Here is a 72,089-nt window from a genome sequence, read left to right as displayed (position 1 = left end):
TTGAGTTCCGTAGGAAGCATGGACACGTGAGAATGGGAAATAGAGTGCCATTGGTCGCCGGTGGCAAGTTTGTGGATGAAGTTGATCCCAGATAGGTAAGTCTGAATGGATGATGCTATGATTTTTAGATTGTTATGGGCGTGAGTGACGAAATTGCAGATAGATCAAACGTCCATTTGAGGGAACGGAAGCTGGTAAAAGGAGTGATATGACTTGAAACAGTTCCACCCGGTCAAGTATGCGGAGAGGGTACTCTGTGCAATGCCACTTGAGGATAACTTCTCATGAATCATGGGAAAGGTCTTCCAACTGCGAATTTAGTTGAAGATTGTGGCTGCCTGTTGTAGTAGCCGCCGAAGCCAGTGGAAGGTGCTGCAACTGTGAACAGTTTGATGTCTTCTGGATGTGTGACGTAGTCATTATAAAAGAAGGAAATACAGTTCCATGAAGACAGAAATTGTTGCCATAGATGCATCTCTGTTTTACAGGCTTCATCCAAAGTGACTTTATCATGGAGGGAGCATCATTGATGCTGCTTTTGATAGAAGGTTGGAAATGAAAAATTTTCCTTGGGGAATTATTCTGATGCCATAGTTATTGTGGCCAAGGAGGGCTAACAGCTGTTGCAGGGATGTGATTTTTCCATTTAAATAAGGATTTCCGTAATTTTTTTTGCAAAAATTCAATTTATTTTAATTTGTGACGGTGACTACGGATGTGCGGCTAGTCATCACTGTAAAAAGTAATACCTTAGATCTACTCAATAAAATTATGGCAACAGATTACAAGCAATGTTTTTAATTAAATGCAACTTATTAGAAACGAGAAAATTTCAATCAATTTTATTGCTTAAAAGTTACACAATAAAATTGAGTAAGTGTAAATTGTGACATAATAAAATTGACTTAAGGTTCCAAGGTCTACTTAATTAAATATTAATAACAAATAATCAAAAAGAATAATTCAACTTTAAATATTATTCAGAGAAGGTAGAATTGACCTAAAAATGATCAGACACAAAAGGTTCTGAGGTGAATTTATCTTGGTCAAAACTTTTGGAAGAAAAAGTCAGAAATACCGACATTAAATGAAAGAAGCAAAACACACATATAACTCCGTAAATAAGAAAATCACAAATAAATTCCTTCCCTTCTAACACTGTGGCCTAACCAGATGATACAAGAGGCCAACAGGATCCTTTCTACGCTCTCTACGTCAGGCACACACTTGTCATAAATGCAGAGCGATCGCTTCATTCAGAACATCATTTTGCCAGTTATCTTTATGTATCCAGAGAGCGCGTGAAAAATAGACGGCAAACAGAGCTGTTTTGGTACTGAAAAAAGCGTGTGGTGTCATTTTTTATTAAGTGGAGAACTGAACAGCGTTTTGTAACGTATACACACAGCAAAACCTCCAGTGTTAAATTAACACTATTAGTGTTTATATAATTCTCACTCAGAGTGTTAAAAAATAACACTGAAGCAGAGTTAAAGTTAATGAGATAATTAATGTGATTAATGAAGTGATGATTGAGTCATTAATGATAGAACGCTCATTTGCGTACTGACATGGTTGAAACCTTTTGATGTACAATCACTGTTTCAGACCGACTAAATGTAATAAGATTTCCGTTTGTACTGAATGCTGCTAAATCTACTGATATCTCGTTTGTTCCCGGTGTTAAACGGGACCTGGGTGTAAATGATGAAAAACGGAGTATTGGTAGCTCCGCCTTGTCGTTTTAGGTTTCAAAATTGTTGTTGAAAATTAATATTTACAAATGTAAAAAGAAAAACAAGAAGAAATACATTACCATTGTATTTTAAGTGTACTTTAAAGTAATATAAATATAGTATTATCCCACTTTATTATTTTGTTTATTGTTCATTAAAAAGTAACTACTTTTTTACTTTTATTTTTAATAGGTAAATATAATATGTCACACTATGTGCAATATGATGCAATGCTCTTGAGAACCAGATAGAAAAACTTATGTGCACCCCTGTTAATAATGCACATTTATAACAGTAAAACAAAGCTAAATATTCTTGTACACTTATTGGTGGTATTTGATACAATTATGACTTTCTTACGCTGCATGTCTACTACTACTAAAGCCCTCCACCCCTCTCGGGGTATGGGCCACCAAAGATAGATCTCCAGAGGTTTCTGTCCTGGGCCATTCTTTCTAGTTGGTTCCAGGTGTAGCCCATCCTATTGGCATCTGCTTCGAGGTCGCGTCGCCATGTGATTCTTGGACGGCCTCGCTTCCGCTTGCCTTGAGGATTCCACCTAAGAGCCTGCCTGGTGATGTTTGTTGGTGGTTTGCGAAGCGTGTGCCCTATCCAACCCCTTCTTCTCTTCCAGATTTCTGCCTCTACGGGAAGTTGGCCGGTCCTTTCCCATAAGTTGGTGTTACTGATAGTGTCCGGCCAGCGAATGTGGAGGATCCTTCTGAGACAGCTGTTGATGAATGTCTGGATTTTTCTGTTGGTTACTTTGGTTGTCCTCCAGGTTTCAGCCCCGTACAGCAGTACTGACTTCACGTTAGAGTTGAACAGCCGGGTCTTGGTGGTCAAGGTCAGCTCTCTGGAAGCCCAGATGTTCTTGAGCTGGATGAAGGCGACTCTTGCTTTACCAATTCTTGCTTTGACATCTGCATCTGTTCCCCCTTGCTGGTCGATGATGCTGCCCAGGTAGGTGAAGGACTGCACTTCCTCCAGGGGACATCCGTCCAGTATGATTGGGTTGATGTTGTTGACGTTGGTCTTAAGGATCTTAGTCTTCTCTTTGTGGATGATGAGTCCAATCTGTGCTGATGTGGCAGCCACCACACTGATCTTCTCTTGCATCTGCTGCTGACTGTGGGAGAGGAGTGCGAGGTCGTCGGTGAAGTCTAGATCATCAAGTTGACTCCACAAGGTCCACTGAATCCCATTCCTGCGTTCGATGGTAGTAGTTTTCATGATCCAGTCGATGGCGAAGAGGAAAAGGAGCGGGGATAACAGGCATCCCTGTCGGACTCCAGTGTTCACCCGGAAGCTGGTGGTGAGCTGTCCTGCATGGATCACTCGGCAGGTCATGCCTTCGTATGAGCTCTAGATCAGGTTTACCATCTTGGATGGGATGCCATAGTGCCGAAGGAGCTTCCATAGAACCACTCGATCCACACTATCAAACGCCTTCTCGTAGTCGACGAAGTTGATGTACAATGATGCGTTCCACTCCAAGGACTGCTAGAGTATAATGCGCAGCATTATAATCTGGTCTGTGCATGATCGATTCTGCCGGAAGCCAGCTTGCTCCTCTCGTAGTTGTGGATCGACGGCATCCTTCATCCGCTCTAAGAGGATCCGATTGAAGACCTTGCCTGGCACTGACAGGAGTGTGACACCTCTGTAGTTGTTACAGTTGCTGAGGTCACCTTTCTTTGGAAGCTTAATTAGATAACCTTCCTTCCAATCAGTCGGTACCTCTTCCTTCTCCCAAATCTTCTCGAAGAGTGGGTACAGCATTTCCACTGATGAGTTCAGGTCTGCTTTCAGTGCCTCTGCTGGTATGTCATCAGGTCCTGCAGCCTTCCAGTTCTTCAGCACTGTGATGGCTTTCCTGATCTCTTCTCTGGTCGGTTTGTCACAGCTGATGGGGAGATCTTCGTCGGCTGGGTTGATGTCCGGTGTATTTGATGGTGCTGGTCTGTTCAGGAGCTCCTCGAAGTATTCCACCCATCTATTCATCTGCAGCGCTATTCCTGTGATGGTCTTTCCCTCCTTGTCCTTGACAGGTCGTTCTGGCTTGCTATTCTTCCCAGACAGTTTCTTTGTCGTGGCGTACAGCTGTTTCATGTTGCCGTTTTGTGCTGCCTGCTCTGCCTCATCTGCCAGTCCATCTATGTAGTCTTTCTTGTCCTTCCTGATGCTCTTCTTAACTGCCCTATGTGCTTCTGCGTATTCAACTTGGGCCTTGGTTTTTGCTGCCCTAGTCCTGCTGATGTTTATTGCGCATTTCTTCTGTTTTCTCTCTTCTATTTTACCCAAGGTATCAACTGTAATCCACTCTTTATGATGATGTTTCTTTGTTCCGACCACTTCTTGACAGAATGATCTCAGTGTCTCTTTTATAATCTGCCAGTTGGCCTGTATACTGCTTCTTTCCTTTTCTTCGTGCAGCTCATGTAGCACCTCCAACTTATTCTTCAACTGAAGTTCAAACTCTTCCCTGACGCAGGTGGTCTTTAGGCGGCTGAAATCATACTTCACTCTATATGGTGTTGTTACCATCCAGTTCTTTTTTAACTTCAGCTGCATGCTGGCTACTACTAGGTGGTGGTCGGACCCCACGTCTGCTCCTCTTCTAACCTTAACGTCCTGAAGGGATCTTCTAAACTTCTTGCTAATGCAGATGTGGTCAATCTGGTTCTCTGTCACACCGTCCGGTGATACCCAGGTGCTTTTATGGATCCGCTTGTGAGGAAAGACGCTACCTCCTATGATCAGGTTGTTGATCGCGCACAATTCCGCAAATCTCTCTCCATTGTCATTCAGCACACCCAGCCCGTGTATCCCCATAACTTTTTCGTATCCTGTGTTATTTGATCCAACCTTGGCGTTGAAATCTCCCATAAGGATGACAATGTCTCTGGCTCATAATGTTTCCACGATTTTCTGCAGCCTGTTATAAAACTCGTCCTTGTCTTCTTCATAGGAGTCGTTGGTTGGAGCGTAACACTGGATGACGCTGAGGTTAACCTTCTTCTGTTTTGTTCTGAAGGATGCTGTGATGATTCTGGAGCCGTGCGCCTCCCATCCAATCAGTGCCCTCTGTGCTTGCCTAAATAGCATAAAGCCTACTCCCTGCGTGTGTGGTGCATCGGTCTCTTCATGTCCGGAGTACAGCAATAGCTCTCCTGTCATCAGTCACCTCTGTCCGGCTTGCGTCCATCTGGTTTCACTGATGCCCAGTAAGATCAGGTTGTTGTTCTTCATTTCGGCAGCTACCTGCTTAGTCTTGCCTGTTTCATACATGGTCCTGATGTTCCATGTGCCGATGTGTGTTCTCCTGTTCGAAAGAAGAATCGGCTCAGTGGCTTCCTTTCGGCTTTCACCACCTAGCTTCATGCGTCCACGAATTGTCGAAGATCTTCCCCCCATTTCCAGAAAATAAGTCTCTGTTTCTCTATATGGCGTTTCTGTAGCAATTGGGTTTTTTCCGGGGTGGGGTTGCTAACCCCACGCCCAACCCTCCTCCTTTTTCATCCGGGCTTGGGAGCGGCAATGGCGGAGTTACGCTGCATGTGGGTGTGTTTTATCATTTACATACTTACTTTAGCATTCCTGACTCTGAGATGGCGCACTACAGTGATATATTTTATAACAAAAATACTCTCTCTGCTAGAATCAATTAGACATGAAGAATCAGTGTATGAATCTCAACAATGGTGACGGTTAACAAAAGAAAGCAAAATGCTGCAATGCATGCTGGGTAACAGTAAAAACTCATACATGATTCCCAGCATGCATTGCAGCTAAAATAGAAATATACATTCATAGATTCATAAGGTAATTCTTGATGTCTGAAAGATTTAAGTATTAAGTATCTTTAATCTGTGAAAATGTGTAACTTTCATAAAAGCTTTTACTAGATAATCGTGGCACATAATTTAATTAAAAAAATGGAATCTAAATTTGACACGTTTCCTATATTCATCACAAATTAGATGATACAGTAGCTATGAGCCAAGATTTTGTTTGGCTGTTATAAATGTGCCTCTAAAACACACTACTACAGTTAAGTAAAAATTATTAAACAAAGAATTTAAGTTTAAGAGTCTAACTAAAGGAAACACTAAACACTACTAGGGTGACTTCTCATTGTTGATGTTTTCTTCAGTGATTGTGTTTGTTATCAGCAGGTGTTCATCATTAATGACTCAATCATCACTTCATTAATCACATTAATTATCTCATTAACTTTAACTCTGCTTCAGTGTTACTTTTTAACACTCTGTGTGAGTGAGAATTATATAAACACGAAAAGTGTTAATTTAACACTGGAGGTTTTACTGTGCAGAAAATCCCGAGTCTGGATGTTTAGAAGTCTATATGAAATGCATTATAACATTATAACATAATCTATATACAGAGACTTTTATTTTAATAGGTCATTCCCCTATTTAATGGCTTGAAACCATACGAATGGCTGATCTTGTCACTGTCTAATAGAAACGCGTTGAAGTCTCTGCTGAATGCGTACATTTAAATGAACTAAAACCGCAACATGAAGCGTTTGCAAAAACCTTTATTACATGCGGATTAATGCGGAAAAACGCTGTATGAATGACATAGATGCGCCATCTAGTGGCTGTGTATGGAAGTCTGTTAATGAATTATTGCTGATTACAATCAAATTAAAAGTAGGCCTAATATAAACTACACTGTAAAAATAAATGTATTTTTACAGAGAAAAAACTGTAGAATTTAACAGTAACATCTCATTTTAATCAGAACTGTGAAATTCCATAAAAATGCATACATTGACACCTAATGTACATGTCGCCTGTTCTTTAACTGATTAAATGTGTTACTGGAAAAAACGGTCTATTTCATTTAAATTAAAGTAATTGTTGTGTATTGTTAACCTGACATGTCCTTTAAAAAATGTTCATGTTTATTTTTTTGTCAGAGTTGGATAAAGTGTATTTTTACTGAAAAATCCATTATAATTTCACAGCCATATCAAATTTTTATCATAACTGTAAAAAATATGTTAAAAACACACATTTTTGTATAGATATAAAATATAGACACCAAATATAGTCTATATTTTCCCAGTTGAATTTAGCAGCGGCTATATGCACTAGTTGCCTTATATGTTCTATTTACACCATGTAGAATTCACAGTTCTTTGTGATAAATGTAAATATTAATTAGATGCTATCTATACACTGTAAAAAATAAATGTACTTTTACAGGGAAAATGCAGTATAACGTAACAGTATTTTCACATTTTTTTATTTAAATAGTATAATTCCATAAAACACCATACATTTACACCAAACTGACATTTTTCCATGTTACTGAAAAAACGATGTTTTCTTTTAAACAAAAGTAATGATCATGAAATCTGAAAATGCACTTCTGTCCTCTAGTGGTGATCTTATCTGATGAAGTGAGTTTGACGGCTTGAGCAGAACATGTTGTTTTTATTCATCCAATCAAATCACAGTAGAAAACGTAAGCCACGCCCACTATTCTTCCTCATTCAATATTTACTTTCATTGTGAAATATGTCAGAAAACTGAAGACAATCACCACTTCTGCTTCACAGGGACTTTCACAAATCAACATGCTGGAGAACATGAATGACTTGATGTTTCATCGTTATTAAAGTCACCATTAATGTGATCAGTGTTTACTTTAGTTGGGCTCTTCGCCCTTGATCTAATATACTGTGATCTCTCTTTGGGCTGGAAAAGAGAAAGTTATCAGATTTATTTGGCTGGTTGATGATGATGTGAATGGTCATCTAGTTGAGCATTGGTTTTATGTGATTCAAATTTTTGTTGGGTTTTTGTTATATCTGTGTGACTAAGCTTTGGCTGAAAGCACAGATTTCTTGCGATAACATTCATATGAACAGATTTTGAGAACATAATGTACATGAAAATACAGGAGCTGGTTTTTCACACATAGACATGAATAATCAATGTATGAATCTCAACAGTGGTGACATTAAATGAAAAGCTTCATGTTGCAATGCATGCTGGGAATCATGGATGAGTTGTGTACTATGATGGTACCCAGAATGCACTGCGTTTATCTGAATAGTTTGTTAGTTATCACCATTGTTGAGATGAACAGGCTGAATCTTGATGTCTGCGTATCTCATGGTTTATCAATTTTAATGTGCATGATGTGTTTTAAAGTACTTCATAATATCACTTAACACTGTAATGTTTGGGAGCATCACAAAAGCACTTATAACCAGTAAATACATGAATGGAGACAGGCCAGTAGTTGATGAAAGAACATGAAATCATTTTCTCTCAGCTTTTTTCAGCCATAAAAGCTAAAGAAAGCCTAAAGGTAAAAGCAAACACTGATCAGCATAATGGTGACTAAACAACAACCGTCATCATCTAAACTTGTGTTCATTGTCAATAAGATCTTTTGTAAACGCACAACAGAAAAAAAGTGAAGGTGGTGTTGTATTAAGTGAAGGTGGTGATGGTGTTTGTAGAGTTTAATGAGGATTTCTTACAGAAAACACTAGTTGCCAGAACACTTCTGTCATAACTACAGAATTTCTCTGTTAATTCCACAGTCAGTTTGTTCAGATCACGTCACTTCAGTTCAAAGTGTACAGACCTTATTTCTGTTGATGGTCAATGTTTGGCACCCTGCACTGCCGTGCACTTCACTATTTCTTTACACTGACATCTCTGTAGAATTAAACTGTAAATAACCTTCACATATACTGTGAAAAACTGTAAAGGACTTTCCCACAATTCCCTGTTTAACTCTGCACAACATGTCGTATTTCATTCATCACTTAGTTTCTTTATATATTTGTTTTAGCAGCTGTGTACATGTGAGTGTTTTTTAACATTATAAGTTGTTTAGTTAATGTTTATACTATCATTTTCACGTAACGTGTGTTACCCTGATGGTGTTTTATATTTTTGTATAAGACACAGAGCACATCTCTATATAAGCAGAGCTAAAGCTCAATGGTTTGTCCACTTTTGGTGGATTTTGAGTCTTCATGTGGTTGTGCACTTTATCACCTCATAGTCTTTGCTAGTACACAATTAAACAAAATAGAATAATAGTAGAAGTTGTGTAAACAACTCAATTAACAAAGTACTTATTTAAAAGTAGTAAACACACACATAAAGCTTTGTCAGTGTACTTTTAAAGTTTGAATACTGTTGTTTTTTCATTTTACCATTTTAATTGAAGTCATTGTTTTATTTAACAGACGAATCATTTGGTACTACAGTGAAAACATGTTATTTTATAGTATGGTAGACACACACGTTTTCTTATGTTCACAGTTTAAACACGTGACCTCAGTTCAGGTTGTACCGTTATTTCTGTTAATGGTAAACCTTTGGCACACTGTGCTGCCATGCATTTCACTATTATTTTACCTCTAATTTTTTTACAGTGTACTCAAGGGGTGCCATTTGTTAATGCCATCTTATCTGATATTTGCATAAGATATTTGCACAAAGCATTAACCTATTTTATTAAATACTGTTTAGGTGACTGGTAAACTAATAAACATTTGAATTTATATTTCCAAAATTGCCAGTCAGAATTGGGTAATTATAATAGTTTGTTTTTGTGTTACTAAGTGAAAAAGATCTATTTTTGGCAAAACTGTTTTTAATAATGTAACATTTAATTAGAAACAATTAAGACTATTTTGGGGGGTGAGGGTGCGTGCAGTGAAATGAAATGCGCTTATACTTTCTCTGGAGGCAGCGATGCTTGGAAAGAGATGGAATCTAGGATGATACCTAAGAACTCAATGGAGGTGCCTGGACCTGAAGTTTTTTCTTTTGAAAGAGGAATGCCTAATTCAGAAAAGACTTTGACAAGGGTAGAAAGTCCTGAGTGTGGATGGAGGTGTAATGATGAGGAAGTCGTCGAGAAGGTGGAGAATGTAGGGAAACCTGTTGTTATTGATGAGGATCCAGCCTAAAGCTTCTGAGAGGGAGTCAAAGATCTTGTCAAAAGTAATGCGCACTGGAAAATAATAAGCTCACTTCCTAAGTTAAGTGCTGCGTGTTTGTTTGTTTTTTTTAAAAACATGATACATGTTTGTTTCAGTGCGGCGTGCCTTCGGGGATCCCACTTGTCGGGCGTAACATACAACTGAGCTTAAGACCAAGCACCAGCTGAAACATGTGCTCGTACGAGTTTTCATTTCTACACATGCACTCATTTTGTGCTTTAGAACACTGTTTCATTCTCTGCTCGTCTTCCATGTGTTGACAGGCTAAAAATATCCCCTGCCCTTACATGTTAAGCAAAGTGAAATGATACACACATACCTAAGAGCATGACACATTTCTATCCGCCAGCTCACTGTGACATTAATATCCACACATGGATCAAATCTTTGAGTTTCTCAAGAGTAATGTAGGGTCAGCTGGTCATTCCCTGACCCTGAGAAAGGGAATCAGAAATGTATTTCAGGGCTAAATATAGCAAACAAAGACATAGCCATCCAAAAGTTCATTGATATCCGAGGTAGAACAAGAAACATAATTCAGACTCCGAGAGGTTGACATTGTGAATAAACTTTGCAAATTGTTGTTGGTTGTGTTAAGGCCTTTAGCCTATGGTTGTTTGATTGACAGCAGTTAAAGTGAAATGAATGTCAGTTATGTGAATGTGAGTTCACTCTTTCAAACGCTGCTACTGCCAGTTCTTCTGTATGTTCAAAAGACGTGAAAAATACTTCAACATTTGCCAAACAATCCACAAAAGAACACATTTGGTGTAAATACTGTGTGCCACAATGCAATGTGCTTCATTTTCCATTACCAGAGAGAGGGACATTGTAATAGAAACCGTGATTTTTGTTGCTGTCAGGAGGTTAGAACAAGGTGTTTGGATTACTGTCCCGTGTGTGACGTGCAGCAGTTATGTCGTTTTACCAACAGAGGTCACTATCAACAGATTTCATTTTCATCTGCTTGTGTTTTGTTTGTGGTGGATTTAACATTTACTCAATCTAACTCTGTTTGGGCATCTCTGAACTTTTCTCATATCTTCTTTTGTATGTGCTGGGTTTGGTTGTTTGCCTCCTTGTGTCTGTGCTGTTTTTATGTCACAGTCTTGCACATGATCTTCACCCTATTTCTATATGTGTTCTTTTTTCAACCAAAATTTTTGTTTAAAATTATAGGAAAAATCTCATAGAATCTCAAGAATTCGAAATGCACAAATTATTGAGTGAATTCAACTTAATTTTATAATGTTCAACTCACTTAGACTTGTATGAAGGATCTTTACTTTATTTTGTGGATGGACTACATGAGCTCTTTTTGTTAATGTCACTAACTGAACAGTGGATTTAGAGTTCCCAGCATGCTTTGCATGCAATGGCATTAGGAGAGTCATTTTTGTGAAAAACTGCTATTTGATGTGCTTCACAATAAAATGAAAGACTTGATAGTGTTTATTGTTCAGGGCCCGTATTCACAAAACATTTTATCTCACCACCAATAGTTCTCCTAAACAGCTGTAAACGTTTTTAGTTCAGAGTTTCCTCTTAAAAACTATTCACAACGCTGCTGACAGCAACTTTTACTAAGGAGCAGAAAGAAATCTTAAACTGTGAGGTAGGGCGGGGTTGACCTCGTTGCTATGGATGATGTCAGCAAGCTTACTGACTATGACCACAGTGATTGGCTGGTAGAGGATGGGTCTCTGTCAGTCATTTATTCATAGAAATATCATAGAATGAGGTCTCATGCTGACATATTTAAATTAAGATCTTAAAATAAAAATGTACTAATATTCAAATAAAATATTTAAAATAATAATTGTTGCCATATTCAAATTAAGATGATAAAATATACACTAAGTTACTAATTCAACAAGTGAAGAGTTCATTTTCAAAAACAGACAACGCAATTTTTTTATTTTATTTCAGTTTTTATTGAGCATTCCAATTAATCAAACTGTTTGTTGTTTATTAAGTAACAATACATTTAAAAAATACAATAAATAACATGATTTTTGAATTATTTAAAAAAAGAGTTATCTTTTGCAAATAAACTATATGTTCATAAAGTATATATAAAGTATATGTTCAGCTAATTGTAAGCATTTTGCCTGTCTCATAAACAGTTAGCAGATATCAGTAGTCTTTACGGTTGAGCTCATTGTTATGAAATCTTTCTAAAATGTTTAAGTTTCAAGGCAGACTGCTGGTGTTACAGCCATTTTAGGATTGTTTTGCGAGTTGAGGAGTCCTCTTCACTACTCCTTACGTCTCACAGGTTTAGAATAGAAATAGAATAGAATCAGGGCCGGATTATCCAATGGGCATTATGGGCACAGGCCCAGGGGCCCATACACGCTTGGGGACCATGCAGGAAAGGGGAAAAAATTCACATAACAGCGTTTAGGCCATATTCATTCTGCCGTGCGCTTCTCTGGCATGGAGGTGCACACACAAAACACTGTTTCAAATTAGGAAGTCTGTCTTTTGATTTAGTCACTTTTTGATTGAGCCCTCCAGCGGCTTTTGTTCAGAAGAAGCGCATAGCGACAAATCTAGCGACTTCTTGGATAAACCTTAGCTTTCATTCAGTGGGAAGATGTCCCCAGTGCTGCCCCGCGAGCGCGAGGTCTCTCTTTCCCGGCAGAAGAAGCAGCACCGTACGACAGGTAAACACTGAATAAAATGAGTACAAAACAGCCTTTCCAACAACCTGTCACTGTTATCGACTGTTTGGATATATAAATATGAACAAAGTTCGTCGGTAAATCATGAGGCTGTGTGAAAGAACAAATAGTCGAAATCACCGCTTTTTATTGTGTGTTGTTAGATGATGCCGCGTCATGAACTGACAACAGAAAATATGTCAATGAGAACGGTTTTATTGTTGTAAATATAATACTCGTTAACTGCCGTTTACTGTAACGCATTACAGGCTTACATAATAACGTGAGTTTCGAGGTGCTTGTTACACAACCCTTACGAAAATTAACCATGTTTTTTTTGTGGTACTCAAAGCATTGTTCACTGCAAAAACATGCTTTTAAAAACCATGGTTATTTTGTGATAACCATTTTTTTTTACTACAGTAACCATGTTTTTTGGGTTTTAACTGTAGTAAAACCGTGGTAAATTTTCGTAAGGGAAATAAAGTTTAACGAATGGACATATTACTCTTGTAGTATAATCATTGACAAAGACTGCTGGTTTATTCTTTGAAGAGTAGAATTGCATTTAAGACTATTCTTAAGAACTTTCTGTAATTTATCTGAAGAAAGTTCTTATATTTTCTCTTAAAGGTGCAGTTCTTGAAAATCAGCGGCCACTAGCGTTGTATTATAGTTTTGCAATGAATCTCTGAGTCATTTGCCCACCCCTCCTTTTCGAATTATGACGGTGGCCGCAACAGTAAAAAAAGATGTCGTCTACTGAGACAGCGGATAGCAGTGATACAAGCAACGATGTTTCTTTGCAAAGGTAAGGCAATATATTAACGTAATTAATCATTTAACATGTATTCTATTGCGAAAGTTACTGTTACAATTCTATAATTAGATATATTTCTTGTGTGCTATCTAGTACACGCTGAGAGTAGTGAAGTAACTAAAGTTAGCTAATCGTAAATAGCAACGCTGTTCAAAGCGTTTGATCTGACAGCGACATAGGCAGTTAGGTGTAAGTTAGTAGACGTTTGTCTCCCCCTTTGTAAAGTCAGGAACAACCGGAGTACGTACCGCAGGGACGGAAATACATTATTATTCGGAGGTTATATGGCCATTTGTATAAAATGCTAACGTTACCGTTTCAACAACACAGTTGTTTGGTAAACATTGAAAAAGTGGAAACATTGAAAATGTTGAATTATCTTACCAGTCTAGCAGAAAACAGGCAACTTCGGCGTCGCCTTGAAAACATTTGTCTTTCAACAGTGCCTTCCATCTGGTAATAGATACACCGATGTTTATCCTGGATTTCTGCCGCCGTTTGTCTCTAATTCGTCTGGCAGCATCACGTTTGCGCTTCTTTGACGACGGAGATTCACGCTCTGTCGGCGCTTGTGCACAATACGCATGGTCCTCCATTTTATCAAAACTTCTAAGACAGAACAATCAATTGCTTCAGCTAGACGACGACTACTCCTCCTCCTCTCCGTACTACGACTTACTACTTTGTGCGTCTTCAACTCAGTGATGACGCAAGCTGCGTCTAAAAACACACACGAAGACCAACATATACGAAGCGCGCTCTGTAGAGCTGTTTGTCCGTTAGAGCTTACTGTACAAAACATGGCTACGCAACATAACAAATTCAATGTAGATAGGCCCACTCCCTATGTAGATACAACTGGTTTATTCTAAGGTAATAAAAACATAAATTTTCATTACGTAAGGTTTTTATACACATCTAAAGACACAGTTTTGTATGTTATATTGCATTTCTGTTAATAGATCATACAAAACATCCCGCACTGTACCTTTAAGAACAGTTTTGTGAATCCGGCGTGTTTGTGTTGAATTATGGAAGAATCTGATAGAACTGAATTAAAAGGTTGAGGTGTGGTAGTGTGTGCTTGAATATGCCAGTGAGTTACAGTATGCAGGGAAAGGTCTTAATATTGTTGCTGCTGGTGCAGGACGGCCTTGTTGCAATCATGTGGTGTATATCCTGTATGATGGAGGATTTGTACAGGTGTTGATATTGTCCTTCAGGTTGTGATCATAGTTTGTAACTTGTCAATGTAATCCTGTAATCCTGAAACATAGAGGTGTTTCATACGCATAGTACCCTAGGCTAATTTAAAACTTTATTGTGCGCATGTGTGTGTATGGGGGTCCATAAGACTTGTGCCCAGGGGACTCTGAGTTCTTAATCCGGGCCTGAATAGAATGAGCTTTATTGGCCAAGTATGTTTCCACATACGAGGAATTTGTTATAGTGACAGAAGTTTAGGAGCTAGTTTTAGCGCTAAAAAGCTTTGTGTGCACAATTCTATCATATCTCTCTGAAAGGAGAATCGTAAAATGTAAGCAACACTGATCCAACGCTGGTCAGTTTTTTAACATTACGTTTGAACAGAATACAGCCAAGCGAACAGCTAGAACTGAATCGAAAACAAACATCTTTAAAATTGAATTAGACATGTAAGATTTAAAAACAAATACAATTGAAACCGGAAGTGCTTCTGAACCAAGTGGTCTATATAGTTTGTACAGTTTAAAGTCATTATGTCTAGATACCCTGTTGAAAAAAACAGCATATGATGGTTTGGTATGTTTTGATGCTGGTTTGTGCTGGTCATGTGCTGGTCCATAGCTGGTCAAACCAGCATCAAAACATACCAAACCCAGTATATTCTGTTTTTTCAACAGGGTACAGTCCCCACAATATATAAAAACAAACCTCTGTGTGTGTGTGTGTGTGTTTTTGTGTGGGAAGGGTAAACCTACGGTATGGGGACAAAATGTCCCCACAAAGATGGCAATATCCAAAATCCTTGTCCTTGTGGGGACATTTTTTTGTCCCCATGAGGAAACAAGCTTATAAATCATACAGAATTAACTTTTTGGAAAATCTAAAAGAGCAGAAAGTTGTGTGTGATTGTTAGGGTTGGGGGGGTTAGGGGTAGGGAATATGATATACAGTTTGTACAGTATAAAAACCATTGTGTCTATGGAATGTCCCCATAAAACATGGAAACCCAACATGTGTGTGTGTGTGTGTGCGTGTGTGTGTGTGTGTGTGTGTGTGTGTGTGTGTGTGTGTGTGTGTGTGTGTGTGTGTGTGTGTGTGTGTGCGTGCGTGCGTGCGTGCGTGCGTGTGTGTGCTGCTTGGGGGTTTGCGTGTTCTTTGGTTTCTGAGTATGATTCGTGAGTCATCTTCATAGTAACCTCATGATTTGCAGGTGCTCCAAATACTGAAGTACCTGTTCAGCAGGTCCTGTGGTGCACCTCCTGAACTTTCCTCACTCATTCTCTGTTACACACACACACAATGCCGGGGCTCTTGATCCACACAAAGAAAATGAAACCTGACTCGCACGCACACACATGCTGGTATTATTAACATCACATCGATTTCTCTCTTTTCTATTTAGAGTTTGAAGTATTTCTTACCCCTGCACTTTGAACTTGCACATGAATATTTTCTATTTTTCATTTTCCTTTTGTGGACATTTAACATAACATAAGCAACATCTCTGTTATGTAGAACGTTTTTAGGATATTTTGCGCCTCTGAAGAACCTCTGGATACACATACATTTATGCAACTACATTTGGACCCTTTAGAACATGAGGCATGAATTGTTTATGAGATCATTTTATAGTTATTATATACAGTAGTATGATATTATATGCATTATATTTGGAATGTGAATGTGTTATTTTTCTTCCGTGTGTGTGTATTCTGCTCTCTTGGTTTGCCTAAGACAAATTATCCTTGGGAGATAAATAAATGGAACTTTAACTATATACAGTTTATTGCATGATTGCTCTAACCTCAACCCTTCCACTTAAAGAAAACGTTTTGCATTTATATTATATCATATTGTATTATATTGGGGGAATGATTGATTTCATAGCATCTTCAAGGTGGAAGGGTCCCTCATAACTGCAAATAAAGGTCAAACAAATCTCTTCCCTAACGAAAATGAGCTATAGTTTTACTACAGTTAACCCCCTCCAAACAATGTACGGGCTGTTGTGTGAGAACAAATAAGGACTGTGTGTTATCACGCATGCAGCATTAATGTCGGCTCTGATGGAGTGCTTTTAAATAAAAATGAGCGTCTTCTCTTTGATGTAATACTCTTACCATGACATTTATTACTGAGGGCTTAGACATGACCAAACAAAAGATCAAACTGCATGAACGTGGTGCTTGAGTTTTAATATCTGCGGAAATGGAAAAATAACACGTGTGTGTGTGTGTCAAGATCAAGGCCGTTACATACCACGCCAAATTTGTTCTCAATTAAACTAGTACTAAAACAGTCCTATAGATGACGTATTCCAAAGCACGGACATCTTCTTCTGAAGCAGGGTGACTCAGAATGAATCACTAGCCTCGGTACACAGCGATCCAAAGGTGTTCATTTCTTCTGTCATCTGTATTAAAGGGGTTATATGACAGGGCTAAAAGGAATATTATGGTTTGTTTTAGATGTAATGCAATGTGTATACAGGATTTAAGGTTCAAAAGCACTGTATTTTCCACATACCGTGCATGTTTGTATCTCCTCTTTGCCCCGCCTCTCTGAAACACGCAGATTTTTGACAAAGCTCATGGCTCTGAAAAGCGAGGTGTGCTGTGATTGGCCAGTTAACCAGTGCGTAGTGATTGGCTGTTTACTGCAAGCGTTTGAAGGAAATGTAAGGCCTCTTACCATATTTGGAACATCATATTCCTCTTCAATTGCACTGACAGGTACACCCACCTTACTTGTGTCTACATTTGGGCGGTCTTAGTCGAATCATACCACCAACTGACGTAGATTTGTGGGGGTGTGGCTACACGAGGCGTTTCAGGCAGGTCTGGGTGAGCATTCGCTTTTACATAGAATGCATCTTTTGTTCCGACACTTTAATTTGAGCAATTTTACATGTCTAATACATGCATGGGCAACTTATAACACACCAAAGACACAGAAAAACACGCATTCGCACCACATGACCCCTTTAATGGCACATTTTGTGAGTGTGTTTTCAACCGCTATGAATCAGCATAAGTGAATGAGTCTGTTTCCTGGGGATCTGTGAGGATTTCGAGGTGTGAAAATGAACGACAGTGACCTTGAATGTAACATGTTTCTTTACGCCACCATCAGCTGACGACCAAAAAAAAGCAGCTTATGGTTCTGTTCCCTGGGCTCGGGCGCTTTTATTTTTAACCCAGCATGCCACCTGACAGTATGACTGTGATTATCATCGAGGGTCACTCTGTCCGAGTGTGAGTGACTCAAGCAGCGTTTGTATCAGACACGCAGAATGAAAAGCAAGTCGTACACTCTGATGTGAGCTCAGTTCACCAGAGGCCACGGCAGATCGGCTGTAATGGATCCGATGAGGTCACGGGAAAGAGAAGCAAGTGACGCATCACTATTTATACCCTGCTCCTGCTGATGTTGATGCGTGAAGAGTGACAGGAAACACTAATGGAGAGAGAGAGCTAAGTGTGTTGGGGTGTAAAATTTAACTCATCAATTTAAAAGCTTTATTAACTTTGACTAGACACTTTACAGTGGGTAATGTGGTCTGTTGAAGAGAGGTGTTTTCCAAACAATCATTTTGATTTGTTTTTACTTGCTAGGAAACAAACCATGTGAAAACACCTGGCAACAACCCAGGAACATTGCAACTGGTTTGCAATGTCAAATACCGCTCATTACTTTTTTAAAGGGGTCAGTGGGTCACAATATGGTGCGAATACGTGTTTTTATGTGTCTTTGCTGTGTTATACTGTACCTATACAATTGCAAAAATTTAAGTGTCGGAACAAAATATGCGGCATTCTATCTAAAAGCAAATGCTCACCCAGACCTGCCTGAAACGCCTCATGTAACCACACCCCGGCGAATGTACGTCAGTTCGTGGTATGATTTGACTTCACCTTGGAACCTGATGTTCCAAATATGGTAAGAGGCGTTACATTTCCCTCACACCCCCACAAATCTACATCAGTTGGTGGTATGATTTGACTAAGACCGCCCAAATGTAGACGCAAGTAAGGTGGCGTACCTGTCAGTACAATTGTAGAGGAACCTGATGTTCCAAATATGGTAAGAGGCGTTACATTTCCCTCACACGCTTGCAGTATTCCACCAATCACTATGCACTGGTTAACTGGCCAATCACAGCACACCTCGCTTTTCAGAGCCATGAGCTTTGATAAAAATCTGCACGCTTCAAAGAGGCGGGGCAAAGAGGAGATACAAACATGCACGGTATGTGGAAATAGGCCAACTTCTGTCAACATATCCTGCGTGATATCACTGCGCCTGATGCGGCAGCAAACTTTTGATTATTACGCTGGAATGGGAGTATATTTCCTAATCATATCGGCCTAGAAAATCGCAACTTTTCATTTTCCGCCGGTCTTAGCACACGATATAAGTACAGAAGAGTCAAGTTTTAAATAGGCAAAATATCGAAACTCGTTGGTCATTTTTGAACGCGATGCTACTGGTCTAATTGGATTCAATGATCTAAGCTATGCTAAAAGTGCTATCGCCAGACCCGGAGATCGGCTGAATAGATTCCAAAACAGTAAAACTCAACTTACTAAATCTGGGGGAATTGGAGAATGAGCCTATTTCCAAAAAAAGTGGAGTGTTCCTTTAAATCGTGTATACACATTGCATTACATCTGAAACAAACGATAATATTCGTTTTAGCCCTGTCATATGACCCTTTAATCAATGTGTATATAAATACCCAGAGGGACATTTTATTTCTCAGAGGTGGCTCCTTCACGGCAACCTGATTAAGGAGAGCAGTTCAAATGTTTCTTCTTAAGCCGTTTAGAAGAAATAAAAATGGAAATGGAAATGTAATTTTTGAAATTACAGTGTGAATGTAGATTATGGAGGCAAAAATGACAAAGAATGTTTTTGATGCATGCTTGGCATAACTGTGTTCAGTTTGTGGCATCACTTCTGAAAAGGAGAAATATCTGAGATGCAGGAGAAAAGCATGTTTCTAGCTTCTCAAGGATACAGGTACGAGTGGGGACTGAATTCCCATCAGAGCGATGAGCAGCCCGGCTGTGAGCAGATCAGCGTGTCTCTTTAGGTTCCTTAGGAACATCACATGGCCTGAGGTTACCATGTCCACACAGCCCGCAGGGAGCTATGCAACATGTTCCAGACGCACATTATTCCACTGCTTTGTTGAACCTAACTTCCCACCCATGTAGAGATGGGTTTCCATGCTCACACGACACATCTACTGTAAGCCTCGGAGCATGTGGAATATTTACAATTACAAGGCAGACTTCGATTTTCTGAGGAAATGATGGCCTTCATCTATTGACAGGTGACCTCACTGACAGCAGGGAATTGCTAGATGAGTGGATGGGTGCTTACCGTCTAAAGGGCAAATGCCCAGCGTAGAAGTGCACAGGACTTTTTCGCCCATTGTTTTTGCCAGTGCTCCGCAGCATGCAGTTCGTTTTAGATTAGCAACTGTTTGTGTATTGACAGACTGCTGATGATGTCTCCATCACCTTAATGCAGGGGCTGAGCCAGGGGGTGGCCAATGGTGGCCAAGGCCACCATAAATTAATCTTTGGCCACCCCCCGGCACCCCATCACCGCTTTGCCGGCAACTTTATTGCGGAACCATTTTTGTACACAGTTGTTCCCATATGGACGCATTTCAACAGCGCACCTCAAACAAGTACTTCTCCACCCAAACTGAAGGTGGCTGTAATACACTCAACTTGAAGTTCAACCACCAACCAGTGTTGCCAACTTGGCGACTTTGTCGCTAGATTTAGCGACTCTTCAGACCCCGTTAGTGACTTATTTTTCAAAAAGCGACTAACGACAAATCTAGCTACTTTCTGAATAAGCCTTGGCGGCTTAGCGAAACATTCTGCTTCACGTCTATTGCCCCGCGAGAGAGAGCTTTTGCCTTCCCAGCGCAGCACCGCCTCTCTGTGTCTACTCTGTTCAGTGCGCGACAGGAGAAGCAACACATTCAGTTCAGACCGCACTGACGCGTGAATGAGATACGGATGTACAAACAGTGTTTCCAAGAACTAATCACTTATTGACCTTGTTTGAGCATTTATGATTTAAAACGCGATGACTGTATGGACGCAAAAACAAGAACACAGACGGATTTTAGCTGTTCAACGAAAGTGACTGCTGGTGTGTAGTTTTAATTGGTTGAGTTCACTCACTATTACATGCATTTTTGTTGTCTGCCAACAGAAACAGAAAAGTAAGTCATTAAGAACCTATTTATTGTGCATTTGGGTGTATTGTTTTAATATAATACTGTATACAACCGCTCAGAGAGTAGAGATGTGAAGCAGAGCTGAAGCACTTAGCTGTCAGATACTACGTGATGACGTCACCGATATGCGCGTGACATCTGTCGGTACACGATCCGGGATGCCTGCACGATCCGTTCTGCGCATGCGCATAATGACGTAGTAAACAACTTCACGGTTTCCCTACACTATTGGTATCAAGCATGCGATGAAACGCTTGACGGCCAGACGGCACAACTGGCGGCATATTTTTGTAGGCTACGTCGTGTTTTTCATTTAACAGTTCACGGCGGGTCTATTTTGATGTTTTAAAATGTAGCTTACGCTATGCATTACGATGTGTTTACGTGGTTGCCAATCCAAAATAATAAAGGAGTTGTTATATGAACATACACGATTTTGGTTACATGTGGAATAAAGTCTGAGTCTTGAGAGTCTGTCACTGCAAACCTTCAGTTTCCTCCATACTCCCCTTTGCGATTCATTGCTGCATGGCATTAGGCCTACTTAACTTGCTGTGTTTCGATCTGAGGTCAGTAGTATTGTCAAAGACGGTTTTTATTAAAAGCTGCTAATATTAGTTAACTTTAAATCGACTCATTTTGTATTAGTATGGGTCTATATATAGGCTAATATATCTATCTATATAATCTAAATGAGGAATAATCCCTTCAATGGTGTTTACAGAACACAATAAGGAACATAATATGCATTTCTGCCTAGACTATCTGCACTTACATGAAGAAAGAACTACAAACAAGTCTGGGGAAACGTTACAGAGTATTTCAACGCATAGTGTGCACACAGAAGTGACATGAGACCAGAGGTGGACAGTAGTGAAAGTCGCGGTACAAAGGTGCTCAAGCGTGGAACAGATCGTGCAGTGTCGTCGCTAAACAGAATTGTCTACTACGTCATTATGCGCATGCGTGAACGGATCGTGCAGGCATCCCGGATCGTGTACCGACAGTCCCCTTTGCGATTCATTGCTGCATGGCATTAGGCCTACTTAACTTGCCGTGTTTCGATCTGAGGTCAGTAGTATTGTCAAAGACGGTTTTTATTAAAAGCTGCTAATATTAGTTAACTTTAAATCGACTCGTTTTGTATTAGTATGGGTCTATATATAGGCTAATATATCTATCTATATAATCTAAATGAGGAATAATCCCTTCAATGGTGTTTACAGAACACAATAAGGAACATAATATGCATTTCTGCCTAGACTATCTGCACTTACATGAAGAAAGAACTACAAACAAGTCTGGGGAAACGTTACAGAGTATTTCAACGCATAGTGTGCACACAGAAGTGACATGAGACCAGAGGTGGACAGTAGTGAAAGTCGCGGTACAAAGGTGCTCAAGCGTGGAACAGATCGTGCAGTGTCGTCGCTAAACAGAATTATCTACTACGTCATTATGCGCATGCGCGGACGGATCGTGCAGGCATCCCGGATCGTGTACCGACACAGGCTTTAGCTACTTTCCATTGAAAAGAGTTGGCAACACCGCCACCAACACAATTACAGAAGAAGTAGTGTTGTTGTTGTTCGCGTGTGCTCCAACGGACTTTGCGCGTGCAGTAGGAGGACTGTCTGTTTCCCGCCGCGAGAGATGAGGTCACAGGTAAGTTAACAAGAAGAATCAAGTTTATTCACTATGTTTGAAATGTTTCTTGTCTTAATGTATGTATATTATGGCTGGCGTGCTGAAGTTGAAACAGACATGGTAAAGTTTGCTAAATTAATTTAGGCTGTTAATTTAGCAATATGAAAGTCGCAAGCTATAAACAGTTTCACTGTGTCAGTGTCATTTAAAAGAGCGTTGTAGAAGGCCATTAAAAGTAAAGTCAACTTTCAGTGCTGATTTAGCTTAATGGTGGTGGTCTGTCTGTGTCATATCCTTGAAAGGGAATTAAAATGTTTTGTGGGCAGTTGGCAGCCAAATGATAATATGCAAAGTATTGCAAAGGTATATTTTTGAAATGCTTGCCCATAATGTTAAGGTTACTATATTTTGGTTTTTCTGTGATATTGTAATGTTTGTTTGATAAAAGTGCATTCTGGTATATTCTTATGTCGTGTAAATTGTCATTATGGTGTGAGCTTTATCACCAATTAAAAAGACACCACCTTCTGCAATGCCACACTGTTTCAGATCTTTTTTTAAAATCAGTTTAGTAATACATTAAAAAGCTTATGTGGATCTTCATGATGTAATTCTACATGGCAATCACTGCATGTTTAAGTAAATGAGTGAGTGACTAAGAAACACTACTAGATCCACAGTGACTTGCCACATAAGAAAAAAAAGATGATATCAGTTTCTGTGCTGCTACCCCTGTGTGAGCTATGGTCTCAGTCTGGCCACCCCTATGAAAATTGTCTGGCTCCGTCACTGCCTTAATGTATATAATTTTTTCCCCATGGGGAATTTCCTCAAACTGAAAAAAAAACAATGAGTCAAGGTGACAGCGAGATCTTTGCTGGCCATTTTATTGATGTTTCTTTACAGTGGAACAAATGATAATATAAACCAGCACTTAAAAGCAAAATAAAAAACGAAACAAAAGAAAATTTATTAAGTGTACTACATGCTAGATCTCAACCTAAGTCAACCATGCTTGCTTGGAAAAATTAACTCGTAATAAAAACATACAACTAAAATAAAATTAATGACTTACAATATACTTCACCATTAACTTCATTTTAATGTACCTTCCATGGGTTTTCTTCCATGCACACAATTCTAACAATGTCTATAATAGATATAAAAAAGGAAAATTAAGACTTTTAGGCGCATAAAATGCCATAAAGCAGTATTCCACTCGTACAAAGCACCTAACAAGTAAAAAAAATTCCTTATGGTGAATCCTTTTGAAAACAAATGCTGGAACTCGGGAGAGCATTGTGAATTTCTGTACAACTCAAAGGGATGAGAGATCATCCACAGCTAAACAAACACAGAGTGCCAAGACAGACCAGAACAGAAGTCCAATGACTCACATAAAAAAAAGAATTACAATGTTCTTAAAATAAATATCTCACATCTACTAAAAATAAATAATGGTCTTAACACTTCACTATGGCGAGCGCAAAATGAAAGTAGAAGTGGATGAAAGTGATTCATTAAAGCACTACAGTTGGGAGACAAAACCTTCTGCTGTTACCTTGAGGTAGATAACGCCTTTACAAACCTACAGTTAACGCTTTCCATGCTGGCATTGTGTTTCAGGAAGATTACACTATGAACAAAATGCCTAAAGGCATTGCTTTGAACAGAAACGAGATGGAAAATTTTAATAAATAAAAAGCCTCAAGTCATGTACGATAGAGAAGGCAAAGATGCACTGCTTGTGTGTCTCCTATTGGCTGTCAGTCAGAAGGTCACATTACTGTAAGTTAGTGCATTATACCACACTCGTTGTCTCAATTGATTTGCCTACATCTAATACACCATCTAATTCTGTTTAACAGTCTTTCCCTATCATCAACCTACAGTACACTGTGTGCAAATGTCATGCCATTAGTTTGTTTTATTATTTTTCTATCAGAGTCAGAGAAAGTGAAAATCAGAGGGTTTTCATGTTTGGGAAGTGAACACAGTCCAGCACTTTTAAATAAACTTGCAAACTGAATTCATATATGATTCTGATAAAAAAAAGGCTTCCTTAAAAAGTAAAAAGATATGAAATGATTCAAGTACAGAAATACACAACTCTATAAAAATAAGCTGGACTCTGCTTGAATGGGTGGAGTTTAATTTTAATTCAAATGCTTGAGAATGCTGCTGTAGGTTTTGTGGGCGATTTGAGGGGAGAGCTTAACAGCAGAGGGCGTCAGCGAGGCCTGGATGGATTTCAGAGGAATGTCGCCTGCTCCCTCGAAGCCCGGAATGGCCAGAGAATCTAGCTGCAAGTTGAGGACGATGCTGTTGCCGCAAGATATGAAGTCATCCTCTGGGACGGGCGCTTCGACGGTGCCGGACTGAACATCGGACTCCGCCTCCTCACGTTTGCTGAAGAGCCGGTCCAGGTAACTACTCTGGCAGTCGCTGTTCTCCTTCTGGAGCTGCTCATCTTTGCGGACGTCCCAGCAGGCCTCGTCGATCAGGCTGCTCTCGTCCACGCCACCCGTGTCACTGTCCCAAGGACAAGGCGCCCAGACGCCGAGCTGGGCCAGGTTAACCAGACACTTCTCTTCTTTCTCCTGACTGATGGACTTGGACATGGAACCGGCGGGGACGCGGGTGTCCAGCTGAGAAACCGAGGTGTTCAGCTCGTTCAGCAGGTCCACGTCACCGAGTTCCGGCTGCAGGCTGAGCTTGATGGTGCTGGCGATAAAGGAGTCGAAATCAAAGCCCTGGTTGTGGTTCTGGTGTTTCTCCTGCTCGCGGTCCTTCTCAGGCACGGCGTGGTTCTGAGTCGCCTCCCGCAGCGCCATCTGGGCCTTCACCAGACCATTCTTCTCGCACTTGCTCTTGCCCTTCTTGTCGATCTTCTCTTTGCTTTGTTGCTCCTTCCAGTTGGAGAGGTCGATGATGAGCTTCGGCTCGTAGTAGTGATTCACCTCGCTGTCCCTCCAGATCAGGTTATCCAGGTAGGAAGGGGACACGGCTTTGTAGTTGCAGGTGTAGCTGCATTCCTGGTCGCAGTACTTGTTCTCGTGGTGATCTTCCTGTTCCCACGAGAGCTCTGGCGGGAGGTCGAAGGTTGGGTCCTCCAAGAACTTCTCACACTCTCCATCCATGTATTTGCGTGGGTCGACCTGGACCTCCTCCTCGTCTGTCACATCAGACATGGCCCGAGGATCCCGCTGTACATCTTCGGGCTCGTGGGTGCTGTGCAGGTGCCAGTCTTGATCAGAGAACTGACTGTCATGATACCTGCGGTAAGAAGAGAAGAGACAACATCAGAAAGCGTCCCTTGACACACCTTTCCCACTGTCTCTTTATACGTCCTGTTTGCTAAAGGTCCGTCAAAGGGTCCATTTACCCTACAGTGTTTTCAACCAAAAATGTTTTATGCATATTAGCTGTTCGTTTACATGTCTTTTGAAGACTGCTTTCAAAATGCCTTTATTGTTTCCGTCCAAACTGTGATAACGCTGGCACCATGCCCATGCGTTTCACGTGTTCAGACATGCACAAGTGTAGCCAAAACAACAATGTGGTCAGATTTATGTTTTTGGGGAGTTTTACAGCACCTTAGAACAGGTATATTAAAACAGGTATAAATGCACCTCTCCCAGTTGCAGATGTGACTGTGGCTCTCGTCCATGAGTAAGATGTCATCCACCTCATCCTCGATGTGAAAGGGATGCGAGGACACTGGTTCATCCAGAGGAAAGGAGTAATCGCTCATGTAAGGGTGAGCCAGGGCCTCTTCTGCAGTGAGCCGGTCAACGGGGTTAAAGGTCAAGATCTTCTCCAGGAAATCCAAGGCTGAAACGAAATAATAAAAACAGAAAGAAGTGTCATTTAGACTGCTACACACCTTTCCCTTTGCTCATTTTTAAGTTCTGCTACTCTCAATGCCAAATCACAGTTCTGAATAAAGAATGTTGCGGTTAAGTAAAAAAAAACAAGGTTTTCTGCTAATTCTGTCAACAGGCTTGAAAACTGACCCTCAGGACTGACACCAGGCAGTAACTTGGCAAGTGGAGTGTGTGGTTCTGACATGTCACTCTTGATAAAGACAGGTATGACGTTTTGTAGTTCCAATCTGTCTTCTTCATGGACAACAGGAATGGATTCCAGAATCAACTGCATCTGTTCCAGCTCGTGAGCTCCTGTAAACGCAGACGGGGACACAAACACATTCAGTTCAGAAAAACTGTTTCACAGTGAAAAAAAATACTGCCAATACTTGCCACCCTAAACAGTAGTACCTTGAAGATCTATTTTAGTGTGCATGATTATTTTTGGGCTATAGGAGGGGAGACCATCAACTAATAACAAACCACAGGATTGCCACACCTTTGTATATTTACTTGGCTCACAGACACTTGTCTATTCTAATCCATTTCAATTGTAATTTAACATTAAATATTAGCTGTTAACCCCTAAGATTATAATTAATGAGCCTTGTCTGTTGGTCATGCAAAAATTTCTAAATGATCATCCCCAACGGACACACAAAAAAAACATGTCCACCAGATTTCAGCAGCTGACAACAGCCAATCTGAAAGGCCTACCATTACAAAAAATAGGGCTGCCACTGACTAAAGATTTTAAAGTCGACTAGTAGTCGTTTATTTATGCCATTAGTCTACTATTTGCATGTTTAAGATATTAATTTAAATATTTCAATATACATTGGAGAATGGGGACATCAGATGATGGTTTAAGCTTCATGGATGGGAAAGATATTTTAAGTAACTGTTCTTTATTACAAAGATATACAAAACAATTATAATGAGCCTTTAACATATAAATTAAGTGCTCAAGCGTCCACATAACTTTGGGCAGTGTATCTGCGGATTGCATTATGATTATACAGTGCCCTCCACTAATATTGGCACCCTTGGTAAATATGAGCAAAGGCAGCCGTAAAAATAAATGCATTGTTTTAATGGATTAAGCCGCATTCAGCATTTTGGAATGTTGCAGGAGCCCAAGTTTGTCCGCATTGTCGGGAAAACTGAGCTCTGTGTCCAGCACACAATGAAGGTGATGCAGCTGCCTTTAGAAAGATGCGCACTGTTGGCTTAGACATGGAAGGGATGCCACGCATGTGCTTAGCAGATATGGCAAACAAAGGACTGGATTCCTAATTTTTAGCCACCAGGTTACTCTTATGGCGCTTTTCCACTGCATAGTACTGCACGGTACAGCTCACTTTTGGGGGATTTTCCACTGGTTATAGTATCTAGTACCTGATACTTTTTTTAGTACCACCTCGGTTGAGGTTCAAAGCTTACTGTACCGATACCAAAATGTGACGTGTTTACACACAGATCACTGATTGGACAGAAAGAATCATTACCAGCATCACTGGATTTGCAACACATGAATCCGTATTTTAATATATAATATTGGCATTTCGTGATCTGCTTCGTGACAGTAAAATAGAGATTGAGACCCTTAACGCAGAGCTAAATGCTACATTAGCTTACCCTCGTGCGCCGTCGAGCAAACCAAATGATCGTTGTCTGCTCTTTGCTGTAAGATTTCCCAAACTCTATGGTATTTTACCAGTATTTCGTTTTGCTGCCATCCGCCATCGATATGCTGCATTACTCCTGTGTTTATCGCGTTCAAAATGATGCTACGGCAGTAGAGGCGGCGCAACCATGACGATAAGTTTATAATCTCAACCCAATTTTAAGCGGTACTAAACTGCTGTGGAAAAGCAAAGTGAGCTGAAGTGAAATAAGCAGTACCGAGCAGTCGTACTAAACCTGACGGTATCATGCAGTGGAAAGCGCCATTACACCCTTGGACAAATAAACATTTTTAACTCTTCAACACTTATAATAGCATGCCTTTATCCAAGTTAACGGTAATGTTAGAGCGAACAGCTATGTAATGTGACTAACGCTGTGCATATGCGTTTGAAATAATAAGCTGTGACAATCGACTAATTATTTTTTTGAATGCATGTCTTCTATTTGAATAACGAATAGTCGACTTTAAGAGGGCAGCCCTACAAAAAATAGACATATTTATAGATAAAAATAAATGACCTCCACTACCAGAATAGTCGTGCAAGTTTAGATAAGAGACCAAAATACTGTGGTTGAACAGATGAGTGAGACAATAAACTATTTTATGCACATAATACTTAAATACCTGCAAAGAGTGTTCTTCCAGTCAACATCTCAGCAAAGATGCATCCAGCAGCCCACATGTCAATGGCTTTGGTGTAGTTATTTGGGGAGAGAAGCAGACGAGGAGAACGATACCATTTAGTGACTAGACCCTCAGAGAGATGCCCCTAAAAAAGTGACACAACCAATGTCATTATGAACTTGCAACAGTTTACATGAAATCACAGCTCTATGATAGATTACTAAATCACAAAATGATTTTTTGACATAACATTTGCATGGGCACTTTACATTGATTTATGTTCCATCTATAGGAGATCAGGTACCACATGTCCTATATAAAACACCTGAGATTTTCTGAGAAAATCAAGGCCAGCACCAGCGCCTGGTCCATTTTCTTATGTCTACCAAAACCAGACAAGTTTTACGCTGTGAAGTGTTATCACAACATCCATAGCACGCGATGAAGCATTCAAATAATTTCTAGCGATATATGCAGCACTCCACTGGGCAATTTTGGAGATGTGTGAGAGTACCCATTTTTCTGCGGTGCAATCAGCTTTCATCTGTCTACAGAACGTTCATTAATGACTGTGAATGAGTATATGCATGCTGTAAGCAGTGACAGTGAGCCCTGACCTGTACCTTATATTAACCCAAGCAGAGCTTGACAATAAGAACTGCCCGGTGGCCTGGGGCTAGCATGAGAGATCCTCGGGACACTCGAGTACTGCCAGTCATTTTGACAGGAGCAGTTTAATATTATACATGAATAAATATAAATATGTATTTTTTATAACATATACAACATTATATTTACAAATATGAAACAAACTGTGTGTTAATCTCATTTGAACTGTGCCTTGCCTTAAAAATGAAAGTAAAAAGGTTTTCCTTGCAGAAGGTCTGCATTCGCTAATAAATGCTGATAAAATATTTCAAATCAATATTTCATGTTCAGTAACAAGCGGGATCACGTACATACAGATGGATGTTGTCTGCTTTGCGTCGGGTCCCGATCACACTGTCAGTTTAGGGTTGTGCCGATAAGACGATTGTATCATGTATTGACGATAGTCAGACATTTTGGCGATAGCGTATTCCTTTGACGATAGTTGGCTTGTTTGCCAATGAATGTTGCAAATGAATATTACAAACGCGCACTGCGCATCTCCTCACCTAAGGGAGCTTGTAATGTGCGCGGCTATGGGATTTGTCCACGCTAGAGAGTTTGTGATGTAATGTGCAGGGTAGGGATGTAACGATTCACCGTGAGCCGGTTGAAAATCGGTTGTAATGAGCAACGATTCAAATCGGTTGAGGCTTGAACTGAATCGCGATACATTTTTTGAACAGCAGGGGCCGCTATTTTCACTGCAAATCTAAACGTGGATGCTGATATTTCTTAAATGCAAAAAAATCCAAGAAAAGCACATACAGTATTAGTTTGTTTATATTAAAGAGACTTTTTCTATTATTAATTTGTTATAAAATTGCAGTTTAGTTTTGTTATTTGAAAGTTGTTCATTTCTAATTTGTTTCAACTCATTTTTTCAAAATAAATCGTGAGTAAATCGTGACTAAATCGCATCGTGAGATCAGAATCGTGACTCGCATTGCATCGTGAGCTGAGTGAATCGTTACATCCCTAGTGCAGGGTCCAAGTTTTCACTCGCGAGAGAGCTTGTAATGCTCGCATCTCAGGCTTTTCCTTGCAGGAAAGAGGTGGTTATGCACATGAGGGTTTAAAACCAGCGAGCAAGTTGTAGGTTAAGTAGTTAACGGTACACACTTATATCACACACTCTGATACAGTGAGGGAAATAATTATTTGATCCCCTGCTGATTTTGTAAGTTTGCCTACTTACCATAAAAATTATAGACCCTTCATTTCTTTGAAAGTATATTTTAAATTATAGAAACAGAACATAAACCACAAAATCCAGAAAAACACATTACTGTATATAAAAGTTATCAATTGATTTGCATTTCATTGAGTAATATAATTATTTATCCAAGAGCAAAACAAAACTTTGTACTTTGTGGAGAAACTAGGGCTGGGACGATATATCGTGCATTTCTTATGCTCAGTTTCTCAATGAATTACGGTTAAATTCCGCCACACCCGAAAGCCAGTCAGAAACTCCAAATACGGGCAGTAGAAGAAGTACAATTTACACACGTAGTTCCAGGAAATGCCAAAGGGCATATTTTATCGCTATTGTTCAAACCTTTCAGGTATTTTTATCATAATAAAGTATATTTATAATGATGATGGTTGACGAGTGTCGCTTTTTCAAATGCACGTTATAAACGACTCATATGCTTAATCTCGTAGTGATTTTAGATCCTGCTGAACAAAAGGCCGTAGTACACGGAAGAGCTGTGCATAAAAAACAGAATCGAAGCCTTGCGATTTCAGAATCGCCCTAGACATGTCTTATAAGTGTGAAGCGCGATATATATCGTCCCAGCCCTACGAGAAACCCTTGTTGGCAAGCACAGAGAGAAGACATTTCTTATAGTTGGTCACCAGGTTTGAACACGTGTCAGGGGACATTTTGGTCCACACCTCTCTTGGTTGTCGCTTGGCAACTTAAAGTTTTAGCCCCCTTTACAGATTTTCTATTGGACTGGGGTCTGGAGACTGGCTAGGACACTTAGGCCCGGTTTCACAGACAAAGCTTAGCTTAAGCCAAGACTATGCCTTATTTAATTTAGGATATTTAAGTCGTTTTTATTAAAATGCCTTCGATAAAAATATTACGGTGTGCATATTGAGACAAAACAATGACAATTACATATTTTAAGATATGTCAGGGCAATTTATTTTCAGTTGCGAGCTCAAACTTTCATTTTAGTCCGGGACTATTCTTATGCCTTGTCTGTGAAACCGGGCATTAATGTGCTTCTTCTTGAGCCAAAGATTTTACGGTACATGGGCCCGTCCCTCAGCCCCTCAATGCTGTGAAGTCATCTTGTACCCGTAGCAGAGAAAAAGCCCTAAAGCAGAATGTTTCCAACACTGTGCTTGACTGTAGAGATTGTGTTGTTGGGGTCATAGTCAGCATTTATCTCCCTCCAAAAACAAGAGTCAATTTTGCTCCCATCTGACCACAGCACTTTCTGAACCATTTTGATTTTCATTGGCAAACTTCAGAGGAGCCAGACAGGCCTTCTTGAGCAGGAGGACCTTGCGGGTGTAGCAGATCTATTGTGGCATAGTGTGTTACCAATGGTTTGCTTGGTAACTGTGGTCCCAACTGCCTTGAAATCATTAACAAGCTTCTTCCGTGTAGTTCTACGATGATCTTTACCCCATTGGGGAAATCTTGCAGGAAGCTCCAGACCAAGGGCAATTGATGGTTATTTTTGTATTTCTTTTATTTCTAAATAATCACACCAACAGTTGTCGTCTCCTCACCAAGCTTGTGTCTGGTGTTCTTGAAGCCCATTCCAGCTTTGTGCGGGTCTACAATCTTGTCCCTGACGTCATTTAATAGCTTTGGTCTTGCCTATGGTGGTGGAGAGGTTGAAATGGAAGATACAGATTCTGTTGGCAGGCATCTTTTATATACATAACAACATTAAGAGTACTTTCTTAAAGTGACAGGACCACATAACCAATCTGTGGAGCCAGAATTCTTGTTGGATGGTAGGGGATCAAATACTTATTTAACTCACTGAAATGCAAATAAATGTATAACCTTTTTTCCAGATTTTTTTGTTGATATTCTGTCTCTATCGGTTACAATAAACCTACCATTAAAATTAGAGACTGATCATTCATTTCTTTGTCAGTGGCCGAACATACAAATATGCTGATTGCGGTCATACATGTGTATTTTCTAGCTAGCCACATTTGCCTATAAAGTAAAGCTGCTTTTTTTGTGTGCACAAATCCGGCTTGTCATAGATAAATGCGTAAATTACCCCGCTCCTCGATACTATTGTGAATCGGCCATCTCACAGGCTGGCGATAGAACGTTCTGAATATCGCCCAATAACAACCAGCTTCCTGTACATTATCCCGCTTATTACGGCTACTTACCTCATAATTATTTAGCATGAAATATTGATTTAAAATATTTGATTAGCTTATTTCTTGATGTTCATAGTGTTTCTACGGCTAAATATTCCCATAGTCCAGTTTGAGGGTTATTTCTGTCCCTGCGCTCACTATGAGCCTTATTTGTCAAGTGCCTGAGCACTACATTTGATTCACTTCCAGAACCAACCATTTAAAAATCCTCTCTGGACTAACACACACCTTCAGAGGGTTTATTTTTACACCATCACACTCAGACGTCCACAACTTCAGTTCCTCTAAATCAGCATAGACGTTGAGAAGGAACAATTGTCACAGTCATAGCTTTTAAGTAAAAGGGTTAAGTAATGCAATGAGATAAGATTACGTTAAAGTAGATTAGAACCGTTCAGATCACATACCAGCTACAACTGTGAGAAAAAAGATAAGACCACTCCCTGTTCAAGACACTACCATCTTCACAGAGCATGAGCCAACTTCCCAGAAAAAGCTTTTCTTAGCAAACACCAACACACACGTTAAAGAACATCTCCAGATCGTGAGAACAAGTTTATTTCCAGACAGTTCTGTCGGCAGTGTTCACTGACTCTTGCATCGCACCGCTCAGGAAGTTTTCCCCTCCACAAGTGACTTGAGGTAACCCTCTTCTCACTTCTCCCCTTTCATTGAAACACAACCGTCTGCATGAAGAGAGTGAGAGCCAATATAACCAAACCAGTCTTGACATATTTTCAGCGACTCATTTGAATGTTAAATTAAATCCCTCTGTAGTGGCGTGAGGTGGCAGATGACTCGCACGGACGGTGAGAGGGGCTCTCAAACAACCACACACAGCTTTAACTGTCAGAAACACACACCAGTGGAAAAACCCAGTAGACAAAAACACAAAGCCAAAAGTGCTAGCCCTGCCAAAACTATTTCAGTTGTTTCATACAAGCAAGATGTAAAGAGACACAGCACTTTTCATTTGTAAGCTCTTCAGAGGCCACAAAAGTGGGTCAAATGTAAAATCTGTTGGGTGAGTCAGTTCAGACTGGGGCTTGTTGTGCTCATTGAGGGCAGATCGTCTGTAAAATAATGAGGTCAATGAGAGACACAGCTGAGGAGTCAAACATGCCAAAGTCTTGTGTGTGTGTGTGTGTGTTCACTAGGCTGGGAGAAATGATGGAATATTCCGTTACCTCTGAATAAAATGTCAACCGTAAGAGATTTTTCTATTCCGTGTATTCCGCGGAATGTAAATAAGTAGGCGTGGTTAACTCGGCACTCTCCAAGTTGGGAGATATGATGAAGAAACCTGTGAATTAATGCACCCATAAGAAAGTAACAAATCAAACACTCTTTTGACTTTCTTTGCAGTCTGTAGTTTTATGATTCCCTCCAGTCCGGCACGTTCTTTCTCACCCGCAGTGCTCGTGCAGGGGTGCGGGTGCAGGTATCTGTGTGTGCATATTAAAGAAGTCAGATTGTTTTGTAAAGCTGTTATTAGTTTTAATAAAGTTCAACTTTAGACGAGCCGAGGCAAAACTTGCGTTGAAACGCGCGATGATGCTCACAGCGCGAGCGCTTTGATGTGACGCGCCGCAAACCACCGTTTTGGGAGACGCGTGAGGAGTCACCAGAGACTCACAGTCCAAAGACAACTGCGAGAATAAACAAACCTAAAGACAGAGTCGCAACACAGTAACAGTGCGCATCTAATAGAGTGAAGAGCGATGAAGACCTGCAGTACAGACCCCATGAACACCACACCAGTCATATACTGTACTCTCATTGTTTCTGCATATATTCAGACTTCATTGTTATACTTGTTGTCTATCTTCCTACTGTATATATGATATAGCCAGAAGATAAATATAAATAAATCTCATTATCAGAACTTAAGTTGATATATTTAGTACATTTTCATAACTTGCCTACATTATAACTATGGTGAGCATTTAAATGAACAGTAATAAATAAATAACGTCAATCTAAGAAAAATGAGGTATAAGATATAGAATTATAATGGGTGATTGTATTAGGGCTGTGCAAAAATATTGATACATGTAACTATCGCAATATTTTTTTTTGGATAGTGATACATCTACTATCAATCTTTTTTTTGTAAATCATGTCATATACATACGGCCAAAAGTAAGTGGAAGCGAGCATGGTGAAAAATATAAGAACGCTTGGAGCTCTCAGAGCTGATGTGTGGGTGTGCTTTGGTTTTCAAAATAAGTAATGGAGTAATGAGTTATATAAAATAAAGCTGTTTGTAGCTTCACAAGTCATGACACAAGTCACTTGGCTAATGCAGTGCATTAGACGAAAAGTTTATTAAGAAAAGTAACAATGACATTTATTGTGCTTTCACGGATGTGACACCAGCGCATTGACAGCATGGATGAAGCAGAGGTTTTATACTGCCCATGTTCAGTGTTTTAACTGTAATGCACCACAACAGCCAAGTGACTTGCGTGACCCACCTTATTCCCCTGTGCTACCCACTTGAGGGGCACAATCCACAGTTTGAGAACCCAAATCTCTGATCTAAAGGTCCATGCATCGCACATCATGGCCACTCTGCAGAGGTAAGGGATGTTTTTACACTTATCCTCACAGAAAACCCCCGCTGGTGCACAGCATGTTGTATTTCTAGCTCTACTTTTTACATTTTATTTTTAAAGTATTGCAATATATCGCAAATGTGTATCGTATCGAAATACATAGCAATATATTGTATCGTGACCCATCTATCGTGATATGTATCGTATCGGGAGGCACTTGCCAATACACAGCCCTATGATTGTTACAGTGAAATAAAATTATTCATTCCGTGAAATAGATTTTTGGTCAATCCACCCGCCCCTAGTGTTCACACAACACATTAAATGTCTGCACATGCACACAGCTCAACCAGAGGAAACTGCCTTCACAAAAACAAACTTGACAGCTCCAGAGACGAGGCAGAACAAGTCTGAACCCAAAGACAGGGGTGAATACCAAACATTCCTCAGACAGGGTCGTATTTCTACATAAGAGCTCCTCGAAAAGCAAAGACCATCAAAACACAAGCAGTTGCCCTTCACAACACAAACCTTCTGAGAAAATGTGAACCCCTAAACCTAATTCTTATAGAAATACTATTTATTACTGTACCTTTTAAGTCCCCTTCTCTTAGTGTTGGGCGATATTCTCCATCTATAGTCAGATCATTCAATCGTCAATGAATGATCGTCAAATCACAACAAAATAATCAAAAACAACATAATTGTGGTCTCTACCTTTCAAAAACAATTAAAATAACTTCTTTTGTGTTTTATTGCATTTTTTGCTGAAAATCTCATTGTTGCAATGCGTCCAGTTTAGGGATTTAACGATTCACCGTGAGCCAGTTGAAAATCGATTATAATATGTGATGATTCAAGTTGGTTGAGACATTAAAATAATCGCAGTACATCGGGAGGCACTTGCCAATACACAGCCCTAGTTATTATTGTTTAAAAAATTATTATTATTTATTTTTTTCAAATTATGTTTCATGTGAAGATGTCATGAGAATCACCCTACTGTATATACTGTATATATAAAAAAAGTGTGCTATATTGAAGAATAGAATCAAAATATGAAATCTATTCTGGTCGACATGGTCTTTCATAGAGGTGGGCGGAATCTTGGCCAAAAATCTATTTCACGGAATGAATCATTTTATTTCACGGTAACAATCTCCCATTATAATTCTATATTTTATACCTCATTTTTCTTAGATTGATTTCCTTTATTTATTTATTACAGTTCATTTAAATGCTCACCATAGTTATAATGTGCAAGTTATGAAAATGTACTGAAGATATCAGATTAAGTTCTGTGTGACGAGGGAGGCGTGACGAGAGCCGCGGGAGGAGGAAGCGGGGCCGGTGGCGCGAGCGATAATGAGTGTCAGCTGGGCGCCACACCGGCCTCGTATCTCTCACGGAGGAGATCGGAAGCATAAAAGGACGAGCGACAGGAGGATACGGCGAGAGAGGACCGGGCCCGGACATGTTAAGTTTTGTTTATGTTTGTATGGCTACCGTGAGGTGGCTGCCGGCCTTTTTACTTCCGGATTATTGTTTGTTTATTTTTGATTAAAGTTTATTGTAAATGTTCGCCGGTTCCCGCCTCCTTCCTTCCCTTTTATTGAGTTTATTACATTCTGATAATGAGATTTATTTATATTTATCTTCTGGCTATATCATATATACAGTAGGAAGATAGACAACAAGTGTAACAATGAAGTCTGAATATATGCAGAAACAATGAGAGTACAGTATATGACTGGTGTGGTGTTCATGGGGTCTGTACTGCAGGTCTTCATCGCTCTTCACTCTCTATTAGATGCGCACTGTTAATGTGTTGCGACTCTGTCTTTAGGTTTGTTTAGTCTAACGCTCGTCTTTGCACTGCGAGTCTCTGGTGACTCCACACGCGTCTCCCAAAACGGGGGAAAGCGGCGCATCACGTCAAAGCGCTCATTTTGGCTTGCCTGAAGTTAAACATTTTTAAAACTATTAACAGCTTCACAAAGCAATTTGAGTTCTGAAATACGTTTTGAGAATGAGCTTTTTTATATGCTGCGAGAGAGAAAGCGCCGAACTGGAGTGCATCACAAAATTACAGACTGAAAGAAGGTCAAAACAATATTTGATACATTAATTTGTTATGGGTAGATTAATTCACTTGTTTTTTTCAGAATAATGTAATTAGCATTTAAAAACGGACATTTTGTCATTTTTGGACGTTTATACATTTTGTATAACTTTCTTAATTAAACACAACACCCGGCTGCTGAAAGTAAATGGGGCGGTCAGACTCTGAAATAAAGACAAAAGTGGCACTAAGAGTAGGGCTGTGACGGTGGCAGTTTTTTACTACTGCGGTGGTAATGGACAAATCAACCGCGGTGGTTGGGAAATATATATTATTTATATAAATAAATTTATATTATTATATTTGCGTGTAGCAACCACATGACGAGTGGAAGAGAAATATAGACCTTATTTAAATACTTGAAATTGTTAAATAGTTAAATACTTGAAATTGAAATAAGATATCTGAAATAAATGAGGATGAAACATCCGTCCATGTTTAATGCGCAAATCCATCCGTGAAACGGCACACTACAGCATATAAAACATTTAAATAAACATCAGTAAATAATGAAAACTTAAATTATATAAGAAAGCTAAATATCAAATAAAAAAGCTCTTGTTGCAGTGACAACTTCAGTCAGTCGCGTATTAACCCTTACAGTCCTTGACAATTCCATTTGAAACAAACTGTTTAAACCTACCTTGGCTTTCCTATTCAGATTGCCATAACTAACATGTTGACATTGTCCAGATTAAAATGTTTACAGCTGCAATAAATGCACGTTCAGAAGAGCGCAAACAAATTGATGTCTCTCCGCAACCGCGGCAAAACCTGCGCACGCTCCGACGCCAAGCAAGCGGGTCATAGCCAGTTTTGATTTTATGTAACTGTTAATTTTACAACAAGATCCATTGCAGAACCCGCAGAATAACCTGGGTTTTGCCGGGCAGGCCTGCGCTCGAATGTGCCAACGGAAACGTATGCCAGTAATTTCTGTGTTAATGTAAAATATTTTAAATGAAACCATCTACAACTGAAAGGGTACAAATAGCAATCCTGATCGCAACTATCATTTTTATTACACTTATATTTGTCACAGTGACGTGAACTACCGCCGGTGGCAGCTCACCACCGTCATGGCACTTTACCACCGCGGTGGTGCGGTTGTCACGGGCACCGTCAAAGCCCTAACTAAGAGTACTCTATTAAACTAATGCACTTTGTGTGAGAAACAAGCAAAAGTTATGAAGGGTGAATTTTCTCTTCAAAAATCATTAAGATGTAAAGTAAGTTTAGTAATTGTGAAAGCAGACACAGTAAAGTTAAGATGGTGAACATAAACCCAGAGACAATATGCTGATGCCACCAACAGAGGTTGCGCTAGACTTTTTCCATTGTCCGTCATTTTGAAGGACAGGCTAGTAAAAAATCCATCAGAATCTATTTCTACCCGTCATGAAGGTGATATTACGTGCTAATTAGCATGTTTATGACGTCATCTCGACGTACATGCGTTCCTTGAACTTACTGTATTTTAATATCCAATAAAGCCAAAGTCGTTTACATATTTAATAGCACTTGGTCAACTTTGGTTGTAGTTAATGAAACAGAGACTTCACCGTCACAAAGTCTCTCAAAATCCTGTGGGAAACACTGCGGTAGCATAATGGTTCATATAGCAGAAGCTTGACAAAAAGAATACGCAATGATCCCGAAGACCCAATCAGTGAGCGAATGTGGGCAGCCACACCTTCGTTTTCAATAGTGTCTGTTTTCGTCTGTCTATACTAATACACAACCCCCGGAATTTTCAAAATAATACAGGAAGTTTCCAATAGTTTCCATTTTGGAAGGTTGAAAACTCTGGAGTAGTGTGGATGCCAAGTTTAACTATAGTACGTATAGTTACGTTTTAAGATGCATAAATTTTGCTAATGTAAAAACCACCTCAAACACAAACCATTTCACCATGCATCTACACATAAAAACCTGCTTAAGCTGGTCAGTAAAAACAAGCACAGAGCAGTTTGACAACAAGTTTGGTAATGCGGTTTGCAAACACAGGCATCCCTGTTACTTTAGCTAGAGTTATGGGTTAGTGATTTTGAACGCCTAAAGGTTTTAAACTTAAGAGCATTCTTGATTTCAAAACAACTAGCCAATCAGACCTAAAAAAAAATCTTTGTTCTCAAACTGTAAGTTGCCATTAGTCTGAAGAGATAAGCGGACCAGATAATTGCACTCAGTAAATACAAGGCTTGAGCTTGATATCATCCCTCCAGCTCCCTGTAGAAAAAAACCCAGACAACGGTATGAGTGGGGGGGGACGACAGCTATTCATAGACCTGCTGTGCCTCTCTCTCTCCACAAGAAGGTGACTGAGTACATCCGTGAGAGAAGATCTGGCTTGCATAAGGATCATGTGAGCCAACAGAGGAGAACCAAAGACAAGTTTAAGACACGTGTACACTTGGATAAAGCCCCAAACCCCCACATCAGCCAGTGGAGTTGACACCAACACAACCAAATAAATAACTGAGAACATTTTCACAGAAATCCTATTCTAGAAAGCACATTCAGAATCTGAATAACTATCAGACTCAAAATCTTCCAAACCAGTCCCACAGCTGCAACAAAGTAGCGTATGTGGAAAACACGCTGGAAGTCAACGTACAGGAAAGGTTTGAAAAGAAACAGGAAACATGACTAGGACATTCTTGTATACAAACACACTTAAAGGGATAGTTCACCCCAAAATTAAAATTCTGTCATCATTTACTCACCCTCATGTAATTTCATACCTGTATAAATTACTTTGTTCTGATGAACACAGAGAATGATATTTGGAAGAATGTTAGTAATTTTCAGTTCCAGGACATCATTGACTACCATAGTAGGAAGAATTAAGTGGTAGTCAAAGGTGCCCCAGAACTGTTGTTTTCCTAAATTCTTCACATGTCATTTTATGTTCAATAGAACAAAAAAAATACAATATTTGTATTCGTACTATAGTCGTGGACGATGTCCCAGAACTGAAAATTGCTGACATTCTTCCAAATATCTTTGTGTTCATCAGAACAAAGAAAATTATACAGGTTTGGAACAACCTGAGGGTGAGTAAGTGATGACAGAATTTTCATTTCTGATTTCATTTGGGTGAAGTATCCCTTTAATGAGCAAATGCAATAAAGACCTATTGATAGCACATCATCCGGATAGCTTTTAATGACAAGAAAAACAGCTTCAAAACACTGAAATAAGTAACTGAGGAAAATAAATACCTTATGGGAATAGTGGGGATCCATGATTCTGGCGAGCCCAAAGTCCCCGATTTTCAATACCAAGTCCTCGGTGTTGACAAAGAGGTTGGCGGGCTTCAGGTCGCGGTGAAGCACATTTGCCGAGTGGATGTATTTGAGTCCACGCAGCAGCTGGTACATGAAGAGGCGAGCGTGATCTTCAGACAGCAAGCCCTGTTCGAGTACTTTACAGAGGTCAGTCTCCATGTACTCCTGAGCAATGTAGACGGAGCTGACCTCTGTCAGGGAGCTCACGTCCTCCGTCAGGTGCCGGCCACTGGGCCCCAGCGTTTCAAACACCTTCACGATGTTGTCGTGGTCGAGTCTACGGATGATCTTGATCTCACGGAGCGCATGTTTGACGCTCTGAGGGTCAGTCAGGACGATCTTTTTCACAGCGACCCTCTTGTCGCAATCAGTGTCGACGGCAGAAAACACAAGGCTGTTACCCCCGTACCCCAGCGGCTTCAAGTCCATGTAGCGTGGGCCCAGGTCGAAGCCGTGAATGTTCATAAGGCTTTCGAATTTCTCTGCCATTTTTACACCTAGAAGAGCAGCTCTGTGCAGATCTTATAACGGAAAGTGATATGCAGAGCTTGATCGCACCTACTGCAGCTAGTTGAGAAATGTTATGAAAAGAAAAGGCCCAAGGACTGCAGCGTCCCCGACCGGTTGTCACAGCAAACTCTGAGAGGTGTTGGGAGCCGATTCAGATGCGTCACTGCAATATGATGACATCATCAAAATACAGTTAGCAGATTTTTACGAACTTTGCAGAAGGTCTTCCTCTTTAGTTCAATGGCGTAAAAGGAATGAATTTGGAGGCCAATCAAAAAATCTTGGAACACAACCGAAAAACTCACTACCTATAAAACCATTGTCACAGTGCGAAAATTTTCAGTGTATGACCGGCCCTGAGCAGCAACATTACACAACGGCCAAAAAGTACTTTTTCTTGTTCTAAGCACCTGATGCAGGGGAAACTGAAGGGACAGTCGATCTCAGTGAGATGTTTACTTCTCAATGATCAGGCGGCTCCAGCTCACCGCAGTCACAATCAAAACTATCCTCCATTTTACACTGGGGTTCCCTGAAACACAGCAGAAAAACAAACCATTAGCAATGTACCATATACTGGACTTCCATTCATTACAAACTCACATCTCTATGTCTACCGAACAAACAACAGTGTGTAACAGTAGTGTGTCGATACTGAATACTGACGTCAGGTAAATATGGATACAGCAGTTTAGCCATGAGGCCTATTCACACCAAGAACAATAACTTTATTAATATCCACACCAACGGATTATAACGTTTTGTTTGTGAGCAGTGGTTTTACCTTTAAAAAGTCAAATGGATTTGATTTGTCAATGTTTTATTGATCAATTGCTGAAAATATAGCTCTGAAAGTGATCACAACAATATTTTTTTCTGTGGTGTATTCAATTCTGCTATTCTATTATACTTAGAATTACTTTTTTTCATGTTTATAGTTATCATCCTTGGCATGCACAGACCTTTACCATACTCGATTAAGTTCTGAACTTTCTGAATGAGCGGCTTTGGTAAAGGCTTAGGCAATGTTTCCCGTGTGTCTGTGGGGGTGTGTTACGGCTCATGTACTCGATCTCTAAGGTCACCATATCTGATGTCATGGGTTCCCGTTGCTTTTACCCAGACCGAAAAAAACACACCACGCTGATGGTAAGGTGCGAATAATATAATAAGGCCTTGTGTCTAAACACACATGTGGTTATGACTGGATGGAGGTTATAGGTGATTCAGCCACGTTGCAGCAGTGTGTGAGGGAAATGATAGTTTCCCACTGACAGCCATTTTTGTTAACTAAAGGTGGAAACCAACAAATACTAAATCAATTACACAGTGGCACTGAAACAACACCTAAGGGTGATATTTAACCATGTAAAGGAGATATTGGTAGTGTATGTGTGTGTTAAATAAACACTAAATGATTCTGTTAAGGACCCCAACATACATAAACTTTACTAAACGCATGACTTAACTTACAAACAAACTTACTGACTATACTTCACAATAAGAAAACGAATAAAAAAATAAACTACTAACATTCAAAAATAACAGCATGGATGAACTAATAATTCAGTCGATAGGATCAGATGAACGAGTAAATACACAACAATGATGTAAAGTAATAAGTTGTGTAGTGGTAGTTGTTGTTATATGTAGTAGTTCTGTAAAGTTTACAGTCGATCAGGATGCGTTTCTATGATTTCGTGTCAGTTTCTGTCCTCCATTTTACTCTTAAGCTAACGTTACATGCTAAAGCTAAACCCGAGCCGGTAAACGCTGGCTCACACTAAAGCACTTTTTCAACAAAACACCAACGAATATACAATGAATAACGGAAAAATAAGAAAGACATTACATATACGACAGTATAACATTGACGTTCAAACAAAACAAATATAATCCATGGTTTATGTCAACACCAACTCGCCAGATTAAAACCAAACAGAAAACCTGTTAAATAACCCATTTAAAAGTGAAACACACGTGTACATATCTGACACTTATGTTTCTAATAAAAATAAAACGGTATTTTAATTGTTAACGGGTGAAAATTGGCGTTTTTCAGGCGCTTCTCTAGAGTCACCGGAACAAAGAAGCTTATTATGCTGTGGCTGATCCTCGCGCCACCCTTCACTGTTACCGAGACCTCTTCAACATTTTAGAATAAAGAAATTCAACCCATTTACACCTTGGACACGTCAAGTAATAAAGCTAAAAATATGAACTTACTCTTCTCGCGTCTGTCATGTATGCTTTATTCCTAACCGCTTTGGTGAGGTAAATGAGCGCACCAGCACTCTCCTTCGTACGGACTGCTGTGTGTGAGTGACGCGCGGCGCCAGTGTTAAAGGCAATGCGTATTATTGACCGCAGATGCGCGTGCGCACTGCGCGCTTCTATTTCAGTCAAGACTATCGTTATTAGGCTGCGCTCCTCCCCTCATATTTATGGGTAACCACACCAAACTTTCAAATTCACCTAAAATCACTCCACTGGTCCATGACAGTGGCACTAGTAGGAACGTGGCGCACGATACTATTACATTGGTAAACATTACATAAAACTTCTAAATAAATTAATAATTAAATCACGACCTCATTTCAATTCTTGTTACATAATTTAATTGATGAGTTTTTACATGTTTTTTCTCTCTCATTATTTTAGGAACCTAAAATAAGTCCTCCATAACAGTCAGTAGGCTACATGATGTACTTCAGGTTAAACGCACATCGCAGTTCAATCCTAGGAGGCAGTGTGTCAGCAAAGATGAGAGATCTCTGTGTCATCGTGTTACGTTTAAACCCTAAACTGGTGTTTAATGGCAGTCTAATTCCTGATGCTGACTTAAATGACATCAGAGATCAGGCTCGTTCGCTCGGTTGAGTCTTGTAACGTCCTGTGGTTGTAAATGTATGAGTTGTTGCTGGCGATATTGAATCCGCCGGTAGGGGCAGAGTATTTCAGATCTCAATGTTCCCATCATTCAAGATTTATTGCCATGACGTTAATAAACTGCTTTAATACTTTTGATAGTACGGTGATGTAATTACTTGAATATACTGAATTGGGTTATATTATGCATTTTATGAGTGTAATAAATGAATGTATGTACTTTTAAAACATTTTTTTCCTTTTATTTATTTATTTTTATTATTTTACATGACATCACTTGTCACCTGAAATCCCCGTCTTGGGCATTTTTAAACGGTAAGATATTGTATTAATCTTTGAATATAAATGAGAATCTTCCTGTAAATGTACGGATGACATAGACTGTACGTTGTGATCCAGCTGTACTTACTGCAGTTTTGTTGATCGATCGCTCAATGTTCCCTCCGTGTTTCGTCTCGCTTTTTTTCCAGAATAATCTTAACTGTTATATCCGAGTGTCTTCATGTGGAAATAAGCAGAGGACTGTAGATTGCACCACTGCATAATGATGCTGCATCATTACCGCAGACGAGCCGTCTCAACGCCATCCAATGTCCACAATTCACCCTCTCTGACGGATTCGATAACAGAAACGTCTAACACATTAGGCAAAGTGAAGCGACATGTGCTGGAACAGAATGTTTAGGACACGACTGCATGTTCTGCTCAGTGCTGCTGAATGAGAGGATGCGGCGGAGCTTCAGCATCACACAGCATCAGCAGCGCGCTCATGTGAATTCCCATGTGCTCGTCTCTGCCGCACTACGACTGCGCTTTAGAGTAACACTCAAACCACAGTATGGCCATGTGTCTGCCCTGCATATCTTATCATTCACTCGCTCTTAATAAATAAATCAAGCCATTAATAAAAAGGTTTGGGCTTTTTAAGGTCGGCCTTTATTAAGGGCTTTGATGCATAAAACCCAATATAAAGTTCATTCGTTACATTGCGTTATGGCGTAACACTTATTTTAATGATTGTATATTAAAAATGATATGCATGTTTTTGCTTTGTTTCATTTTTAACATCAAAGAAGTTATGGCAAAATAACGATGACTGTGGATATCAAGCTAAAAATTAGGCTATTAAAAAGAAGTCATTATTCTCTATACTGATGCCTTGAAAATTGTTCTTTTGAACACCAAGATCACCAAATGCAGTCTGAAAATTCTGGCAGGTGACAACTTGGTTTATTTGAGTGAGTGTATGTTCGACCCACTATAGAATACATTTGTCAGACTGTAGATCATTCTGTCACAATTTATTCATACAAGTATACTTTGAGATGTTGCCATATCAGTAAGATGTTGTGTAACTCAGAGCCATATAGCGTTACTCCTTATTAACATTTTATGATAGAAGAGTTTCACACAGCCCCCAAACGTCTTAAAGGTCAGTCGCTCGAGGAGCCCAAAACAAGTCACACAACATGCACAAACACACAGATAAACACGAGCAGGTGGTGTACGTGATAATGGGGACTTTACATCTACCTGCAGTGTGCAGAAGGAGGACAGAGGGTGTTGGGTAACACTTCAGGTGTGTCATTCCCTTGCATATGTCAAACATTCTGGTTTATAGCCCTGTCTCTGTCATCAGACCGTCTTAAACAAACAGGTGCTCATAACACACTTTCACAACTCAGTAGTTATCTTTTATAAAATGGATGTCCTTTCTCAGAAATTAGATTTTCCTGGCTTCTCTTTTATAGATAAGCTACATGCTGCCACTTTTTCTTACGACCATATAAAGCATTTCCTTTTAAAGGTGATGGCAACCATGTTAATGCTCATATTGACCAAAAACTCAAGTAATAGGCTTCAGAATGTAAAATTGTGCTGTCTTTTGCGGAAACAAACACTTAGATGAACTTTTGAGAGACATCATACAGACGTTCATAAATGCTCCTGAAAATAAGCAATTCTGGGACTTCAACTTTGTTTCAGCCTCTTTGAAACACTTACAAACCATTTAACAGGGTTTTTTTGTGCGAAGCAGGTCTTCCGAATTAATATGTCTCCCTGAAGCCATCAAGATTACGTACATGATGGAAGGCAGTCTACGGTCCTTGGATCACCTCTGACTTGACATCAAACCTGCAGTCTTTGTTCCAGCCCAGATCGTAAAGCAATAGGTTACCACCGCCCAGCACTGATTATATAACCGTTAGATGAGTGACAGCTCCGTCCTAAAGACAGAGACTTCATATTACCGGCATCGCTGAGAAATGACTGATCGAGACATTAAAGCCGTGCAGGAATGTTCCATAATCTAGGTTTTACATAATCCAGTGAGCCATTTATTACGGTCCATTGAGCCTCCTACACCCTGTCACGACTCACTGGGAGCCATGTGTACCACGCGCTGTGTACTGTCTATGAATACAACCTCCAGAGTCTTATTAGGAAGGCAGCACTCTTCACATGCTTAGTACATCATATAATTACATTTTGGACCTATAAAGAGTAAAAATGTTCAGATGTTCAGAAGCTCAGGCTGCGTAAAGTGTACCTGCAATGGGGTTTTTTAGACTGAGCCATCCCAGGACCTTCCTATCATAGTCACCTCTTAAATTCTGAAGCACCCTGTTCCTGGGACATTTCCCAACCTGTCATCATAAATCGTCCCGAGCACGAGCAGTCTGAGTGTCTATGTTATATGTTCCCAAAGAGACAGGCACATAAGGAGAAATGTTCCTACAAGTCAGTGTGTGTGGTCTTATATGAGTCACCTCATCAGTGTCCTTCCACCAAGGGTCACAAGTTAAGCTGCAATGTTCTGCAAGTCAATACAAGTAGAAAACACTGAACTTACCCGAGCTGAATTCATCAAACAACCGCTGGAAACACATTTTTATGTCAGTAATCCATACAAGTGTGTCAAAGAAGTAAGATAGTATCCAGCACAGAGGTGTTAAAGGCAGTCCAATAGACACCAACAGAAAGTGTCCAGAGCGGTTGTGGCGTGAAGTGTTTCTGGACTCAGGCTCCATAGTGAGCTGTTATAGGCTGGGAGAGAAAGGGGCGGAGTTTCTTCTGTGTATGGTTCTGTTAGTCAATGCCAATACTAGTCAAATTACAGACTAGTCCAGACTCTCTCTCTTCACTCTCCCTTCATCTTTCTCTTAGTCCTAATTCTTTTAGCCATTATTTCTTTCATCTATATACCTGTGTGTTTAGTGCAGATGAACTTTGTAAGCTATGGATCTGGAAAATACAAGTCAAAGTAGCATACAGATAGCACACAGATCCAAAGTTTTGAAACTTTCATTCTTTTAATATAAATTGAATGATATTGATAAATAAATTATTAAGTTTACACACAGAAATATGTTTCATTAACTGCAGTTTTTGTGGTAGTTGCCCAGGGACATCCACAACTGCAGTATAACTAAAGACTACAAACAGTTTTTTGATACCCCCAGCCTTACAAACACCAGTTATAATTAGGTATGGCAATACATATCAAAGTGCCATGGTATTACCACTTGAAACCATTACTTTACTACAGTGTCACTACAGTAGTGTTTTGCTCCAGCAGCAGAAGAACTGTTTTGTTGTGCTATGTCTCCGGAAAGATAAATGACTTAACCGTTTTACACGTTTGGATGTTTACCGGAGAGTGTGATAAAGTTTCAGGTCATGTGTGATGGGGTCATTGTGTGCAGATCTCTCTCGCTCTAATCTCCCTCTCTCTTTCTCTCCATTCTGCTCATGCTGAGAATGTTGCATGCATGTGTGTTTTGGGTGTCCATGAGACCAACATTTCCACCAGCATATGCCTCTAACAGGGGTGTGATGTTATCAAAATAAAGTCTCTGATTAGTTGGCAGCTGACCAGTGAAATGTTTTAGTTAGTCTGTTAGTTTCATTACAGGCTGGCCTTCTGTATTTCCAGGGGCACATCAGACCCTGTTACTGTGGCAGACTTGTTTTTATGCACAAACTACTTAGGGGCTGTGTCCACCGAGGCATTTCTGCTGGTGTACGGTGTGTATTTTCAATTGATTCCAATGGAAACGCAGCGTTTTTTGAAAACGCGAGCAGCTGGCGTTTTTTTTTCCGTGTTCAACGCCTTCGTTCGACCGGGCGCCCAGAGTTGAAAAATTCACAACTTGGGGCGGAAAGTTGCGCCTGCAGCGGGCGTTTTCAGCCAAGCTCCTGGTGTTTTCAGCAGCGTAAAAGCACCTCGGTGGACACAGCCCCTTACACATACATCCAGCACTATGTACCATAACGGTACTTTAACTAATGTTCTCGGGGAAAGAATCGACCCGGAAGATTCCAGTGGAGAGACGTCACTAACTGGCGAGGGGACGAGAGCTGATATTCCGTGAGTAGCGAGATCCGGGCGGCCAATGACTGCTGCGGGGCAGAGAGCAGAATAACAGAAACGGGGCAAAACGAGAAGCAAAATACAAACAGGCTTCGAGGAGCAAAAACTATAATAGCTACACAGGACTACGACTAGGAAACAAGGCTTCTACAGTACTAGACGCGTTAGGACTAGGCAGTCAGAGCTGGCGAAGAAACAAGCACAAAGGGAAATAAATAGGAAAGCTAACTAAGGATGAGTGACAACAGGCGGGAGAGATAATAGATATTACGGGCGCTATTCAAGGGGAATACGCTACAGGTGAAAGAGTGTGAAGATGGTGAGTGGAGAAATACCAAAAGGGAGACACGGGGCGGGGTGAGTGACGCAGACACCGAGCACATGGCGAGCTGTCAAAACAGAAGCGCCACAAGCTTGACACACAACAGAACACACACAGGTAGGACACAGGAACCCGAGTGACCGAGATCATGACATTACCCCCCCAGAGGCGCCACTGGGCACTTAGGGAGGGGCTCACCTCGTCTCCAGTGGAAGTCCATGACCAATGCCCGGTCCAGGATGTCGCGAGATGGCACCCAACACCTCCTCTCTGCACCATAGCTCTCCCAGTCCGCCGAGTACTGGAAACCCCTGCCACGGCGGCCCACATTGAGCAGTTCCTGACAGTGTATGCCGAGCATCCGTCCACAAGGCACGGGGGGGGGGGGGGGGGGGGAGATGGTGAGGTGCGAAAGCTGGCAGGGTTGAGACGGGAAGTGACAGCAGGCTTAACCCTGGAAACATGAAGGACAGGGTGAACTCGACCAAGGTTGGGCGGGAGCTTGAGCCAGACGGCCACCAGATTAACCACCTTGGTGATGTGGAATGGACCAATGAACTTGGGAGCCAGCTTGCGAGAAGGCACCCAGAGAGGCAAGTCCTTGGTGGATAACCATACCCGCTGACCACACACATAGGCAGGAGGAGAGGACTGGTAACGATCCGCCGCAGCTTTGGTTCTATGGGAGGATTGGGCCAGAACCCTCCTGGCCCTCATCCAAGTGCGTCTGCAACGCCGGATGAACTCCAAAGCTGATGGAACCGAAGCATCGAGTTCCTGCGAGGGAAATAAGGCTGGTTGAAATCCCAGAGAACATTCAAAGGGAGACATACCTGACGAGGAGACGGGTTGGGAGTTGTGAGCATACTTGATCCAGGACAGCTGTTGGCTCCAGGAGCTGGGGTTGTGTGATGTCAGACAGTGGAGTCTACGTTCAAGATCCTGGTTGGCTCATTCGCATTGCCCATTGGTCTGAGGGTGAAAACCAGAAGAGAGACTAGCAGATGCTCCGATCTACCTACACCAGGAGGTGAACTATGGCCCCCTGTCGGACACGACGTCGGCAGGTAAACCATGGAGACAGAAGACGTGATCCACCAGCAGCTGCGCGGTCTCCCGGGAGGAGGGAAGCTTGGGCAGAGGGATGTAATGAACCACTTTGGAGAAGCGATCCACCACCGTGAGGATGACAGTGTTCCCACTGGAGGGGGGAAGGCCAGTGACAAAGTCTATAGCGATGTGTGACCAAGACCGTGAGGGAATGGGGAGTGGGCGAAGCAGACCAGCAGGACGGCGATGCGAGGGCTTGCACTTAGCGCAGACAGAACAAGCCAACATGAACTGTCTGACACCCGTGATCAGTGATGGCCACCAAAACCTCTGGCGGACGGAAGCCAGGGTTCCCCGAACCCCTGGATGGCCGACAAACTTGGACGAGTGACCATACTGAAGGACATCAGGGCGCAGCCGGCACGAACAACCTGCCCGCCGGTCATTCCTTCGGCACTTGCACCCCTCGTCTGGCCTGCTCTACTCGCTGCTCGAGGGCCCAGGTAAGAGCCCCGACCACCATCTCTTTAGGGAGGATAGCGTCGGCCGAAAGCTCCCCCTCGGGTGGCTCCAACAAGAGAGAGAGTGTGTCAGGCTTGACGTTTTTAGACCCAGGCCGGTACGAGAGGGTGAGTTGAATCGGCCGAAGAAGAGCGACATGCGGGCCTGGCGTGAGCTCAACCTCTTCCCTGAACGGACGTACTCCAGGTTCTTGTGGTCCGTCGAGACCAAGAAGGGCTGTGCTGACCCCTCCAACCAATGGCGCCACTTAACCAAAGCCAGACAGACCGCCAGCAGCTCCCTGTTGCCGATGTAATAGTTTCGTTCTGCAGGGCTGAGGCGGTGAGAGAAAAAGGCACATGGGTGCACCTTCTCGTCACAGCGAGCACGCTGAGATAAGACCGCGCCTATCCCGATGTCCGAAGCATCAACCTCAACAATTAATTGCCATTCAGGGTCTGGAAGACAAAGCACAGGGGCAGAGACAAAACGGGACTTAGGATTATCAAAGGCTACCTGAGCTTGGGGATTCCATCTGAACGTGACCTTGGTGGAGGTTAATGCGGTTAGCGGCGATCTGGCTGAAACCCCTGATGAATCGCCGGTAAAAGTTGGTGAAACCCAGGAACCGCTGTAGGGCTTTACAGTAGTCGGGAACCAACCATTCGGCGACGGCCTTTATCTTGGCGGGATCGGGTTCTATTCATTACATATAGAGGCATACTCTATGCATTCATGAGTGTGGTGGTGCTCATGGGTTGTCGATCTGGGAGTAGGCTGGGGGGAATCAGAGTATACTCAGTACGAAAAACTAGACTACACCACTGGTTTGCAGGCTTTGGAGAAGTGGTCCACTATTACAAGCATACACGTATACATGTCCGACAGAGGCAGATGAGTAGTAAAGTCCACAGCTACGTGAGACCATGGAAGTTGTGGGACCGGCAAAGGTAAGAGTTTTCCTTGGGGAACACGACAGGGAACTTTGGCCATGGCACAGACTGAGCATCCTCTGACGTACTGGGAGATGTCCTTGGCCATCGACCCCCAGTAACAGTTGGACAGAAGCGAGAGGGTTTGCTGGCTGCCTGGGTGACCCGATCCTGGAACAGAGTGATCTGAGTCCATGAGGGGAATGCGCAGGTCAGCTGGTACATACAATTTCCCCTCAGGACCTCATGGCGGAGCTGGATTGAGACAGAGGGCCTAGATGATCTGATCTTCGATGGCCCACTGTATGGATCCAATTACCATGGCTGAGTGTGGGCTCAGGATTAACAGATTCAGGGGCGGATGAGTGTACAGGGGACAAGGTGTCTGCTTTAACGTTCTGTTATCCTGGTCGGTAAGTGATAACAAAGGTAAACCAGATGAAGAATAAAGCCCATCTTGCCATAATTTGAGTCGTTTGGTATCACGTAAGTATTCTAAGTTCCTGTGGTCAGTGATAACAGTGAACGGGTGCTTGGCTGCCTCCTGCCAGTGACACCACTCTTCTAGGGCCAATTTTATTTGGAGAAATTCCTTGTTCTCAATGTCATAACTACGCTCTCCTGGGGACAGCTTTCCAGAGAAGAAGGCACATGGGTGGAGGCATGTGTTACGGAAACACCAGGCTCTCTCACCACTCCCACACCATACTGAGTTCTTCCAAGTTCGCCACGTCTTCCAAGTCTTCATCATCCATCTCACGCTGCACTTCATCACCTGCACTCCACCAGATTCCACAGCCCACCATCCACGATCTACTGCACAACTTCTATCACAAAATCTACTTTATATCAGGATGTCGTCAATTTAGATGATCACAAACTTCTTGAGATAGTCTTGGAAGATCTCATTTATTAAGTTCTGAAAGATAGCAGGAGCATTGACCAGTCTGAAAGACATTACTATGTACTCGGGGTGAGCTGAAGGGTTAATAAAGGCTGTTTTCCATTCATCTCCCTTGTGTATTCTGATGAGATTGTAAATCCAGTTCGGAGAAAATCCTAGCTCCATGGAGTTGTTCTAAGGTAGCTGGGACCAGAGGAAGGGGATGTCGGAACTTGACTTTGTGAGTGTTGAGCGAACGGTAGTCTAATGCCCAGGGCTGGATTTCCCAAAAGCATCGCAGCCTTAAGTTGATCGTAGCTCCTAAAATCAACTTAAGGCTATGATGCTTTTGGGAAACGTAGCCCTGGACGGGAACTTTTCGCTGGAAACTAATCTCTGAAGGTGCTCGCAAACACATGTCCGCAATGAACACACCACCAGCAAGAGTTTTCAGTCCAGCATGGAATATTGTTAGCCCTTTCTGGTCCTCTCTGGAACCAACGTCAACATGTCAAATGTGCAGCGCAAGGTAATTGCCTAAACCTTATAAACGTTTCCATTATATGATAAATAAAGCACATTTCATTTGCATTTAATTATTAAATAATATCTATGCCGTTTATATTGACAGGAGAAATATAGGAGAGATTTTAACGAGGAGAACAATAACATTAAATGTGATCGGAAGAAAAGGGAATGATTGTGTGCCCTTTGGTGAGAGTACCAAAAGGAGTCGCTCATTCTCTGATGTTCTGGTGTTCTGGATAGGATGGATGCAAACGTGTCCTCTCCAGTCAGAGAGAAAGGAGGTTTGAAGTTTATCTTAAACTTGATTGTTTTTAAATGTTATTTGCCGTTATTTGTCACCTATCACAACAACCATTTAACCTATTTGAGCCAATGACATCATTAAAAAATACAGAGTCGAAATGGAGTTGCCTTGGAGTCCCTAATCCGACTTTAGGGACAATAAGAGTAGAAGAGTCGATTCTTTTGGAGTCAACACACCATCCCTAGTGTGTGGTGCAATGTACCTGTTGGACTGTCTTCTCCATAAATGCTATTGCTGCTGTCAAACCGTTTATCAAGTTTAACCTACTCCTTCTTGAGTCATTCGCTGGAACATTCACCAGTTAATGAATCTTTAACAGCAAGGACGTGAATTAGTGCGCAGAGGTGTATGTAAAGTGTCTGCAAAGCAAAAATGTATAATCACATCCTTTATCCATTTACACTAGTAACCTGGAGGTCATGGGTATTTGAGTCAAAGTTCCGATCCTGTTAATTGTTAGAGTTTATCTTGTAAAGCATATCTGCCATTGCTGATCATAAATGACACATGACAGCTTCAGAAGATATCAGACTCTACCTGAGAAAAAGAGAGAAAATCCTTAAATGTAGACCGCCTTAACAAGGGTCAAAGTATGAGTGAAGAGTTGTGCTTGTCGTGGTCACTCACTACATTTTCTTTTGGAGAAGAAAACACCACGCACAGCACAACAGAGACACACACACATAACATTTTCACCTCATTTACCTCGTTATGGTCTGAGGTCAGTGATGGACCATTCTCACATATCCTGCACGTAAGCAAGAGACGGCCGTCACACTTTTATACTGACTGCACTTTTACAAAGGTATAAACTCTGAAATAAAGTGATTTGCATTGTGATTTTATTAATAATCAGTGTGTATAATAGCAAAAAATTACTAAATGCTAATCAAAAACTCCACATATTTTTAGGGCATGGTACAAGTAGGTGAAATGGGATGCAGCAGAAGTAATAAAATGTCCTGGAATGTACCTGTAGTGAGACATGGAGCTGCTGAATTTGCTGAAATTTGGCCTTCATGATGTAGTTTTGTGGCTGATACGCTGAAAGGGGATTTGAAATAAATCTTGTGCCTCAGTACATTTACTGCAGTGAGACAAAAACAGTTGCCTTCGATGGTCAATGCACAACAGTTCAACAGTTCCCACTTGTGGCCAGAACAAGTCGTAAAGTGATTTTATACCAGATCTTATGTCGACGGCCAAAAGTCATGGCCAATCAGAGTGATTGTGTGAGGGCAGGTGTGGGGTCAGTGATTAACCTAGAAGACAGATGCTTGGATTAGGACAGTTCTGGGGTTAGTGAGTGGACGTCTCGTCCAGTAAGGACAGCTCTCTCGTCAGTGAATTCTGTGAATGAGTTGTTGGCTGTGTACTAAGTTATGTAATTTAACACTGTCTATCTCGCCTGAGGACAGACATCACTGTCACATCATGTCCTTGTGTGTGTGTGTTTTGAGTACAATTTAGGATATGGTGGAATCTGGGTTTTCTGTGATGTAACTGCATTTGCTAAGCATGCCACTTGGACTTGGAGGCCAATAAAAGTAGCCAGTAAGCTTCCTTTATCCTTTGTAAAATCCGTTCTGAGAGACTGAGGTAGAGAAACAGAGAGGGTAAGGTGGCATTTATGCTAATGTGTTTTCATTTAAAAAAACGGTTGTGCCTGGGGTTCACACTACTCAGGATTTTTCCATTTTTAACAGCAAGATCATTAGGTACATTTTGCCAGGAACCTTTAGATCATAAACCAGCTAAAGCCAGCAAATTACTCTAGGCTGATGCATCGTGGGAGAACAACTGCAGCAAAAGGGGCGCCAATTAGCACAATTCAATCATAAAATGTGACTTGTGTCAAGTTGTCATTAAAGGGATAGTTCATAATTTTTTTAAAAAATTCATCATTTACTCACCTTTAATTTCCAAATCTGTATACATTTCTTTGTTCTGCTGAACACAGAAAAATATATTTGGAAGAATGCTTATAACCAAACAGTTGTTGGACCCCATTGACTACCATAGTAGGAAAAAATACTTTATAATTTTTTTGTTCTGTTGAACACAAAAGAAGATATTTTTAAGAAAGTAAGACAGCAAACCATTCTGGAGCACTTTTAATAACCAATGTCATTTTTCCAACTATGGTAGTCAATGGGGTCCAAGAACTGTTTGGTTACAAGCATTCGTCCAAATATCTTTCTCTGTTTTCATCCAAACAAAGACATTTATACAGGTTTAGAACAACTAGAGAGTGAGGAATTCATAATAGAATTTTCATGTTTGGGTAAACTAGCCCTTTACGTGCTGCATGTGAGTAATGGACTGAAAAGGTAAAGATACAGTAAACGTAAAAAGACTTTACGTTTATTCATTTAGTAGATGCTTATTTCTGAAGTGACTTGCTATTGAGGGACATTTGTTACATTCTGACAACAGTTACCATGGGCAGGAAGGATGGTGCTCAGAGAAGAGATTAAGTGCTATATGATCATGTTTCTCTCACTGTGTGTGTGTGTGTGTTGTTTCATTGACCTCTCAACATGTCCAGTGTTTTCTTACCACGCACAGTTATAGGTAATTATTACCACCACAACCAAAGATAACCTTACTTAAAGCATTTATGTATATTTAAGTATATGCATTATTAAGTAGTTTTAATGCCCTTTAATGCACCTTTTAATGCATTGTAATGTCTCATGAATAATTGTTACTACAGTTAATACATTATAACACTGATTAATTCATTTTTAAACTACGTATTTTTAATTTGGTTATAATTCTTAACAACAACATATAATGTACTACAACACACAATATGAACAATTATAATGCATTATACCCTTTAATAACCCTTTATAATGCATTATACATAAAGGCTTTTGTCATGATTCTGCCTCATCATGTCATGTCTTTGTGTGGAGAGAGGCATGTTATTGTTTGTTCTGACATAACATGTGCTCTCTCCGGTCTCGTCTTTGGCCCCACCCCTCTCATTTCCTCATTTAGCCTTCCATTAGTGTTTCATTCCCAACACCTGTCCCTTGTTAATTATCCTTTGTTAGTCTCCCTATTTATTGCCCTTGTGTTTGCTGTCCTATGCTCGTTCATTTTGCTTACATGTCTTGTTTGCCTTGCCTTGTTCACCTTGCCTTGTTCATCGCCTTGCTGTCTAAACCCATTGGATACCTTGCCCCATTGAACTGTCTTACCTTGTCTGTTCTCTACGTTACATTATAGCTGTTATTTAGTTTTGGTTCTTAGTTTATTCTGTTCCATTGTTTTATCCCCCTCGAGGGACGTGTTTATTTTCTGTTTTGTCATTTAGTCCTGTCCTTGTTTTACCCCATCGTGGGTTTTTTAGTTTTTGTGTTTACTATTATGCCTGCAATTGGGTTCTTCCCCGAAAACCCTGTCATAACGAACGAGCCTCCGCTGAACCCAGCAGGCAGCTAATATGGACAGTGCTCGAGCCTCCCTGCGGTCCCACCAGGCCCACCTGCTATTTGGGCTCCGTCAGGGGGATCGTGGGGTTCGGGCTTTCTCCCAGGAGAGACAGAGTTCAGTGAGGCAGAACTCAAGGTTATTTATAACAGCTGCCTCACCGAACCCCTCAGGCGGACGGAGGTGGAGATGTTGAGGCCCCTGTGGTTGGGGGACATGATCAGGTTCGTGATCAACCGGGACGACCCCTGGCCTTCAGTGCCAGCCTGGGTATCCTCCCCATTGGCCACCGTCCCGGAGGATCGCGTCCTGGCCACCCTCACCCTGGGGGACTCAGCACCTCGAGCTCCGCTGTGCCCGACCCTCCTTCCAGCCTCCACGGCAAGCGAGGGAGAGTCCTGGGGAACGTCTTCGGACTACTCCAACCCAGAGCTAGCCGTTCTCATTACCGCTTCCCTGCAGCCGGCCACCAGTCCGGTGGTCCGGCTGAAGAAAAAGAGGCAACGGAGGGGGGTCACGGAGTCCACCCCAGCCGGCAGTCCAGCCGGCACCCAGTCCGGTATCCATTCCGGTGCAGCCGGTGTCCAGTCCTGCCCAGCCGCAGGTATCCAGACAGGTGCAGCCGGCATCCAGTCCGGTCCAGCAGCCGGCAATCCAGCCGGTGATCCAGCCGGCATCCAGTCCGGTCCAGCAGCCGGAGTCCAGTCCGGTCCAGCCGGTGTCCAGTCTGGTCCAGCAGCCGGCAGTCCAGCCGGTGATCCAGCCGGCATCCCAGCCGGTGATCCAGCTGGCGTCCCAGCCGGAGATTCAGCCGATGTCCCAAAGACTCCCCCAACTAGCCCCAACCCCTTTGAACTTCCCCCCCATGGACTCTTTTGTTCCCCCACCCCCACCCCCCTCCCATGTTTGTTGTTTTTATTGTGTCACCCCAATCCAATCATTGTTCATGCTTGTCTGCGCTTATTAATGTTTACTATGTTTTGTTGGATGTTGTCTGTTACCCAGTCTGTCTTGTCACGTTAGTCTGCCCCTTGGTGAATGCCTGGGGGCGTTCATTAAGGGGGGGGGACTTCTGTCATGATTCTGCCTCATCATGTCATGTCTTTCTTGGTCTTGTGGCAGAATCATGACAGAGCCTCATGTTTTGTGTGGAGAGAGGCATGTTCTTGTTGGTTCTGACATAACATGCGCTCTTCTCCAGTCTCGTCTTTGGCCTCGCCCCTCTTGTTTCCTCGTTTAGCCTTCCATTAGTGTTTCATTCCCGACACCTGTCCCTTGTTAATTATCCTTTTAGTCTCCCTATTTAATGCCCTTGTGTTTGCTGTCCTGTGCTGGTTTTGCTTGCATGCCTTGTTTGCCTTGCCTTGTTCATCGCCTTGCTGTCTAAACCCATTGGATACCTTGCCCCGTTGAACTGTCTTACCTTGTCTGTTCTCTACATTACGTTATAGCTGTTATAGTTTTGGTTCTTGTTGATTACAGTACGTCTTAGTTTATTCTGTTTCATTGTTTTATCCCCCTTGAGGGAAGTGTTTATTTTCTGTTTTGTCATTTAGTCCTGTCCTTGTTTTACCCCATCGTGGGTTTTTTTGTTTTTGTGTTTATTATTAAAGTCTTTGTTTTCCCACCACCGCTGCCTGCAATTGGGTTCTTCCCCGAAAACCCTGTCAGCTTTAAGTAAAGTCTCACCCCAAACGGGATTACCTGCCCACCTGATACAATATGTTTATGATTGATATTTATTTTTCCACCCATGTTATAGGTCACAGCATTCGCACTACAGTAAATGCACATTTGGATTATGTCCAGTGTGGATTAATTGTGTAAGATTACTGTAAAATCCTGTAAATCCACAGTTCTGTTACTGTTTGCTGTCTGTTTGTTGATGCATGTGATTTTGTTAATAACTTTTGTGTGTTTAGTTTCAGAGACAAAGATAAGTTGAATAGAAACAGCATATTGTTTCATAGCAGCCTCCTTATTTGGGTTCAAAACCTCTAGGTGAGTGTGTGCCTACATGCAAATGTAGGTGATGCCTTCAGCGTTGCTTTGGTAACGGCAGTAAAGTGCCCATTGGTGGGTCAGTTACATAATTCTCCCTTTCTTTATCACTGTGTGTCATGATTCTGCCTCATCATGTCAGGTATTTCTTGGTCTTGTGGCAGAATCTTGGCAGGATCCCTTGTTTCATGTGGAGAGAGACAGTCTTGGATCTTTTTGACCAACATACTCTCTCTCTCCAGGTCTCATCTCTGTTCCCGCCCTTTCGTCTCGTTATTGCTTGTTAATTAGTTCATGTCCCGCACCTATTCCCTCTTGATTTGCTCCCCTTTAAATAGTCCTCATATTTCATTGTCCTGTGTTCAGTCATTGTGTGTGTTTTGTATCTCGTGCTTACCTGCGTTTATACCTCTGTGCATGTTTCTCTGTGGAGAATATTTCCCATGTCAAAGTAAGTCTAGTTTAGTGTGAGTTTATTGTAGTCCTGTCTAGTGTTGTATTTAGTCTTTTTTAGTGTAATCAGTCTATGTTACTGTGTTTTCCATTTATCGTGTCTTGTTTTTCCCCATCGTGGGTTTTTGTTTTGTTCGTTGTTTTATTATTAAAGTCTTGTTAACCCCTTCATCCTCGCTGCCTGCAATTGGGTTCTTCCCTAGTGTTTCCTGACAACTGTGGACACATCACTGCTCTTTAATCCAGTTTCCATGGCCAGACTTTAATTTGATAGGTTTCATTTTAACGCCAAAACGTGAAATATCCTTGCTTTAAATCTTAATACCTCAAACTGTATTTAAAGAGGCCAACATTTTTTTATGATCAAAAATCTCAAAATGTAATTATAATTTTTCTTTAGATTGTTTAACAATTTGTATCAATTTGTCATAAAACATTTTTAAAGAGGAATTGGAGCAATTTGAAACAAAGCTGGAAATCCTATTAAGTTCAACAATAAAATGTTAACTTCTTTTACATTTAATTTAGTCTAACCTTAACATGTCCGTGAGCAATGCACGGACAAAACGTTTCATTTAGCTAATGCGTAACATTGCCGTAGGTGCTCTTAGAACAACATAGACGCATGAAACCAGTGGGCTGTGGAGTAAACGTTGCTGTCACACCTATCTGCCATCCATTAAACCAATGTTTCACTGGCCTGAACAATATGTAACTGGGTCATTGCCTGGTATTACAGCCTTCTGTGGAGTGTATCGATAGGTCTCATAGATTCTTTATGCCACATTAACTGGAACAGATGGCAGTGTTAGATTAAATGAGCAACATGTACAAATGGACTAAGAACATTGTGTTCAATTCTGCTAATGAGATCTTTTTTCTCTTTAGTAATCATTGCTTATTAAAAGGTCTTCTGAGTATTCTTTATTAAAGGAGTTCCACTCCAACTCATTAACACTGTTAGACACTGTTCTGTGCAAAACAAAGTGAGCTGCCCTGCTGCCTGCTGAGGTGTTTCATGTCTCCATAAAAGGCAAACAGGACTCTTGACTCACATTGATTTGAATACAGTAAATACACTTAGTCATAAAAGTTTGAAAGTTTGGCTAAGTAAGAGATGACAGTTTTCATTTTGGGTGAACTATCCCTTTAATGGCACATTTCCTGGAAAAATTTGTCCCAGGAACATTTTTCTCCCCAGACCTGTTGCCGTCTGAGTTTCCATAGCTGTCTAAAGTACCGTGAAGATTAGGCAAATCACTCCCGTGGACATAGGACTGTATGTGACGGCTCCTCCCAGTCCAGGAGGGGGCGGTAATGTTGAACAATGATGACGTCACATAAAGTGACGGACACTCGTCATTTTTTTGTAACCAGCTTGTATAACCGACTCAATATTTTTAAGCATACCTTTTCATTCGTTTAAAATTCCCGTTGGATTTCGTCCTCAGCAAAAACACTTAATAAAGCCTGGACCTCATTGTCGGTCCATCTGTCTTATTTTTTATCCATTTCAAACAGTAAACAGCTGAAACTACATGCACCGCAACAAACTTTTAAAAATGGTGGTTTGTTTTTCCTGGAACACGATGCAGCTCAACCAATCAGCATATTCGACGACCAAGGCACACCCCCGAATCTTCTGGAACTCTGGAAAAGTACTACCTCATGAGCAGGGACTTTCTGGGGGGGATTTTTACCCGGAATTTTGTTTTGATCCCGGCACCTGCGGTGGAAACACACTGAGTACTGCCCCAAAGTCCCAAGTTCTGGGGGAAAGTTCCCGCAGTGGAAATGAAATTCATCCCTGCTTAAACTAAAACTGAACTTGGAGTGATTCTGGAAATGATTTCACAGCATATCTCTGCATGAATCTAGGTGTCTGAATGTCTCTGTGTCAGGTGTCTGCTGTGCATGACTTTTCCCAGCATTTTGAAACCTGTAGTAGACCCTTACTTTTTCTGTCCGTCCCAGTCATCCCTCCATTTTCCCTCTTTGTGACTCAACAACACTGTTATGTTCTCTTGATGGTCCTGTTGAATGTTCTCTTACAGACTCAGAATAACAAACAGGTTCAGTAGGTCAGATGGTTTGTTTTGTTTTCTTCTTTCTTTATTTGGCCTCATGTGGTGACCTGAGCTTTTGTTCTTTGTTGACTTTAGTGATCGAGGGGTCAGGGTTTAGCTGATTAGCATGGGCAGTTAACTCTTACTAATGGTGCATGTGACAAATGCACCATTATACCCTGTATGGGTACACAAAGAATATTTCTCCATTGAAATAAAAAACGAATATTTCATTACATTATCAGTACCTGATTTTTCAAGGGCCCATCCAGATAATAAAACAAAACATCATCATTATTAACATATAATGCTATAATTTCTTGCACAGTTCATTGTTATTAGAATCTGAGCACCTGGGCCTATTCTCTTGGTGTGAAAATAAAATGAATGCGAGAGATCTTGGGCTCTTAAACTTTGACGGTACTAATCACGGTGTAATTCCTTCACAGTCTCAATGGCTTGGGCTTCAACTGAATACTTCCACAGACCTTTATGATTAATCTGATTGTTTGAAACACTCTTCGTTAGCACAAGGGTATCAACTGTGTTAACTCGCAAGTTTGCTTGTGTCTCTTCACGGGAATGTGGATGTGAGTTGTTTACTTTTACTCACACCTGAGCACGAAAGGTCATCATTCCTGTTTATTCTGGGAGTCCATCAGTAAATTGGCCTTTCTGACATTATGTGATGTCACAACTGTCTCATAATCTCCTCCAACCATCTCCAGGTAGGCTCACTTGTCATAGTCTGTGATCAGACCAATCACAACTGTCATCGACAGGCTTTGATGAAGACTGCGGAAAACAGGAGAGGGATCAATACAGAACCCTGGGGGATATTCATGGAAAGATTAAAGGGACAGTTCACCCAAAAATGAAAATTCTGTCATGAATTCCTCACTCTCTAGTTGTTCCAAACCTGTATAAATTTCTTTGTTTGGTTGAACACAGAGAAAGATATTTGGACGGATGCTTGTAACCAAACAGTTCTTGGACCCCATTGAAAAGTGCCCCGGATTTGTTTGCTGTCCTACATTCTTCAAAATATCTTCTGTTGTGTTCAACAGAACAAAAATAAATATAAAGTTATATTACCTATGGTAGTCAATGGGGTCCAAGAACTGTTTGGAAAGAAGCATTTTTCCAAATATTTTTCTCTGTGTTGATCACAACAAAGAAATTTATACAGATTTGGAACAACTTGAAGGTGAGTAAATGGTGACAGAATTTTTATTTCTGGGTGAACTTTCCCTTTAAGGGACAATAATATTTGAGTTGCCAATCCTCACCACCTGACACCTGCATGTCAGGAAGTCCAGACATGGTATGTAATACTTCTATCTTAGCAGTTCTCATGCTTGTGACGCTGAAGAGTCTAATAAGATGTTTTTCAGACTAGCATCAATATTACCAGGTCAAATAGTACATCACTGATTGATTTGTTGACCTAATGATGTCATTATCAATTCATCTATAATCTTACACTCCACATCAACTTAGTTTGAAAAGGGAAACATTGCCGTACGGACTTTTGTTTACCAAAACGTCACTCTGGTAATATTTAACCTAGTTTCTGAGTATTCTGTGAATCTTTGGTTATCTGTGGATGGTATCATATGTTTAAGTGATACAGTCACATGTTCAATTGAATATGGGATAAGTTAACTTTTCATTGCTGATTTAACATGGTATAAAAACACAATCTCTACAAAAAACTTTGAAAATAGCTTACTGCGTAAATCAAACATGAATTTCACAAAAGTATTAAATCTGTGCTAGTTTTCTATAACTTATTCTGTATACACCTACTGTAGTAGAAAATAATTTTGCAAAGGTCTTTGGCTGAGATTACAAAGCCACAGACTGTACCCACCCCACTCTCTATCAGCTAAAGTGCTTGTACCATTAAATTCATAAAGAGACAAATCGATAATGAGTGGACATGACATGGACTGTGTTTTATTTTTATCCTCTCGTGAATGAGATTCACTCTGGTTTTAACCAGCTAAGGATATATCCATGATTTTATCCATGAAACTACATTTCATTCTATTCTGTGTATCATCATGGGGCTTTTAGATTCAGGGGCTGTTTAAAGTGTCAACACCCTCTGAAAAAGTTGCATAACGTGTGTTAATCATCACTAAACATTCGGTTTCAAATAATAGGTGTAGTGATGTCAATGGTGACATCGTTTAAAGCATACTTCTAGGAATCACTCAATTATAAAAGTGTAGAGTTGTCTGAGCGTGCTGGTGTTTTTTTTGTTTAACTGCCTGTCCAATATGGTATTATGGGCACACTGACATTCTGATCTTGATCTTGGAACACAACAGGTTATTTTGTTTAATCTAATATGGTCTCAACGTTAAAAGAAGAGCGAGGAATAATGTCTCAGGAGGGCTTGGACTGATACTGTAGGTGCAAAACAGCCTTGCGTGAAACCTCACTACTAGATGTCACTAAATTGAATACACTGGAACTTTAAAAGAGCTCTTTTTACATCTTTCTCCTTTTAGCAAAGGCTTTTATTCAAAGCATCATGTTTTTGTGTGAGCTGCAGTGCTTCTCTTTTGTGTGCATTGCAGTGAAATCACAAAACAAACAGCGGTTTGATTTAGTCTAATTAAAGGAAATAACACGGCAGGTTTATAACTTGGGACCTTTATCCCCTGGAAATAGTACTCAAACTAAAATTGTCATTAGACCTAGTCAAATAGTATTCCGGTTATCTGTACCAACACCCGTGCTTTTAGTAAAATACAACAGGAAAATCGTGTGTTGAACCTTGGAAATCTGAGACCATTACGCTTCGATCCCGTCCTTGGACACTGCAATATTTCATCTTCAGATATGAGATGTGCGCTATGGAACACTCGCTCTTTAACTGATAAAGCATTACTGTGCGTTCAGACCGCCGCCGTCGAGAGCGGCAAAGTGGCCGGAAGTCATTCATTTTCAATGTGAGCCGGCAGCGAGCAGCGGCACGGCGCGTCTTGGCCGTTGAGGGCGTCAAGGAGAGTTGAAATCAGGTCAACTTTATGGTAATGAGCTATGGCGCGGTTCGGCAGCAACCAATCGGAATGTAGAAGTCCACCGCTTGAGAGGATTCCAGAGAACGCAGCCCTGTAAACTTTGGTCTACGTCAGAGCGAATCTTTCTACAGCGCTGTTGGCAGGGCGGCCAGAGCGATTTTTGACACTCTCGACGGCGGCGGTCTGAACGCACAGTTAATGCTAAAAGACATTATCATTGACGCAAATCTGGATATGCTACTTTTGACGGAAACTTGGCAGGTGCTGATGTGGTAAAAGTCGATCTTGAAGTTCAAAAAATCTCTCAGACAAAGAAGGTTCAGGTGTCAAGGAGTTAACTTTATATGATCAGGCCAAACAAAGTGAGATGTCCCCAGTCATCTGAAAACCAAGTGTTTTCCAGCCTGTAGTTATAGTGAAACTTAGGAAAGGAGGTGCTTTGCTAAACCAATCAGGAAATTCCCTTTATCTTTTATTTTTTATTATCCAATCATTCTCGTCTGCCACTATTATTTTCTAGGCAACAAGGTTTGTATCTAATAGTGGAATGTCGACCTTTACTTGGTTTTTAAAAATAAGTTTTCCAGTTGGTACCAGTTTTCAGGCCACAAAGTGAACAACATGTTCAACCTTCTGAACTTTATCTAGGTCAGGCCTTAAACAGATCTCAAAGACATCACTGAATTTTATATTGCTGAAATCTGTTTTATACTTGGTTAAAATGATTAAAAATATACTTATAGTTCAAACAACACTCAATCAATGCTTAAGTATGCTGATTATATCATTAAATCATCAAATCATCTTCATATATTCACTTGTAACACTCAATCATTGGTCTGATTATTAACACATCTATGGTAATATCATTCCTATGAATACTTCTTATAAGTGGGGTGTACAACATAGCCCAAAAGATAGCCCAAAAGTGCATATATGCACAAAATGATCAGAATTATGCACAATAGTGCCCAATGACGTTTTCAATTTAAACCTCTTAACTCCACCTGGGTACATCTATTTCTCTCAACCTCGTCTCCATCGTAGAGGGTTGGCTGTACTTTGTCGTGGGGGTATCAAAATATCTAAGATTGAGTTCCATGACGTCGTATCTTTTGAATATCTTGCACTAAAAATGACTGGAATAACATCTATGGCTATAATCTTAATTTATCTGTCAGGTTTGGTGAGGGGAAGAACCCAATTGCAAACAGGCGGTGAAGGGCTTAACAGAGTTTTATTAAAAAAACAAAACAAAACACCCTCAATGGGGAAAACTATAACAAAACACGAACTCGGGACACAGTAACAAAACAAAAATGCAAAACAAAACACTTCCCACGAGGGGACAAAAAGTAAACTAACCAAAAAGATCGACACAACATCTTACCAACACAGTTTAGGGTAGGCAAGGGCAAGGCAAGGCAGGGCAGGACAGGACAGGGCAGGGCAGGGAAAACACACGGCAAGGAGACACTCTGGATACACTAGTAACAAACACAGGTAAGGACAGCACAAAACACAGACCAGCAACAATGCAAACACGAGGGACAAAGTGAACTGAGAACTTAAATAGGGAAACATTAACGAGGGGAGATTGCATGGGGACAGAGAAGGGCAGGTGACAAGACTCAACACTAATGGGAACTAAACGGAGAAACAAAGGGGCGGGGCCAGAAGACGTGACACCGGAGAGAGAAGGACATGGAAGGCCCACAGGGCCAAAATCTCTCTCTCCACATATAACAAGGGATCCTGCCGTGATTCTGCCACAAGCTCGAGAAAGACATGATAAAATGAGGCAGAATTACGACATTTATCGACCTCCAAAATTTCATTCAGACTTTTTCTCTGAGATTAGTGAGTTACTTACTCTTGTCTGTGCTAGTTATTCATCTGTAATTTTTCTTGGTGACTTTAATATACATGAACACACCGTGCAATGCAACGAATTGATATCTGTTCTGGATTGTTTCAGCCTAACTCAACATGTAACTTTTGCTACTCACTCCAGGGGTCATATATTGGATCGTATATGTACATCTGGCTTATATAATATTCTTGTTAGTGGAACTGATTTTGCCTTTTCAGATTACAAACTCCAAAACTTCAGTTTTAGTTTCCCTACATCTGTATCGCCTGTGAAAAAAATGCTCACTTATCGTAAAATCTGTTCTGTGGATCCATCGGCTTTCTCTGATTCAATAAGGGCGTCTTTATTGTCAGATTGTTTACTATCCAACTGTCCATCAGAAATATGCAGCATCTATAATAATTCCTTTTTCCAAATACTTGAGAAACATGCTAGTTCCATCTACACGTTTCATCCTGGTTCACTCCGGAACTCCGAGCAATGAAAGCTATGGGACGTCGCTTGGAAAGACTGTACAGGAAATCTGGACTCATTGTGCACTCCTTGGCCTTGAAAGAACATTTGCTCAACTACCGTACAGCCCTCAATGCTGCAAGATCCTCATATTTCTCTTCTACTATTAAGAATTCTATGTGCAGGCCCAAATCTCTGTTTGCTATGGTCAACAAGCTCACTAACCCTCCACAACATGTTATTTCTGGCTCTGGGGTGCTTGTAAATAATTTTTCTCATTTATTTTCAGACAAATTGAAGTCAATCACTGAATCCATTTCCAAAGACACCCCTTATACAACTGACTCAAATGCTCACTTGATGTCAGCTGACTCAGCTTACTCAACAAACTCTCTCTCTCTGCTTTCACTTTAACTACTTCTGCTGCCATAAGTGATCTAATTGTGAAGTCTAATTCAACATCCTGCCATCTTGATCCAACACCTACTGTTTTGCTTAAAATGTGTATTCCTGAGGTTGAATCTTTCATAACACATATGATAAACTGTAGTTTAGCATCTGCCATTGTTCCAGCAGAATTAAAAATGGCTTCAGTGACCCCATTCTTAAAAAAACAGGCCTTGACCATCTAAACATGAACAATTACAGGCCAATCTCAAATTTACCATTCTTGAGTAAAATTCTTGAAAAAGTTGTGGCTTCACAATTGAGATCTTACCTAAATGCTAATGGCCTTTTTGAACCTTTTCAGTCAGGATTTCGCTCATCACATAGCACTGAAACTGCTCTTCTTCGTGTGGTTAATGACATTCTTCTGTCCAGGGATTCTGGGTCAATTAACATCCTGATTCTTCTCGATCTAAGCTCTGCATTTGACACAGTCTGCCATGAAATACTCATCTCTTGCCTTTTGGATATCAGTATCACTGGTTCAGCTCTGTCCTGGCTCATTTCCTACATCAGCGACAGAAAATATTATATCACCATACAAGGGTATAAATCTGCCATTGCTCCGGTCTCATAGGGTGTTCCTCAAGGTTCAGTTCTGGGTCCACTTCTGTTTATCATTTATATTTCTCCACTTGGTGACATCATGTGCATGCATGGGCTTCAATTTCATTGCAATGCTGATGACATTCAAATTTACCTTACCACCAGCTCTGATAGGATATCCCTGCCTGACTCACTTATTGCATGCATCAGGGATATCAAGCATTGCATGTCCTTGAATTTTCTCAAACTAAATAATAACAAACCCGAAATATTGATGATTGGAGCTGCTACCTCAGTCAACAGTAAGACAGTACCGCTGTCCTTTGAAATTGATGGGATTCATGTTAAACCTTCTTCATCTGTCCGTAATCTTGGTGTGTTATTTTACACATCTCTATCTTTTGCCTCTCGTATTTCTTCTGTCGTTAAAATCTCTTTTTTCCATCTTCGTAATATTGCACGACTTCGATCTTCTCTCACTCTAGCTGATGCTGAAATCTTAATTCATTCATTAATCACATCACCTCTGGATTATTGCAATGCTCTATTTCTTGGTCTGCCTAAAAATCTCATAGCAAGATTACAGTGTGTTCTAAACTCAGCAGCTAGAGTTCACACTTCCATCAGGTGCTCTGCTCACATTACTCCTCTACTGCATGATCTTCACTGGCTACCTGTGGGATCACGTATTCACTTTAAGATATTACTTCTAACATTTAAGGCATTAAATGGTCTTGCGCCTCCATATCTGTCTGATCTACTCTGCTCCTACTCTCCTGCCCGGACCCTCAGATCATCTGAGCTTGGTCTTTTGTCCATTCCTCGTTTTCGGCTGTCCACTCTAGGTGGTAGGTCATTTAGTGTTAATGCTCCTAAATTATGGAAATCACTACCCCTTACACTTCGTAATATATCATCCTTGCCTACCTTCAAGACACAGCTAAAAACGTATCTCTTCAATATGTATTTTGGATAATGTGGCTATATGTGGCCTTATGTGTTTGTTTTGTGTATGTGGATGTGCAAATGTATTGTATAGCACTATGTGAAGCGACATTGAGCCATGGAAAGGCGCTATATAAATAAAACTTCTTCTTCTAGTCTTCTTTTGGATTGTCAGTATTTGTTTACATTTCAGTTTATATCAATTATTAATTCATATTTGGTTATGCCAACAATGTCAGATACAGAGGAAGATATTTGTAAGAATGTGAGTAACCAAACAGATCTCATCACCCATTGACTTCCATAGCATTTATTTTCCTTACTGTGGCAGCAAATTGGGGATGAAATCTGTTTGGTTACTGACATTCAAATATTTCATTTTTTGTTGAACTATCCCTTTGATGCTCATCTTAGATAAAGTTTCATGTGATGATAGATTATTGATGTGTAAATAAATATTCCTCTTATCTTCAGGGTCTCTGCCTGAATATTTCCCTGACAACAGGATTCTCTGCCCGATTTTACCCCGATTTCCCCTCCCAAGAATCTTAAAGAAAACAGTGTCCAGGGCCTTGATTGGGTCTGATGGCCACCCCGATTATATGAACGTGTGTGATGTTTAGGATTTTAAATCATATTGATTACATCGCTACTTTCACAACAGCCAATGAGAGACAAGTTTGCAAAATGAACTTTAAAAATATCAACTGTGATGGTGCTGTCCAAGCGGAGATTGGAACAACTTGATATGTGAAATGTGGCAACAGCGGTGAGATAACGTGATACGTGTTATCTGGAATGATAATCTTAAAAATATCATGTAATGTGTGATGCGCCAGAAGTCTCAAATCTTTTAATAGAGCATGTTTACGATTTTAAATAAGAGGATCGGTCCAGATTCTCATTACAGTCCTGACATTTACACATTTGGCAGACGCTTTTTTCAAATGCGACTTACATTGCATGATACTATACATTTGTTTCTGAGTATGTGCAATCCCCGGGTTTAAACTCATGACCTTGGCATTGACAGCACTATGCTCTAACCACTCAACCATGATTCTAAAAATCCTGTAAGCCAGTGGTTCCCAAACTGGGGGATGGGACCCCTAGAGGTCATTACAAGGGGGGGCTGAAGCCGCGCGACAAGGCTTAGGTATTGTCAGCTGTGATTCCCCACATTATAAATTCAACTGCCAGCTGACAATGTCGCTGTTTATTGGCATTTGTCAGATTGGTAACTTACAGTCCTGAAGTGACCATTCCTTCTTTAGGTTTTTCAGGAAGATGTCACACCAATGTCAGTACTGTTATTACAATGTTTCAAATAAAGCTCTGACTGTTTTCTCTTTATTAGGGGTCAAGCCCCGAAGTTGCATAGACACCTATTGTATCCGTTAGTGTTCTTATGATTCTGCTTCTGCCACGGATGTCGGAGACACGGAGACAATGACAGAGGACCCAAGTGCGGGTAAGGGGTTAACAAAACATTTAATAAAATATAAATACAAAACAAAGACCCACGTGGGGGTAACAAAACAAAACACAAGGGTATAAAACATGACACCAAGGACTAACTACACCTAACCAGACTAAGACAACACTTGAATTAAATACAAAATAACTAAACTACACTGACAAGACAGGAACTCACCACATATGACACACACACAACAGTACAATGATCCAGCACGAGACAGAAGACACAAGGGCATTATAAAGGGGACAAATCAAGAGGAAGCAGGTGCGGGGCATGAACTAATTAACAAACAATAACGAGGAGACGAAAGGGCGGGAAAAGAGACGCCACACCGGAGAGTGGAAGACCAACAGGGACAAAACGTCACTCTCCACATAAAACAAGAGGTTCCATCATGGTTCTGCCACTAGGTCAAGAGAAGCAAGACAAGGTGGGGCAGAACCATGACAACGGAAGCCCATTGAACCGCACATGGGAAAGTTTATTATTTGGCACACACATAGATGCCAGTGTGAGCTGCTCCAATGGCAATATGTAGTCTCTAACTCCATAGTTCCAGCAACCGTCCAAACGTCCACACACATTTTTGCCTATAACTTTTGAAACGTACATCCTCGAAACAAAATGCTCTATGAATCCTTGGCTCATGCCGATTCGAATGCAATCAATTAAATTTTTTGAAAACTTACTTTTTCTAACTCTTTCTAGACAGGTTATCTGATTTGCAAGAAATTTGGTAAGCAGCATCTATGACACTGCTGACAAAAAGTTATTCAAAGATTTTCAATCGTCCAATCGGTTCTCATGTAGCGGATCAACGAATTTGACAGATTTAAGAGTTCTGAGTAGGGATGCACAGATTATGATTTTCCATGGCCGATTCTGATTTTTTTCCCTTTAAGCAACAAACAAGAAAAAAATTAGAGTATAAACAACATGTTTATTTGTTTTTTCACATGCCACACTGGCTTTGGCTATTGAAAACAATAACTGTAACCATCTTAAATTAAAGGCAGTAACTGCACAATAAGCACATTCAATCCAAAGATGGTACAGATATTTAGCATTTAGCTATTTTTCAATTGGGTTTAAAGTTAAACTACATAAAACTGGCCTTAAAAATGAATACATCAACTGTATTCATGTGAAATTAAAGGCATCAACTGCGTAGTTCAACAGATTATACAACTCAATCAACACAATATCAACAACCCGAACAGAGACGTGTCATGATAGAAACACAGGACGACCCAAGTGCGGTGTATTCCGAAGGTTTTATTAATCACAGGCAGCAATGGAACAGACAAAATCGGCGGACAGGCAAGACGCGTGCTGTCCCAGCAGAACCCAGCTCGTAACGGATCCGATCCCACTGGGCCGTGTAGGTCGTCTGACCATTCTGTCATGACAGAAACACAGGACGAGCCAAGTGCGGTGTATTCCGAAGGTTTTATTAATCACAGGCAGCAATGGAACAGACAAAACCGAACGTTACCGTCCGCGGTGGTGAGAACCTGAATACCCCTGAGGGGTTGAACACGGCGGCTAGGGCAGAGGATAGGTCTCCGGTGATAGGTGGTGGACAGATGCGCCTGGGGACCTCACTCGACCTGGGACCCGTGCAGAGAGTTCGGCGGACGGCTTCGATCAGGGAGGTAATCAGGATTCCTCCAGCTGGGAGCTGCCTGAGGCCAGAGGTAGCGAGAGCTGCCGGAGACAAGAAGAGCACAGCCGAGGTAACAGGAGAAGGTAAGTTACACACTTGACAAGACAATGCTGGATATAAGACTATGACACGACTAAAGAGGACCCAATAACTTCATCAGACGAGTCGCAACTGCGTCTGGGGCAGTCTGAACTGGCTATCACAAGCAACGGTCAGACAAAGGACAAGACACAACGAGAGTATTTAATGGGTACATAATGAGAGAAGTATTCTCAGGTGTGAGGCAATAAGGGGAATGGATACGCTAGGTGGGCAAAGTGAATACAGGTGTGTGACGTGGAGTGGAAAAACACCAGTGCAGGAGACTTACAGAGACAGGAGGTTGGGGATAATGACGCAGACACCGAGCACGCGGTCAGCCGTCAGCTGGCGACTACCACGTGCTCGACAGAAAACAAAACAAACCCCGTGCCAGATAATGCTCCAACCTGACCTGGACCATGACAAGACGTTTACTTATCAGCACTCAATTTTTGTTTTTAAATTTAGTGTAAAGAAAAAGGGATTTATCAGTGAGAGTAAATTAAACCAAAGTATATAAATAAATTATTCCAAAATGTTAAATCAAATAAAGATTTCGAGGTGGTGGTGTCGCAACAATCTTTAGAGACTTTCTTACTGTAACTCAGAGAACGGAGCATAAATTAAAATAATTTGAAGTGCTTGCGTTGAACATAATTGTTCCAAACGAAAGTAAAAAACCATTGCTTTCTTTTACATTGGCTACTGTGTATAGACCCCCTGGTCCCTACACTGATATCCTGAAAGAGTTTGCGGACTTCTTATCGGACATATTGGTTAACGTTGA

At 40.9% G+C, this 72,089-nt stretch overlaps 1 protein-coding gene across 3 annotated transcripts; it reads right to left on the bottom strand.

Moving 5' to 3' along the window:
- Positions 1-23,194: 23,194 nt before the first annotated feature.
- Positions 23,195-46,909, bottom strand: mapk6 (mitogen-activated protein kinase 6). 3 transcript variants are annotated; one of them, XM_057347975.1, is made up of 6 exons: positions 46,775-46,909; positions 40,456-41,563; positions 28,532-28,676; positions 26,365-26,529; positions 25,981-26,182; positions 23,195-25,624 (listed from the first exon to the last, which is right to left on the bottom strand). In XM_057347975.1, exons 2-6 carry the CDS (start codon positions 41,008-41,010, stop codon positions 24,505-24,507), a joined length of 2,187 nt encoding a protein of 728 aa, XP_057203958.1. In that variant the 5' UTR covers positions 41,011-41,563; positions 46,775-46,909; the 3' UTR covers positions 23,195-24,504. The 3 variants fall into 3 exon arrangements, with proteins under 3 accessions (XP_057203958.1, XP_057203956.1, XP_057203957.1); XM_057347973.1 differs by lacking the exon at positions 46,775-46,909 and adding an exon at positions 44,330-44,695; XM_057347974.1 differs by lacking the exon at positions 46,775-46,909 and adding an exon at positions 43,258-43,369.
- Between the last annotated feature and the right edge of the window lie 25,180 nt (positions 46,910-72,089).

This window comes from Triplophysa rosa, linkage group LG12 (genome assembly GCF_024868665.1).
Source record: "Triplophysa rosa linkage group LG12, Trosa_1v2, whole genome shotgun sequence".
In the NCBI taxonomy this organism is placed as follows: Eukaryota; Metazoa; Chordata; class Actinopteri; order Cypriniformes; family Nemacheilidae; genus Triplophysa; species Triplophysa rosa.
This window is presented reverse-complemented; position numbering and strand designations above follow the sequence as displayed.

What these genes read in the sequence shown, in the direction of transcription:
- mapk6 (XM_057347975.1), bottom strand. Translation starts at nt 41,010, where the DNA reads ATGGCAGAGAAATTCGAAAGCCTTATGAACATTCACGGCTTCGACCTG. An exon ending in ATCCCCACTATTCCCATAAG is followed by an intron (nt 28,677 to 40,455) that starts GTATTTATTTTC and finishes TCACTTTTTTAG; the next exon opens with GGGCATCTCTCTGAGGGTCT. An exon ending in TGGAAGAACACTCTTTGCAG is followed by an intron (nt 26,530 to 28,531) that starts GTATTTAAGTAT and finishes CTGCGTTTACAG; the next exon opens with GAGCTCACGAGCTGGAACAG.